Below are 70,691 nucleotides of genomic sequence, written 5' to 3'. Positions count from 1 at the left end.
GATCGGTATGAGGAGATTTTGGTGGCCAAGTAACCATTCTTGGGTGGCGCATGCTGAGGCGATGTTGCTGAGTCCTATTGTAATGTCCAAGGTCTGCGGCCAAGGCTGTAATACACCCTCAAGGATATTTTCGCGATTAAAACGAGCGGAGAGCGACCATCGGCTGTTGCGGCGACCTACACCATCACCCTGGCCGGAGCTGAGTTCTGGTCTGGTGGCCCAACGAAGGTGCACATTTTCAGCTGACCTCTTGGGAAGTAAACACGATCATTTTGTTTGTTTACAAACTGCTGGACCAACAATGTTTTTCATCGGAGAGGAGAAAACCAAATTCGGCAGTTCACCACTTTCGGCAAGCGAACCTACTCTTTAGCTCTTTTGAGTCTATTTTCTTTCTGTTGCTGTTGCGGTGTGTAAGTTCTTTCACTTTTTCGAATTTCAATGGCAATGGCTTTACCCCGAGCTCATTTTTCAATATTTGCCGAATGGAATATGTGTGCGATATGTTCAGCTCACGAGCCATTTTCGGCCACTGCGACGCGGGTTTCGATCAAGTCGCCTCTTTACTTTTCGAACCATTTCTGCTAACGTTGCTGTTTCTATCGTCCACTTCCTTGACGTTGAGCTACGCTACCAGTATCACGAGCGAGTAACGAGCGATGGTACGAGACACAAAAGATTTATTCACATTTAAATGCTGGAGTGCTCTAACGATAGCCACTCGGGGTTTTCCAGCCAAATATAAAGAAATCACACTATCACCTTGAATTCCATCACGAATAACTTTTTTTCTGGAAAATTCTCATCAAAATGCTTTTGTACGCTTGTAAACAATATAATGAGTTGTCACTGGAATAATTTTAACAGCTGTCGGACGAGTGGGTTAGAAATGGCAGCAGTCTGAAGATACTTGCAGTTTTCATCTCACCCTGTATTTGTTCCATGTAAGAGTTTTTAAGACCATTTCCAATCATAAAATCTATTCGAGGTAACGTACGGAATAACAAAACTAACAACACTTATATTTAGTGGTGGGGAAAATGGTAGTGGAGGAAGAAAGCAAAAATTCAATTTCATTTTGTTTATTCGTTGCTTCTTTAGACATGGCTAAGAAATTTATTAAGAACACAATCTTGTTTTTATTCATTAGTTTTCTTTTGGCATAGTCTTGGTTTTGGGACAATTTAATTGGGCAACGTATTGCGGTAAAATTGAAAAATAAAAAAAATGGACAAGAGGATTGAATTGAGGAGAATTGGAAAGAGTTCTTTGCCAGCTGTACGCCCATATCAAAGGAAGAACTACATTGGAAAAAAAATCAAAAATAGTCAAAATACCAATGTCGGATGGTACAGTTATATAGGATATACGAATATGTAGGCCTTCATAGGTAATTTTCTAGTGGCACCCATTACGAACTTCAAATATCAAATTTGCTGCATATAAGGTGAGAGTACATAAAAGGCTTTTTTAACTGGCTTAAGTCATCGGTTGGCTTCTTCGTAAAAGAACAACTAAGACATAGAAGTGTGAAGAGTCAAAAAATGGCAACCTATGTAAATACCTCTGCTGTTATGATATAATAACAACATAGTTAGCAATGTTAACTGATTTCAATCGCTAAGGCATTATGCATTTTTTTTGGAAAGGTGTATGGAAAGAATTTTGAAACCACATTTTGGATTTTTCAAAATATGATTACCAAAATATGGTACCTTCCGATATTCGGTATTTTGATGATTTTTTTTTTTCAAGGATTTATCTAAAAATGGTATTGTGGGTCCATAATGGGTTCTAATGTTTCCTTTACCCTAGATGGAGGGTATTAAAAGTACGGTCCGGCCGTATTATATTTATTTATACCCTACACCACAAGGTGGTCAGGGTATTATGTCTTTGGGCATTTGTTTTAACAGGCAAAAAGAAACGAGATAGACCCATAGTTCCTTTTGATGATCTGCATAGAATCACATTCTGAGTCGATTTATGCATGTCCGTCCATCTGTCCGCCCGTCCGTCCGTCCGTCTGTCCATTTATTTTGTAAACAAAGTACAGTTCGCATTTAATGCCCTATCCAGATGAAATTTTGCACAAATCATTGTTTGTTAAGGACGAACCCTATTGAATTGGAGATAATCGGTCAAAATTTAGATATAGCTCCCATGTATATCTTCGTCCGATTTGACTTTTATTGTGCACCAAACGTGTAATATCAGTCCGAATAGTATGGATTTTGCACATACAACCAAATTAGGCTTGAAAAAAGTGCCAAATTGATCGAAATCGGTTCAGATATAGCTATAGCTCCCATATATATTGTTCATCCGATTTGTTATTATTGTCCTCCGCAGCCGTAATATGCACTCTGTAACAACAATATTTGGGGAAATATATCAAATACAGTTCAGAAATACCTTTGCTAAATTTTATCGAGATCGGTTCAGATTTGGATATAGCTCCCATATATAACTTAGTCCGATTTACCTTTTATTGTGCACCAAACGTCTAATATTGTCCAAAGGAATGGAATTTGGCACTTACGACCGAATGAGTCTAGAAGGTAGTATGTCAAATTTGGTGAAGATCGGTTCAGATATAGCTATAGCTTCCATATATATTGTTCATCCGATTTGTTATATTTGTTACCCCCAGCCGTATTATGCACTCCGTAACAACGATATCTAGGAAATATATCAACTACAGCTTAGAAATTTTATCGAGATCGGTTCAGATTTGGATATAGCTCCTATATATATTTTTATCCGATTTTAAATTATTGTGCACCAAATGGGCAACACAAGTCCGAATTTAAAAGATACAAATGCTTCGGCATATTAGTCCTTGAACTTTAAATTATAATTATAATCATAGCGTGTAGGATTGAATTCTCCCATAAAAACTTTTAATTGTTAGTGGAGCTCTACTAAATTAGAAAAGTGGTGTAGGGTATCATAAAGTCGGTCCGCCCGACTTCAAGACTTTACTTGTTATACTTGTTACTTGTTATACCTCATCTAATGCAGAGAAAAAAGATATTGGCATGGGCTAAATCGAACATTTATTCAATTTCATGCGAAATCCATATTCCAAATTCATTCAGATTTCTGGTTGAGAGAAAGATTTAGATATAAAGCAAGTGTAAAGAACCGCTGACTTTTTTCACAAGTTAAGACAGACAAAAGCATCTACCATCTACCAATGAAATCGGATGATAATTCCGCGTTTATGAGCTTCATGGATATTCAAAATTTTGAGTTTTTGTGGGGGAAGTACCACAGGGGGTGGACCGATATATCTCATCTTCACATCAGACCTTGGGTTAACAAAATATTGTTATGTGTTTAAGTTGAAGGGAATCGGATTATTATTTTTGAAAATGTCGATCTTTTGTGGGGGAGGTAGCAGAAGGAGTGGACCGATGTATTCTATCTTAACACCAGACCTTGGGTTAATGAAAAATATTGGGATGTTTGAAATTTGAAGACAATCGACTTTGACATCACATTTTATAAGAATTTTAATAATTTAAAATTTTTACCCCTTGTGGGGGAGGAACTTGATGGAGTATACCGATGTTGTCCATTTTCGCACCTGACCTAGCGCTGATGTAAATATTAGGATTTGCAAAGTCGGATCAAAATCGAATTATCCTTCTTCTTTCTGTGCAGTAAAATATGTTTTATACCCTCAGCCATAGGCTACAGAGGGTATATATCATTTGATACGGTCGAAATAACGGTTTTAGACCCTAGGTCTCTTTGGACCAAATCCGTTTCAGAACATTTGGAGTCGATCTAACCGATGTCCGTCCGTCTGTCTGGCTGGCTGGTGCGCACGATAACTCTCGAAGGGAGTATCTATTTGACCCAAACTTGGTACATCGCAATATTTTTGTCAAACTTAGATCGAGTTCGGAGATGGGCAATATCAATCCACTCCTTCTGGTACCTCCCACACAAAATGTCAAAATTTTCAAAGAAAATAATTTATTGCACAGAAAGAGAAAGGATAATCCGATTTTCCTCGAACTTTGCGAATCCTAATATTTCATCAGTTCTAGGTCATGTGCTAAAATGGACAATACCGGTCCACTCCATCAAGTACCTCCCCCTCAAGGGTCAACATTTTGAATAATTATAACTCTTATAAGATGTGATGTAAGGATCCGAACGTCTTCAAATTTCACACATTCCAATATTTTTATAAACCCAAGATCTGGTGTTAACATGGAATGTATCGGTCCACTCCTTCTGGTACCTCCCCCACAATGTGTCGAAAGTTGGAATACCCATGATGCTCAAAAACCCCAAATTACGATCCGATTCCATTTAGACTTGGCACATCTCAATATTTCTATCAACACAAGATCTGTTATAAAGGTGGTATAGATCGAACCATTTCTTCTGATACCTCCCCTATACATAGGGTTCAAGATTTTGAAAAACAAAACGCACAAATAAAGCTAAATAAGCATCCAACTCTTTTCAAATTTCACACACACAATATTTTTGCTAACACAAAATCTGTTGTGAAGTTTATATATATCTGCGAACCCCTTCTGGTACTTCACCCACAAAGGGTCACAATTTTCAATAATTGTATCTGTCATAACTTTCGAAACAATTTAGCAATTCTTTACTACTTGCTATGGTCAAATATTTCTCTCAATAGAAGCCAGATATGAATAGAAATTTATCGGAATTTATGATTTCGCATAAAATTTGACATATATATATTTCTTGTAATTTTGCCCCATATTTCGCTCAATATTTTTTATTTGTATCAGATGAAGTATAAAAATGGAATATTTCGGTAGACTCTATATGGTACATCACGCACATTTTAACATTTTCTAAAATTATTACATATCTCATATAAAGTGAAGGAGTGAGTCGATAATCCATACCAGGAACGTTGGAATATTTATATCATATTTTTGGGTCTGCTACGAAATGGACAATATTGGCCCACTCCTTCGGAGCCGGTACTAGTCAAATATATTTCGATTATTAATGGAACATAGGCTGAGGGTATATATCTGTCGCCAATACCGACTGTTACTTTTTAGCTTATTTTATTTCCCTTCACTGCAACAGATGCACTTGTTATCAATCTAAAAAAATCGTATTCCAAAGAAAAATATGAAATAATTCAAAGGACTTCCAACATATCCTACTGTATGAAGGTGATTGGGCATGTTTTTTTAGATTATATGTTACACTAGCAATAAGCGGATTACTAATCAGCTTTGTCACCTGCATTGGGAAACATACTTACAAAGGAAGACATTCATTTCTTTTCAATCATTTTTCAATGCCTACAAAACATAACCTCGTGAAAGATTATGAGATCATAAAATGTACATGCTGGTAGCTAATCAAAAAGGACTTTCATTTTTATTTTGCCGGAATCCATTATTAAATGATGTGTTTCTTAGAGACTGATGAATTTCCAAGGTCGTCGAGTACAATCATGGTAGGATGATTTATGTGTCATATTAAACATGGAATCACAAATAAAATATGTCATAGACAAGCAAAAGCGAGTTTAAGGCCAAAATTAAGGCCAAATCAGAATTTACGTTTTATAGGGACTATTTCTATATTTTTTATTTTTATTTATTTTATTTATTTATTATTTATTTATTTATTTCTTTTTTTTGAAAGGAGTCATTCACAAATAATCCAAAGTGACAAATTTTAACTCACTTGGTTGTGATCGGGGTCGAAACCTTTCAAATACAGAAATCAGGAGGTAATTTGTATGGAGCTTAATCAAAAAGAGGAACTCCATTGAAAATTTTGCGCGAGGAATTCAACCAACCACTACTAACTCGAAATGGCAGATTACGAAATATCGAGGGGTAGAGAAGAATTATTATGAGGACCCTATAGACAATTTTCCGCCTATGGGACGATTTCAGATCATTTCATGAGAAAAATGTTACCAAATTCATGAAAATACCAAATATCTTATAGAACCATTATATATGGGGGCTATATGCAATAGATAGCCAGTCTGTAGATCGCTTGTAGATCAAAACCTCAAAAAGTTTTGGGATCTTAAGTCAAACTTTTAAAGGCCATTATTTAACCATGATCATATACCAAGGGACTCCAATATTTTGAGAACGTTTATATAACGCTTTGAACATTTATTTAGATTTTTGGAGCACCTGAGCAAGCATTGATTAAAAAAAAAATAGATCAATTTCTTGGTTTAGAAAATGAGTCACTTGTTGATGGTTCCCTATGTAAGGGTTAACTCACTTTCAAGCATTCTTTATAGTTAAATGGTTCCTCAAATAGTCCTTCCCGCTTGGTCCAATGTTGGGGTACTCTTTCCAACATTTCGGTGGTCATCTCACGAATAAAGGTTTCAATATTGCCTTCCATTCGTCAATGAAACGAGTTCGTCCTTACGGGGCATAAATGTTCAAATAGTTGTTGTTAAAAAAAAATCTCTATTTATTGAAGACTCTTCGATTGCATTTCTATAGATAGAAACCAAACTAATATTCTATAGACCCTTTCAGCCATATGGATAGAGAGGGCATAGATCATTTGATACGGCCAAAACGTGCTTCATCGAAATAATGGTTTTAGACCCTATGTCACTTTGGACCAAATTTTTTTCAGGATATTTGGAATCGATGTCCGTCCGTCCGCCTGTCTGCTGACTGATGCGCACTAAAAACTTTCGAAGTGAGTATCCGATTTGGTTCAATCTTGGTACATCGTAATATTATTGTCAAACTTAGATTGAGTTCGGAGATGGGCAATGTCGGTCCACTCCTTCTGGTACCTCCCCCACAAAAGGTCGAAATTTTTCAATTTTTTTACTGCACAGAAATAGAAACAATAATCCGATTTCGCTCAAACTTGAAATCCTAGTATTTACATCAGTGTTAGGGTCAGGTGCAAAAATAGACAATATCGCTCCGCTCCATCAAGTACCTCCCCCAAAAGGGTCAAAATTTTGAATAATTACAACTCTATAAAATGTGACTTAAGAATCCGATTGTCTTCAAATTGCACACATCACAATATTTGTTTTTATCCCAAGGTTTGGTGTGATGATGGGATATATCGGTCCACTCCTTCTGGTACCTCCCCCACAATGGTTTTTGAATATACATAAAGCTCTTAGAACGCGAAATCAACATTCCATTCTATTCAGACTTGGCACATCTCAATATTTCCATCAACATAAAAGCTGTTATAAAGATGGTAGAGATCGGACAATTCCTTCTGGTAGCACCCCCACAAAGGGTAAACGTTTGAATAACCAATCGATTATAAAATCCGAAATAAGCATCCGGTTCTCATCATATTTCACTCAACCTATTAATTCTACTAACACAAGATCTGTTGTGAAGATGGGCAATGTTGGTCCACTCCTTCTGGTACCTCCCACACAAAATGGCAATGACAATCCGATTTTGCTCCAAATTGCAAATCACTAATATTTGCATCAGTGCTAAGTCAGGTATGAAAATGAACAATATCGGTCCACTCCATCAAGTACCTCCCCCACAAAGGGTCAAAATTTTGAATAATTATAACTCTTATAAAATGTAATGTAAGAGTTCGATTGCCTTCATATCACATACAGCACAATATTTTATTAACCACAAGTCTGGTGTGAAAATGGAATATATCGGCCGGCTCCTTCAGGTACCTCCCCATAAAAGGGTCAATATTTTCAATATCCAAAATATGCATCCGGTTCTCCTTACATTTCACTAATACCAGTACTTCTACGTACACCAGATCTGCTGTGAAGATGAAATACATCGGACCATTTCTTCGGGTACCTCCCCCATATAGGGTTTACGATTTTGAAAACAAAACGCTCAAAGAAAGCGAAATAAGCATCCAACTCTCTACAAATTTCACACTTACAAACATTTTTGCTTACACAATATCTGTTATAAGGATGATATATATTTATGAACCCCTTCTGGTACCTCACCCACAAAGGATCACATTTTTAATATTTTTTTTACCCTCCACCATATATTAAGTTTGTCATTCCGTTTGTAACACCTCGAAATATACATTTTAGACCCCACAAAGTATTTATATTCTTGATCAGCATAAAATTCTATGGCGATTTAGCGATGTCCGTCCGTCTGTAGAAATCACTCCAGCTTCCGAACGAAATGAAGTAGGTTCAACAAATTTTACTCAAATGTGTATTATGTCTGCAGGACTTTTGGTATTGAAAATGAGTGATGTAGGTCTACGTTTTGGTATAGCACCCATATAACGGCACCTCCCGATATCGGTATTTTGATGATTTTAGCGACATTATTCACCGGAATTGTTTCAAATTTGGAATTTGAAGTTCGTAATGGATACCACGGCCCATTACAGAAAATTATCTTCGTCTTCGTATAGCCCTCCTATAAAGGTACCTCCCTATATTCGGAATTTGGATGAATGTATCTACATTATTCACTAATTTTTTTATTCAAGTTTCGGATTTGAATATTGTAATGGCTTATGACAAAAGTTGCCTATGCAGGTCCACGTCGTCGTATAGACGCTAAAATAATGGCTACATTCGCTATATTTAAGATTTTAACAGAATTTTTAACGGATTTTATTTTTTGAAAATTGCCAAAATCGTTTCAAATGGTAGAGGGTATTCAAAGATCGGCCCGGCCGAACTTACAGCTTTTGTACTTGTTATTTGTCATAACTTGCGAATCAAGTCGGCGATTCTTTACATTTTAACATTTTCCAAAAATTATCACATATCTCATATAAAGTGAAGGAAGCAGTCGATATAGTCCAAACCTGGCACGTCACAATATTTATATCAGATTTATTTAGATCCGATACGAAATGTACAATATTGGCCCATTCCTTCGGAACCTACTCCACAGAGCATCAACAATTTGAATAATCATAAAAATAATCAAAAGTATTTAAATAATCGAACATTGGGTGAGAGTATACATTTGTCCGCAAAACCGACTGATTCTTTTTAACTTGTTTTAATTGAAATGAAGGTTTTAGCTCGACACATAGTGGTAAGGGTATTATGTCTTTGTGCATTTGTTTGTAACATGGAGAAGGAGGCGAGATAGACCCATAGTTAGTTTTGAGGATATTCATAGAATCACTTCCTGAGACGATTTATGCATGTCTGTCTGTTCGTCCGTCCGTCTGTCCATGTATTCTTGTGAACAAAATGCAGGTCGCATTATTATCCGTTTGAGATGAAGTTTTCCAACCAATAATTGTTTGACCCAAGGACGAACCCTATTGAAATTGGTGCTAATTGGATCAGATTTAGATATAGCTCCCATATATATTTTCAACCGATTTCCGGTTAATTGTGCACCAAATGGTCAATATAAGTCCAAATGACCTGAATTTTGGCACATCCAATCGAATTCAGTCTAGAAGCAAATACATCAGATTTAGTGAAAATCAGTTCAGATATAGCTATAGCTCCCATGTATATCTTTATCCGATTTTATGTTTTTGTGCACCAAATGGCCAATATCAACCGCAAAGGAGTGAATTTTGGTACTTCTGAAAGAATTTAGGCTAAATGCAAGTGCTTCAAATGTTGGTGAAAATCTGTTCAGATTAAGCTATATATTCCATACATATGTCTCATCCGATTTGATGTTAAAGTCCCTCACATCCGAAATATGCACTCTGCAACAAGTATTTTTGATACCGGACATCAGATACAGCCTGAAAATACCTGTGGCAAATTTTATCGAGATCGATTCAGATTTTTATATGCCTTCGAAATACGTCTTCATCCGATTCTACAGTTATTGCTAACAATACAGGGTGAGATGAAAAAAACTGCAACCAACTTCAGACCGCTGTCATTTCTAAGCAACTCAGCTCTGGTGAAAATGTGCACCTTCGGTTTGCCACCAGAATTCAAGCGACGGCCATGGTTATGGTGTGGCCGCCATAACAGCCGATGGTCGCACTCCACTCGCATTAATCGACCCTGGCATCAGAATAAATGACCAATATTTTCGTGAAAATATTGTGGAGAGAGCCTTGGGCACGCAAACATTTCGGCCGCAGACCTTGGACATTCCAACAGGACTCAGCACCATCGCACTCAGCACACGCCACCCAAGAATGGTTGCAAAAAAAAGTTCCTCGCTTCATTTATAGCGCACAATGACCACCAAAATCTCCGGATACCGATCCGTTGGATCTGAAGTATTTTGGAAAGCAAGGTTGGCACTAAAAAATACCAAAATGTCGATCACAACAAGCAAGCGCTTCGCCGGGAATGGCCCAAAATACCGCAGAGCAACATTCGGGCAGCGTGTGACGGTTGCATTGGCCCTTTGTAGGCCATAATTTGTGGCAAAGGTGACCAATTCTAACAAATCTAAACTTAGTCTAAAATTTGATGCTGTCCGTCTGTAGAATTTGGATAGAAAGCTAAAATTTGACAGAAATCTGTCTTTTTGTCAGGTCAAGTTCGAAGATGGGCTGTATAGGTCCATGATATCCTATTTAACGGTACCCCCGATATTCGGTATTTTGATGAGTTCAGCCACATTTTTCAACGAAATTGTCTGAAATTTTACACAAGGAGCTCTTTGTGAGCACTTTACCCCCTGAAAGAAAATTGTCTATATAGATCCACGAAATCGTATATCCCCCGTATAACGGCACCTTCCGATGTTTTGTATTTTTTTCTGATTTTAGACACATTTTGCAATGGAATTATTTGAAAATCCACCCAAGGAGTTCCTTGGGTCTACTTTATCCCCTGGAAGAGAATTATCTTTATAGGTCCACGATATCGTATAGCCTCCATATAACCGTAACCCCTGATATTCGATATTTTCATGATTTTTGCGACATTATTCACTAGAATTGTAAGAAGCTTCGTATTTAAAGTTCACAATGGGTACTACAGCATATGACAAAAAAATTTCGTAATCAGGTCTACGTGTTTGTATAGTCCTCATATAATGGTTTTCAATTAAGTGGTAGCTTTCAGATTTTTTTGAGCTGATTTTTTACTTATTTTAACTGCAATCGCATTTTTTTCGTCCTTGAAACAGGACACACACACACACACATGTGATGTGAAGAAGTGAAAGTGAAATAATAAGCTTTCAGCGCTATTTATTTCCAATGAAATTAGGCCAACCAACCAATCAAATTTCTGGCGTTTTCTTCTATTTCAAAAGCCTAATTGGCTGTCAAAGGATACCCGCATTATTTTACGACACGAAATGCAGCCACATCGTCAATTTAAACGTAAACTGATAAATATTTGCCTTGCTTTGAAAATTATAATGTGAAGAGAATAAGAAAAAATAACAACAACAACAATTTACATTTATTTAAGCCACAACAAGGAAAAAAACGAGAAGAACATCCATAAAACTATTTTATGACATGTAAAATATCCTTGAGTTCCGATTACATGTTCCACAGGATACGCATAGACACGTACGTAGTCAAATGTGTGTGTGGGTGTGCACCATTAATTATTCCATAATTTACTTGAAAGTAACTTTAGCAACCAAGCAACCAACATCCAACTTGGATAGTCTTAAACCATGGGTAGGTGTTGTTTGAAACAAACAACAACAAAATACCTACGCGTAACTGTATTTGAGGCAACCTTATCTCTCTGTAATCCCGGCTGCAAGTTGTGTTGCCTGCATTGGCAACCGTGCATGCAAAGTTGGGTTTTTTGTTATACTTTGAAAAGATTTGAATTTCTTACGTGTTTCAGAAAATAAAATTCAAGACTTGTTAATTGGCAGAGAGGAACTGGGAAGGAGGCTGAAAAGAGAGGCACGGCTATTCATGAATTAATTCTATAAAAGAATAGTGGAATGACTGACCGAACCTGACCTGACAGACGAAACGGCTGAAGCAAAAAAAATTCTTCTTGAAATTTTCCACGAGTATCAGTCTTGGTGCGTAGAAGTGTGATAAGGCTGGGTCTTGGGAAATTCGTACCAGAAAGGTGCAAAAAGGTACTAAATATGTACACTTTGTATTTTTGAGGAAGCAACATAGCTAGATGATGGAGTGTATGATAAATGTTCCAAAGGGGTTTTGGAAAATCGCACTACAAGTGTACCAAAAGTACTAAAATGTACTACATTTAGTACCATCTCGTATCATGTGAACGGTTAAAGTTAAAAACCTGAAATTGGGAATGGGAATCAAGGTTGAGGGGTTAGGTCGATATAAGGAGGTAGTTTTGGAAGTGTATGCTCATATATACAAAAAGTACAAAACGGTCCTAAATTTAGTACAATTTGAAATTGGAGGAACGGATGGAACTGGAATCCTGAAACTGGCGGAGTGAAGAATTGGGATATGATGGAGAAAGTTTTCGAAATTTGAACTTATGCGCACATAAAGTACTAAATGGTACTAAATTTTGGTACAATTTCGATTTGGAGGAATTCTGAAATGTTGAAATAAGATTTCTATTGCTTTCTGGGACTGAGGAATGTAGGCACTTTTGGAATCTTGAAATTTGGAAATAAGATTATAATAATGCAGTAGGCATTGTAGGAATGAGGTATGCGGATAGTTTTGGAAATTCGTACTTATGTGTACCAAATGGCACTAAATTTGTTACAATATTAATTTTTGGTGAACCGTATTTTTGAAATTCTGAAATTTTGAAATAAGATTTCAATTTTTTTTCTAGGACTGAGGAATGCAGGTGGTTTTTAAAATTCGTACTTACGTGTACTAAGTGGTACTAAATTTGGCACAATTATAAATTTTAGGATAACTAATAGAGTTGGAATCTTGAAATTTGGAAATAAGATTAGGATTGCATTGTAGGACTGAAGAATGTTGGTAGTTTTGGAAATTCGTACTTGGAAATTGGAAATTCGTACTAAATTTGTGGGGCCGCCATAACAGCCGATGGTCGCTCTCCGCTCTCAACCGTGGCGTCAGAATAAATGCCGAATATTATCGCGAAAATAGAGGGTGGAGGGTGTCTTAAAACCTTAGGCACGCAAACCTTTTGGCCGCAGACCTTGGGCATTCCAATAGGACTCAGCATTATCGCACTCAGCATGCTCCACCCAATAATGGTTACAAAATAAGGTTCCTCGTTTCATTTCCAGCCCACAATGGCCTCCAAAATCTCCGGATACCAATCCGTTGGACTATTGTGCCTGGAGTATTTTGGAAAGAAAGGTTGGCACTAAAAAATACCAAAGTGTCGATGGCGACAAGCAAGCGCTTCGACGGGAATGGGCCAAAATACCGCAGAGCAACATCCGGACGGTTTCATTGGCCGTTTGAAGGCCATAATTCGTGCCAAAGGTGACCAATTCGAACAAATCTAAATTTATTCTAAAATTTGATGCTATTTCCGATATTTTTTGCTTTCATTCAATAAAATTTAGAAAAAATGTAAAAATTATGGCGTTTGACTTTGTTGCAGTTTTTTTTATCTCAGCCTGTAATTGTTCTCTCAAGGAATATCAGATCACTAAATGTGGATTTCAAAAAAAAAAGTTATCAAGGACTAATAGAGCACTAAACATTGATTTTATTTGAATATTTTTGCAAAGCCATCAAACCCCTAAACTTGGATTATTTAAGGATATTTTTCAAGGATCATCAGACCAAAATGGATTTTTAAGGATAGACAGACCCCCAAACTTGGATTATTTAAGGGTATTTTTTAAGGACTATCAAACCACAAAACATTGATTTTTTATGGATGTTTTTCAAAGATCAGTAGACCACTAAACGTGGACTTCAAATGGATATTTTTTCAAGGATCATCAGACCAGTAAACTTGAATTTCATAAGGATATTTTTTTTCAAGGATTTACAGAACACAAAACGTGGATTTCTTAAGGACGTTTTTTTCAAGAATCAAAAGACCACTAAACTTGGGCTTCATGTGGATGTTATTTCACTAAACGCAGATTTTTAAAGATATTTTTTAAGGACCATCAGACCAAAAAACATGGATTTTTTCCGGATGATTTTTTTAAGGATCAACAGACTCCTAAACTTGCATTTTTTAAGGTTATCCTTCAATGACCATCAGACCACAAAACGATAATTTTTAAGGATATTTCTTTAAGGATCAAAATACCACTAAAAGTGGACTTCATATGGATATTTTTTTCAAGGACGACTAGACGTGGATTTTTTGAGAATATTTTTTCAAGGACCATCAGACCATAAAACTAGGATGTTTTGAGAATATTTTTCCAAGGACCATCGGACCACTAAACAGGATTTTTTTTAAGAATATTTTTCCAGGACCTTCAGAGCACAAAATTTCGACTTTATATGGAGGATTTTTTTTCAAGGACCTTCAGACCAATAAACGAGGATTTTTTTGAGAATATTATGTCAATAACCATCAGACCTCTTAACATGGATTTTAAGAAAAATTTTTTTCAGGGACCATCAGACACACATGGATTATTTGAGAATACTTTTGTACGCCAAGAGGGTTAAATGTGGGTTTTTATACCCTACACCACAAGGTGGTCAGGATATTATGTCTTTGTGGATTTGTTTGTAACAGGCAAAAGGAAACGAGATAGACCCATGGTTCCTTTTGATGATCTGCATAGAATCACATTCTGAGACGATTTATGCATGTCCGTTCGTCTGTCTGTCCGTCCGTCCGTCTGTCCATGTATTTTAGTCAAAGTACAGATCGCATTTATTACCCGATCCCGATGAAATTTCGCACAGATCGTTTGTTTGGCCCAAGGACGAACCCTATTGAAATTGGAGATAATCGGTCAAAATTTAGGTATAGCTTCCATATATTTCTTCGTCCGATTTGCTTTTTATTGTGCACCAAACGTGTAATATCAGCCCGAATAGTATGGAATTTTGCACATACAACCAAATTAGGCCTGAAAATAAGTATTGCAAATTTGATCGAAATCGGTTCAGATATAGCTATAGCTCCCACATATATTGTTCATCCGATTTGTTATTTTTGTCCTCAGCAGCCGTAATATGCACTCTGTAACAACAAAATTTGGGGAAATATATCAAATACAGCTCAGAAATACATTTGCTAAATTTTATCGAGATCGGTTCAGATTTTGGATATAGCTCCCATAAATAACTTCGTCCGATTTAAACTTTATTGTGCACCAAACGTCTAATATGTGCCCAAATGGGATGAAATTTGGCACTTACTACCAAATTGAGTGTAGAAGCTAGTATGTTAAATTTGGTGAAGATCGGTTTAGAAATAGCTATAGCTCCCATATATAGTGTTCATCCGATTTGTTATATTTGTCACCCACAGCCGTAATATGCACTCTGTAACAACAATATTTGGGGAAATATATCAAATACAGCTCAGAAATATCTTTGCCAAATTTTATCGAGATCGGTTCAGATTTGGATATAGCTCCCATATATAACTTCGTCCGATTTACATTTGATTGTGCACCAAACGTCTAATATTTGTCCAAATGGGATGGAATTTGGCACATACGACCGAATTGAGTCTAGAAGCTAATATGTCAAATTTGGTGAAGATCGGTTCAGATATAGCTATAGCTCCCATATATATTGCTCATCCGATTTGTTATATTTGTCACCCACAGCCGTAATATGCACTCTGTAACAACAATATTTGGGGAAATATAGCAAATACAGCTCAGAAATATCTTTGTCAAATTTTATCGAGATCGGTTCAGATTTGGATATATCTCCCATATATAACTTTGTCCGATTTAACTTTTATTGTGCACCAATATTTGTCCAAATGGGATGGAATTTGGCACTTACTACCAAATTGAGTGTAGAAGCTAGTATGTTAAATTTGGTGAAGGTCGGTTCAGATATAGCTATAGCTCCCATATAAAGTGTTCATCCGATTTGTTATTTTTGTTCTCCGCAGCCGTAATATGCACTCTGTAACAACGATATTCAGGGAAATAAATGAAATACAGCACAGAAATACATTTGCTAAATTTTATCGAGATCGATTCGGATTTGAATATATCTCCCATATATAACTTCGTCCGATTTACCTCTGATTGTGCACCAAAAGTCTAATATTTGCCCAAATGGGATGAAATTCGGCACTTACGACCGAATTGAGTCTAGAAGCTAGTACGTCAAATTTGGTGAAGATCGGTTCAGATATAGCTATAGCTACCATATATATTGTTCATTCGATTTGTTATTTTAGTCCTCCGCAGCCGTAATATGCACTGCGTAACAACGATATTCAGGGAAATATATCAAATACAGCTCAGAAATATCTTTGCCTAATTTTATCGAAATCTGTTCAGATTTGGATATAGCTCCCATATATATCAAATGGGCAATACAAGTCCGAATTTAAAAGATACAAACGCTTCGGCATATTTCTGTCTTTTGAACTTTAAATAATAATTATAATCATAGCGTGCATGATTAAATTCTCCTATGAAAACTTTTAATTGTTATGTGGAGCTCTACTAAATTAGCAAAGTGGTGTAGGGTATCATAAAGTCGGCCCCGCCCGACTTTGAGATTTTCTTTACTGGTTAATAATAATTTTGTTTTTTCTTTTATCTCTTGCTTTTATCAAGGACCATTAGACCACAAAACATGGATTTTTTAGGATATATCTTTAAGGACATATTTTTCAGGAATCATCAGACCACAAAACTTGGATTTTATGCACTCTTCAAGGACCATTAGACCAAAAAACGTGGATTTATTTGAAGATTTTTTTTCAAAGACCATCAGAGCCTTTATATTACACCATTTCTCATTTAAAATAGGTCCTTTTTATTCAAATTCCGTTTACAATTTGTTACACAAATTCCATGCCTTAACTCTCTAAATCTAGGGTTTAACCCCATCGCTAAAATAAACTCCCTCATCTCCACGTCTAGCCAAAGTAGAGACACCCTCCAACGTAGATGGTACAGCATGGCGATGATGATAGGTCTCTTTCTTCACTGAATTCGGACTAGCATAACCATATTTAAGGCCACCACCCTTGATGTTGGTATTGACATAATTGTGTTGTTGTTGTTGCCTTTCGTAATCATAGAGCGTACCATGATCGCCCCGACTATGTTCACGATTATTGCTGGTCGTCAATTGAAATTCTCCATAGATTTGAGGAGTTCGTGGAGGATTTTGATATTTATTAACATAAATGATGGGTGAATTTGATGAATGGGGAGCCGTGCCAAAAATACCCTGAACATTGTTGAGAATCAAACCACCTTTGCAGTGGGAAATCGTGGCCAAGTAAATTAGGGAAAATAGCTGCAAAAAATGGAATATTTTTATTTCGAAGAGAATTATTTCGGGGTTTCAGCGTTCGAACTTACCACTTTCATATTTTTCCAAATATGATGAGAACTCTTTGACTTCGCAAGGAAAACTGATGTGGCTGATGTGTGTCTAAGCTATTTTTAATGATCGCCGCAGGTAAGAAAGGTCGTTAGGTAAGTCCTGGGAAATTTGAAATAAAATTACCGGATTTCACGAAATCCAGGTAATTTGACAGAACAATTGAGATTTTGCCACCTTAATTATCCTTCCCTGGAATTTTGCAATGACATTAATCTATGTACGATGTAGCCGGAATAAGACCGTAATTACTTTATACCTTTGCCGTCCCAATTTGCAGAGGTTAAAATAAACAACGTCAGTAACACTGTGCAATACAAAACCAGTAAATAAAGTCTTAAAGTCGGGCGGGGCCGACTTTATGATACCCTACACCACTTTGCTAATTTAGTAGAGCTCCGCATAACAATTAAAAGTTTTTATGGGAGAATTCAATTATACACGCCATGATTATAATTATTATTTAAAGTTCAAAGGACTAAATATGCCGAAGCATTTGTATCTTTTAAATTCGGACTTGTATTGCCCATCTGATATATATGGGAGCTATATCCAAATCTGAACCGATCTCGATAAAATTTAGCAAATGTATTTCTGAGCTGTATTTCATATATTTCTCTGAATATCGTTATTACGGTTGTGGGTAACAAATATAACAAATCGGATGAACAATATATATATGGGAGCTATAGCTATATCTGAACCGATCTTCACCAAATTTGACATACTAGCTTTTAGACTCAATTTGGTAGCAAGTGCCAAATTCCATCCCATTTGGGCAAATATTAGACGTTTGGTGCACAATCAAATGTAAATCGGACGAAGTTATATATGGGAGCTATATCCAAATGTGAACCGATCTCGATAAAATTTAGCAAAGGTATTTCTGAGCTGTATTTGATATATTTCCCCAAATATTGTTGTTACAGAGTGCATATTACGGCTGCGGAGGACAAAAATAACAAATCGGATGAACACTTTATATGGGAGCTATAGCTATATCTGAACCGACCTTCACCAAATTTGACATACTAGCTTCTAGACTCAATTCGGTCGTAAGTGCCAAATTCCATCCCAATCGGGCAAATATTAGACGTTTGGTGCACAATCAAAGGTAAATCGGACGAAGTTATATATGGGAGCTATATCCAAATCTGAACCGATCTCGATAAAATTTGGCAAAAATATTTCTGAGCTGTATTTCATATATTTCCCCAAATATTGTTGTTACAGAGTGTATATTACGGCTGCAGAGGACAAAAATAACAAATCGGATGAACAATATATATGGGAGCTATAGCTATATCTAAACCGATCTTCACCAAATTTGACATACTAGCTTCTAGACTCAATTCGGTCATAAGTGCCAAATTCCATTCCATTTGGACAAATATTAGACGTTTGGTGCACAATAAAAGGTAAATCGGACGAAGTTATGTATGGGAGCTACATCCAAATCTGAACCGATCTCGATTAAATTTAGCAAAGGTATTTCTGAGCTGTATTTCATATATTTCCCCAAATATTGTTGTTACAGAGTGCATATTACGGCTGCGGAGGACAAAAATAACAAATCGGATGAACAATATATATTGGAGCTATAGCTATATCTGAATCGATTTCGATCAAATTTGGCATACATATTTTCAGGCCGAATTTGGTTGTATGTATTGCATACTATTCGGCCTGATATTACACGTTTGGTGCACAATAAAAGATAAATCGGACGAAGTTATATATGGGAGCTATATCGAAATCTGAACCGATCTCGATAAAATTTAGCAAAGGTATTTCTGAGCGGAGGACAAAAATAACAAATCGGATGAACAATATCTGAACCGATTTTGATAAAATTTGGCATACTTATTTTGATGTCCAATCTGATCGTACGTGCAAAATTCCATACTATTCGGATTGATATAACACGTTTGGTGCACAATAAAAGCCAAATCGGATGAAGATATATATGGGAGCTATATCTACATTTTGACCGATTATCTCTTATTTCAATAGGGTTCGTCCTTGGGCCAAACAAATGATTCGTGCAAAATTTCATCTGGATCGGGTAATAAATGCGACCTGTACATTGTTTACAATAATACATGGACAGACGGACGGACATGCATAAATCGACTCAGTATGTGATTCTATGCAGATCATCAAAAGGAACTATGGGTCTATCTCGTTTTCTTTTGCCTGTTACATACAAATGCACAAAGACATAATACCCTGACCACCTTGTGGTGTAGGGTATAAATAGGGGATGCTCCAAGGCCTATTCCAAAAGGTGGACCTATATTTATATTTTTTTGAAAACAGACAATGAGAACTAAAAATGTCAAAATTCTGTAAAACTAAATGGAAAACATGGCCGAATATCCTTAATTGGGGCTGTACCAAAAAGAGGACCGATATGACCCATTTTCTGTACCAATGAGTCTGGAGGTAATCCAAAAATCTTGATCAAATACCAAATTTTTGACCAAAATCTCAAACTAGAGGGGCCTTCACAGTGTTTGGCCTAAGAACCCGAGACTTCTTTAGGGGTTTGATTTGCAATAAAAAAACCATTTTTACCTATTGAAAAAAATGGAACCTTTTAAAAATTCCTAATTCCTCTTTCCTAATTTCACCAAAGAAAAGCCAGTCTTGATTTCAAGAGATTTGGCTATGGTTTGGAAATACGTCCTACATTTGTACAAATTTGGTATTTGGGTTAAAGGGATAGGCTGCAATCCTCTAAATTTGATACAAATGTCACTGTTGGTGTTGGAGATAAAAAAAACTGCAACAAAGTCAAACGCCATAATTTTTACATTTTTTTTTTTAATTTTATTGAATGAAAGCAAAAAATTTCGGAAATAGCATCAAATTTTAGAATAAGTTTAGATTTGTTCGAATTGATCAAAGGTGACCAATTATGGCCTTCAAACGGCCAATGAAACCCCACACACGCTGCCCGAATGTTGCTCTGCGGTATTTTGACCCAATCCCGGCGAAGCTCTTGCTTGAAGTGATCGACACTTTGGTATTTTTTAGTGCCAACCTTGTTTTCCAAAATACTCCAGACACAATAGTCCAACGGATTGATATCCGTAACGGATTGTGGCCATTGTACGCTGGAAATGAAGCTAGGAACCTAATTTTGTAAACATTCTTGGGTGGCGCGTGCTGCATGCGATTGTGCTGAGTCCTGTTGGAATGTCCAAGGTCTGCGGCCAAAATGTTTGCGTGCCCAAGGCCTTAATACATTCTCCAGAATATTTTCGCGATAATATTCGACATTTATTCTGACGCCACCATCGATTAATACGAGCGGAGAGCGACCATCGGCTGTTATGGCTGCCCACAACATCACCATGGACGGCGCATGAGTTCTGGTGGCCAACCGAAGGTGCACATTTTCAGCTGACATCTTTGGCAAGTAAACACGATCATTACCCTCCACCATTTTCAAAAAAATAAATCCTTAAAAAATTCTGTTTAAACTTTAAAAATACCCAATATAGCCATAATATTGGGGTCTATACGACGTGGACCTACATAGGCATTGTTTGCCATTAGCCATTACCATATTCTAATTCGAAACTTGAAATAAACGGTGAATAATGTAGCTAAACTCATCAAAATATCGTATATAGGGAGGTACCGTTATATCGGAGCTATGCGAAGACCAGCACCTGCATAGGCAATTTTCTGTCACAGGCTGTAACATCCATTACGAACTTCAAATACCAGATCTCAAACAATTTCGGTGGGTATTGTACCTAAACTCGTCAAAATACCGAATATAGGGAGGTACTGATATATGGGGGCTATACGAAGACGTGGACCTGCACAGACAATTTGAAACAATTCCGATGAATAATGACGCTAAAATCATCAAAATACTAAATATCGGGAAATACCGTTATATGGGGGCTATACGAAGACGTAGAGCTGCACAGACAAATTTCTGTCATAGGCTATAGTAACCATTAAGAACTTCAAATACAAAATTTGAACAATTTCCAGTGAACAATGTCGCTTAAATTACAAAAATACCGAAAAAAGGGAGGTACCATTATACGGGGGCTATACCAAAACGTGGTATAGTGCAAAAGTCCTGCAGATATAATTTTATCAATCTACTTCAATTCGTTCGGAAGCTAGAGTGAATAGCACAGACGGATAGACAGACGGACGCTACATAGAATTTTATGCTGATAAAGAATATATACTTTGTGGGGTGTTATAAACGGAATGACCAACTTAATATACCCTCCAAGTAATTAACTAATAACTTTCGGTCATTTATTGAAAATCCACCAATTTAGAGGAAATTCCTGAAATGACAATCCAGTAATCAATTTCTCGAGTTCGGCCATAAAATAAACCAAGTTCTTAAAAACATCTGCCGATATTATTGTTTTGGCAGGTAAATATAGCGTCGAAGGAGCAGGATTATTCTTACATTTGTCAACTGACTACCTGGGAATGAGTATAAAATCTCATCGACGCTGTGAACAATGCATCAGTCTCTTGCGATAACTCAAAACACACGCACACACATTCCATAACGTGACCATGAGAGCGGTAAGTTATACAAATTTTTAGGTTCTCTCGAAAAAAGTTTTGAATATTCCTTGCTCACGTTCTGCTTGCAGTTTATAATTTGCACAACCTTTTTCCTACTGGGACAATGTCATGGTGGTTTATTTTTACACAAGCCTCGTGGAGAGGGTTTTCAATCGAAATTCTATGGCCCTGGTCTTCAGGAAGAGAATAACAATTCTCCCATAATAAATGTCAATAACTACCAAAATGTCGATCAACAACAGGCTGCCACGGGTGGTCATCACAGAATTCACCACAGCCGTGGTGATTGGAATTATAATCGCGGTGATGGCTACTCCCATCATCTTTCAATGAAACAGGAAAGTTATCACCATCATCGTCCCAAATTTGGACAACACCACGATCCCAACATGTTTGGAAATTCTAAAGTTGGTCCATTATCCTTGCCTGGTTCCTCAGCGGCAGCTGCATCATCAGCCGCAGCAGCCACATCAGCATTTGGTGGTTCATCGTCGGCGGCGTCGTCTTCGTCATCAGTTGCCAGTTCTGGATTTGGAGGTGGTTCATCCAGTTCTGCATCATCATCATCGTCGTCGTCCAGTAGCAGCGGCGGTGGTTACAGGGAAGATCCCTACTTTGCCAGACCATGGCGTTATTGATAAGTGTTTGTTTGTTAAACAAAAAAATAAAAAAAAAATCATTTATAAAATACATATCACAATTTTTATCATTTGCGCATAGTGAAGAGAAGAAGAGAAATGTTATGTAGGGATGAGAACAGCCAAAATACACGAGAGAAAGAGAGAGAACTAGACAATGACAAACAAAATCATGCAACAGAACATGTTTTACAAATCGTCTAAAATCGTTTGAAAAGTACCAAAATGTTCCACATATTGACAGTTGGTACACCATTAAATCTGAAAAAATTTATGAGAGCGACTTTTGGAGTGCATTTTTCTATTTTCCTTGAAGTTGAACAAACTTTCTTATTAAGCCATGGTTGATGTGATTTATTTTTCATAAATTCTCCATAAAAACTTTAATTTGTTATGGGTAGCTGTACGAAATTTGCAAACTGGTGTAGGGTATCGTATAGTCGGTCCCACCCTACTTTAAGCCTTTCTTTACTGGTTTTTCAAATAATATTTATTTTCATATCTTAAATATTTACGTATGACGTGTGGCAGATTCTACAAAAGTTATAGATTAATCTAATAAACATGGTACAACAAAAAGGTAAGGTAAAGCTACCAGCTGATTACAATTTTTTTCTAAGTGTGCCCGACTTCTGCCAACTTTGTGTATGTATTTATTGTTTTGAAAAATAAAAACAAAAAAATTTCAAAATTAATGATTGGAAGAAATGTACATTGCGGGGCGCGCATAAAAGCTATTCGCCATGGATTTGAAAGATTAAACTGTTTAGATCATACCTTTGAAAGGAAATCAAGACATTTAATTCATTTTTCGCGCTATTTAACTCATTTCAAAAATGAGGAAAAATATCAAATAAATGAAAAAAACGTGTTGCATGCAAATTTGACAGGATGCGGGCATGGGCACAGGGGTGTATTTCTGTAGTTCTGCGAAGCTGTTCTTCCTCCTTATTGTACCATGCTATTAAACAATATTCTGAGATGAAAAAACTGCAACCAACTTCAGACTGCTGTCACTTCTAAACCACTCGTCCGACAGCTGTTAAAATTATTCCAGTAACAGCTCATTATATTGTTTACAAGCATACAAAATCATTTTGGTGAGAATTTTCCAGAAAAAAAGTTATTCGTGATGGAATTCAAGGGTGATAGTGTGATTTCTTTATGTTTGGCTGGAAAACCACAAGTGGCTATCGTTGGAGAACTCCAGCATTTAAATGTGAATAAATCTTTTGTGTCTCGTACCATCGCTCGTTACCGTTATACTCGTAGCGTAGCCCGACATCAAGGAAGTGGGCGGAAGAAAGCAGCAACATCAGCAGAAATGCTTCGAAAAGTAAGGAAGCGACTTGATCGAAACCCGCTTCGCAATGGCCGAAAAATGGCTCGTGAGCTGAACATGTCGCAATATTCCATTCGGCAATTAATGAAAAATTAAAAGTTTTTATGGGAGAATTCAATCATACACGCCATGATTATAATTATAATTTAAAGTTCAAAGACTAAATTGCCGAAGCATTTGTATCTTTTAAATTCGGACTTGTATTGCCCATTTTGTGCAAAATTAATTTGAAATCATATAAAGATATCTATATGGAAGCTATATCGAAATCTGAACCGATATCAATAAAATTTTGCAAAAATATTTCTGACCTGTATTTGATATATCTCCCTGAATATCAATATATATTATGGCTGTGGGTAACAAATACAACAAATCGGATGAACAATATATATGAGAGCTATAGCTATATCTGAACCAAATTTGGCATACTAGCTTCTAGTCTCAATTCGGTCGTATGTGCCAAATTCCATCCTATTTGGGCAAACATTAGACATTTGGTGCGCAATAAAAAGTAAATCGGACGAAGTTATATATGGGAGCTATATCCAAATCTGAACCGATCTCGATAAAATTTAGCAAAGGTATTTCTGAGCTGCATTTGATATATTTCCCCAAATATTGTTGTTACAGAGTGCATATTACGGCTGCGGAGGACAAAAATAACAAATCGGATGAACAATATATATATGGGAGCTATAGCTATATCTGAACCGATTTCGATCAAATTTGGCATACTTATTTTCAGGTCTAATTTGGTTGTACGTGCAAAATTCCATACTATTCGGACTGATATTACACGTTTGGTGCACAATAAAATGAAAATCGGAGGAAGATATATATGGGAGCTATGTCTAAATTTTGACGGATTATCTCCAATTTTAATAGGGTTCGTCCTTGGGCCAAACAAATGATCTGTGCAAAATTTCATCTGGATTGGGCAATAAATGCGAACTATACTTTGTTTACAAAAATACATGGACAGACGGACGGACATGCATAAATCGACTCAGAATGTGATTCTATGCACATCATCAAAAGGAACTATGGGTCTATCTGTGGACCATCTACATGAGGAGGCGAAAGTCCTTCCCTTACGTCAGCATAATCATATGCTTTCGTTGCAGTACTTGCTTGGGTGTTACCGTGAGAGTCATCCCAACCATCATATGGTGGATAACTCTCCCCCACCCAGGCGTGTCAGGAAGGACATACATGATCTGGAGAGGGAGGTCCAGCGCTACAAGAGAGAGCCTCTAGATCAAGAAGCCTATCAGGCAGGTCTGAGTGGCATTCACACCGATGCAGTCGCGGATGCTATTAGCAGTTACAAAGTGAATGCCGTCCTCGGAGTCCACCCCCCATCCATTGCAGCCGAAGAACGTCAGCTGCCTAGACAAACCAGGGTAGTTTTGGCGCAATTACGTTCAGGATGGTGTAGTCGCCTCAATTCGTATTGGGCACGAATTGGTGAAGATGTGCGTGACGCCTGCCCGGCGTGCGATACAGGCCCGCACAATACGCTACACCTTTTTAATTGCTCAGCCAAACCTACCCAACTCACTCCAGAGGATCTCTGGCTACAGCATGTTAAAGTAGCCGAATTTTTAAACCTGGAGCTGGAACCAGATTAGCAGAACAGAAACACACACATGTACTACTGCTACCACAACAAAATGAGGTTCCTCGCTTCATTTCCAGCGCACAATGGCCACCAAAATCTCCCGATACCAATCCGTTGAACTATTGTGTCTGGAGTATTTTGGAAAGCAAGGTTGGCACTAAAAAATACCAAAGTGTCGATCACCTCAAGCAAGCGCTTCGCCGGGAATGGGCCAAAATACCGCAGAGCAACATTCGGGCAGCGTGTGACGATTTCATTGGCCGTTTGAAGGCCATAATTCGTGCCAAAGGTGACCAATTTGAACAAATCTAAACTTATTCTAAAATTTGATGCCATTTTCCGACATTTTTTTCTTTCATTCAATAAAATTTAAAAAATTATGGCGTTTGATGTTCCTGCAGTTTTTTATCTCACCCTGCATTTCAAAAAATACATGTTTAGATGTTCTAAAATGACTGGCAACTTTTTATGCCATTTAAAATGTGAGACAATTTGTGTCGATCGTTAAAATATCGTCATTGTTGAAGCAAAAATCGGCAATCCCTGGGTAAAATTTAAGCCAGCCGATGACTTAATCCAGCCACATAAGCGCTTAATGTATTCCCACCTTTAGCCAGTAAAAAAAAGAGGCTTCACACTCGTTTTTTAACTGGGTCCAAGAATATCTTTATGACATGAATTATTATTGTTGTGATTGAGTTTACGGTCCATAGAAAGCGCAGTTTTCCAAAAAAATCTCCCTGAAACTATTGTTTGGTAACCTACTTTCATGACTGCAACAGGACAAATGTTTATAATAATTAGTTGTACGACTGCGCAATTTTGTATGTGGCGTAGAATGTGTACCCATCTGAGATTTATCGCCTAATCCTGCAATTAGCACCGGTTCTTACAATATGTCCAACATATTAATTATATTTTAATGACAATTTCTATGAATTCTGCAATAATTAGCGGTTTTTTCATGCGAACATCTACTTAAGTTACATTCGCAGGTACTTTATGGGCAGAATCACTGAAAAAAACTAGCAAAGGATTAATGCCAAGTTATCCATAACCGAAATTAATCTTACCTGAAAGAATATAAAACCATACACAAGGATAGAATATCCAGCAGTGTTACGCAGACACCGGGAAAATAAACATGAAGGTGGTAAGTGAGATTATTGTCAAATAGTCAGAATAAAAATATTAATTTTTGTATACTTTTTTCAGTTACTCATTTCATTATCCTTCATCCTTGTGGCCCAATGTCGCGGTGGTGTACTTTTGCACAACATCCGTGACAGTTTGCATTCCAAAATCTATGGTCATGGGCTGCATGGTGAGAATAACAATTCACCAGTCATAAACATTAACAATTATCAGAATGTCAATCAACAATCGACGTTGGGAACGGCTGGAGGATCGACTCACCACAATCGTGGTGACTGGAATTCCAATCGAGGCGATGGTTATTCCAATCACCATTCAATGAAACAAGAAAGTTATTATCAACATCCTTCCAAATTTGGACAACATCACAATTCAAATAGATTTGGTAACAACAAGATTGGCTCGCTGTCCAGTTCTTCGGCTGCAGCATCATCAGCGGCATCGCAATTTGGTGGTTCAGCGTCTACGGCATCATCATCATCGTCATCCGTGTTTGGTTCCGGTTTCAGAGGCAGCTCATCGACGTCTTCATCATCGTCATCCAGCAGCAGCAGTGTTAACGGCTATAGAAAAGACCCCTTCTATAACAATCCATGGCGTTACTGATTAATAAAAAAAATTGTTACGAAAATAAGAAATTAGGTTGATAAATTGAAATAAAATTATTTACATACCATCGTTAATAAGACTTACAAACCAACGCTCTCGTTCTAATTTCATATTTAAATATTCAGCTACTTCCGATAAAAAATATTCGATCAAGAGTTAAAAAAAAAACAAATTCTTGAATGAAATTTAATTAAAATAGCTCAAAAATGACATATCGTAGCAACCTCTGAATGTCATTGTGTGGGATAATATTTAAAACTTTGCAATATTTTTGGCATTTAAATATTGGCAAGTGCTGATGTATCTACTTGTATTCTTCTATTATAAATAAAGCTCTAATTTAAAATATTGTATCATGGCAGAAGAATACAGGTAGATGCATCAACGCTTGGGAGCATTGATATGTCAAAAAAATGTAAATGTTCTTTAAAATATAAGTAGATTTTAATATGTTTTCTTATACACCGTCATTCGGAGGTCATTATAATTCGTGTTTTTCAACAATTTTTGCAAATTTAAATAATTTTTCATTCAACATTTTCAATTCCAAAATTGGTTTGACAGTTCATTGTCCCAGCAGCTGTGTCAATGCGTCTACCTATATTCTTCTACCATGGATTGTAGCATCTATAAATGCCAGTTTAATATCTGACCTCCATTATCTCGTCTTTTGTAAACGCTGTTTTAACATTCCCATTTGCAAACGAATGGCCGAGTCACCCAAATAATATTTGCCGCCGTTACTTTGAGTGCCTTCATCAAAAGTCGACCTATGTAACCCTATTTCATTCAGTGTGAGAGAGGGAAGAGCAAAATCAGTATCAGTTTCACTTTTTTTAGAAAAATATTAAAAATACAACATTTTTCGTGTAAAATATATATCAGGGATTTGAAAACTCGACTCAACATTAAAACACGTATCAAAAACCATACAATTTGAACCCACCAGTATTGTGAAATTTACAACAAACACAAGAAAACAGCATACGCGTAAATTGACATTTGTTGGAACTCCCATATAGACGACAGACTTGTTGTAAACCAAAAAAAAAGAAGCTCTACGCCGAAGAAATGGTTAAATTATTTTCCTTAAGTGTTTTCTATAAGGGTAGCCCCGAAGCAAGACTGCTCAAGTCCACATATGATTTGCAATCGTTTTCATTTTTCCAAAGGACAGCAGTGCAGGAGTTTATGACGTAAGTTCAACAGAAATGCGGGGGGATGAAGTGGGTGTGTATATGAATGGTTGTTGCCACCACAAAGGATGACCATTAATTTGTGAATGAATGATTCATCAATTAACTTCCTTTCCCACTTTTTTTTAGTTTTGCCTCAAAAACCCTGGTGGAACGCACACAACCGGCTATGCGCCAATCTGTGAAACAGGATGTTTATATGTGTCATGTCTATGTGAGAACAGATAATCTGGCCGGAGTCCTGATTGCCGATCACGAGTATCCCCAAAGAGTTGCACACACGCTAATCACTAAAGTCCTAGAGGAATTTGCTGCAAAAATACCCACAGATCAATGGCAAACGGGTGCTGAGAATAGCATAGATTTTAGTATATTACCATCATTCTTGGCCAAATATCAAGATCCCAAAGAAGCTGATGCCTTGACAAAGATGCAAAATGATTTGGACGAAACAAAGATCATTTTGAAAAACACCATTGAAGCAGTGCTGGAGAGAGGTGAAAAACTTGATGATATGGTTGCTAAATCGGAAAATTTGTCAATGCAAAGTAAAGCCTTCTATAAGACAGCCAAAAAGACAAATTCATGTTGTAATTTTGGTTAAGACCAGCCAGATACATAAATCATTCGAATAGCTGAATTTTGCGTGTGTGGTCGGTGGGTGTTACAGGCTACAAAACAAGTAATGTGAAAAGTAAAAACAGAGAGGAATTAAAAGGGGATAACTCAATAAAGAATACACTATGTGGATTAGTATAATAATCGTAACATTTTTACAAAACTAACAATTAATTAATTGTGTATATATATTTTATTTTAGTGAAGACATTATCATTTCATTGTTGGCACATGCATAATTGGAGAGCAGATACAGTTTTGAGGGATCAGTTTGCAATAATCCAGTGTCATGGACAAAAAATTACGTAGAAGATAAATTGATTTTTTTAAAAGAGTGGAAATTGCAGAGATAATTATTTTTCGTCCAATTTGGTAAATCAAGGACATGGACAAAATGGAAGATAAATTAAATTGAAGGGCATTGTGCAGAAATTGTTTTCGTCTTCTACACCTTCTTACAAACAGTTTCAATTTGTTGTAATATAAGATGTGGGATAATTCAATTAGTTATTCGGGAGTCATGCAGTTTATACACCTTCAAAATGTTTCTATGTATAGAATACTTTCTAAGGTCTTCCTTAGACAAAAGTCATACTAAGATGTCACATTTTTTTACTCTTCGCATTTGGAAATAAAACATTAATTCAAAATATAATCCTGTAGATAAGATGAAATCCTGTAAATAAGATGAATCTCCTACTGAAAACGCTGATCACCCAGAATGAGTATAAATTATTTAATGAATACTTATGTCAGAAGCCCAAAACAGTATTTTTTTGTTTGTACCCTCCACCATTCTATGGAGGGTATATTAACTTTGTCATTCCGTGTGTAACTCCTCGAAATATAATAGACCCTACAGAGTATATATATTCTGGATTAGGATAAAATTCTAAGACGATCTCGCGATGTCAGTCTGTCCCTCCATCTATCTGTCTGTCTGTTGTAATCACGCTTTATTTCGAACGAATTGAGATAGAAGGCTAAAATGTTGCATACATGCATAGTTTACCAGTAGGCAGGTTAAGTTCATAAATAGGCCATGTAGGTCCACGTCTTGGTATAGCCCCCATATAACATTACCTCTCGATATTCGGAATTTTCATGATTTTAGCGGCAGTATTTACCGGAATTATTTCAAATTTCGTATTTGTAGTTCGTAATGGGTGCTACAGCTTATGACAAAAAAAATTTATGCAGGTCCACGTCTTAAAGTTTTTTGTTTTTTTTTAATTTTTCAAGTTCCTTCCAAATGGTGGAGGGTAGTAAAAGTTCGTCCCGGCCGAACTTAGCTGCTTTTTTACTTGTTATACATACAAAATTGAATTGATATCAAATAAATCGGATCATGTTTATTTTTTAAAATAATTATCCCAGAAGTCGTCATGCACCCATTTATAATTGTCATAAACGAATGAAAACAAATGCAGTTTAAGGCCTGCTTGTCTTGAATGACGTTGATGTAATCAGTGGCGTATTGAAAACCATTTTGAGCTGATTTGCAATAAATTATTCTTTATTTAAATTGACTTTTTAAAATATATTAAATATATCAATCTGAAAAAAATAAATATTTGCAATTCGTATTAGGCAAATCGATGCGGATTCAAGGAGTCAAGGTGAAAGTATATAAAAAGCTTTTTTGACTGCCTGAAGTCATCGGCTGGCTTCTTCGTAGAGGAACAAAGGAGTTTTAGGTTGACCTAGTTTGATTTCGGCCCTAGGCTCCTTTATTCTTTTCCTAAGAAGCCAGCCGATGACTTCAGCCAGTCAGAAAAGCGTTTTACATATTCTCACCTTTACCGCCATAAGCACTGTAAAATGTCATGAGATCTAGCACACCTTTTAATTAAAAAAATAGTATTTTTTAATTTAAGCATGCATATATGATCGCTTTTATTTACAAAGACAATACAAAATGATAAATGAACACAATAACAAAATCATTGACTCTTATCAAACAAATTCTGGGTCTAAAAAAATTGTATAATTCTTACATCTTATTTAAGAGCATTTCTTATCAGTTGATACTGGTGCTTCTTTTGCCTAAGTGACAAAGATTAGACTTTAAAAGCTAGCCAACATTTACTCAATTAAAAGAATATGTGAAAAAAATTTTTGATAAAAAAAAATATTTCAAAATGCAAAAATAGGAAATCTTTCCTAAAAGAGGACAAATGTGGTTCGTGTACAAAAATAGTTTTGAAACCTTGAAAATTTCGAAAACGAAATGTTAATTTGGCTCACTTCCAAAATCGAAATATGTAAGGTATTTCTAAAGTGAGCGTTTTAACTGAACTGAATTTTTTGCATACATTTGGTGTTGCGGCGCTGTGAAGAAAATACTTTTTTGAAGTCAACCTTCCTTACAAATTCCGCAATGACGAAACAGATTCTGGTCAAATTTGGAAACGTCATTCAAGAGATCATATTTATTATTTTCTCTTTTCGATAGAACTCATGAACCTTGCTAAGTTTTTCAAAGACTCTGACTGGGTTTCATTTAAAAACTTTCCTTTCCTCAATTTCTTTCTCTCTCAGCATTAATACCTAAATCTTCCAGACATAATTAATTGCAAATAGACTACATTAGTTCTCCTTAAAGTGTTGGCTTCATATAAATTTACTCCCAGCATTTTTTGTTGTATTTTGTAACACTTCCTGGAGAGGTCCACGTTTAGGCCCTTCACCTTGATTTGTATACCCTCCATTCTAGTATGGAGGGTATATTAAGTTTGTCATTCCGTTCGTAACACCTCGAAACATACATTTCAGACAGGATGAGATAAAAAACTGCAATAAAGTCAATCGCCATAATTTTCCATTTTTTTTTAAATTTTTATTGTTCATACGGCCAATGAAACCGTCACACGCTGCTCGAATTTTGCTCTACGGTAATTTGGCCCATTCCCGGCGAAGCGCTTGCTTGAGGTCATCGACACTTTGGTATTTTTTAGTGCCTGTCGGACGAGTGGCTTAGAAGTGACAGCAGTCTGAAGTTGGTTACAGTTTTTTCATCTCAAGAATAAATTATCGCGAAAATATTCTGGTGGGTGTATTTAAGCCTTTGGCACTCAAACATTTTGGCCGCAGACCTTGGACATTCCAACAGGACTCAGCACCATCGCACTCAGCACGCGCCACCGAATGGTTACAAAATGAGGTTCCTCTCTTCATTTCCAGTGCACAATGGTCACCAAAATCTACAGATATCAGTCCGTTGTGTCTTGGGTATTTTGGAAAGCAAGGTTGGCACTAAAAATATTCCAAATACCATATTGTCGATCAACTCAAACAAGCGGTTCGCCGGGAATGTGCCAAAATACAGCAAAGCAACATTCGGGCAGCGTGTGACGATTTCATTGGCCGTATGAAGGCCATAATTCGTGCCAAAGGTGACCAATTCGAACAAATCTAAACTTATTCTAAAATTTGATGCTATTTCCGATGTTTTTTGCTTTCATTCAATAAAAATTAAAAAAAAGTGAAAATTGCGGCGATTGACTTTGTTGCAGTTTTTCTATCTCACCCTGTAGGACCACGTTTTGGTATAGACCCCCATATAAAATTTGAAGTTCGTACTATGGGTACTATCTCCCACGACAGAAAATTTCCTTGCCTTTGTATAGCCTCTATATAATGGTATCTTCCTTGGTGTTTGGTGATCGTAATAGGCATCAACATTTCTGCCAGATAATTGGCTGTAGATGTCCACGTTTTCGTTATTCGGATTTTTTTAAATTAAAGCGGCATTTTTCAACGGAATTTTTTGACATTTTTAAAAGATCCTTTTAAATGGTGAACGGTATTAAAAGTTCGTTCCGGCCAAACATAACCGATATCTTGAGTTTCCTATAGCAGATGTTTTTCCTGCAGATTTGGATATGATAAAAGTTTCTCTCAAGGCTTGTAAAATATCACGATTTCGGCCCAATATTCCACTTATAATTGCCTTGGCGAAAATGTACAATTATTTTGTGTTGTAAATTCTGAGAATATTCAAAATCACATTGCACGCAATGTTCGAAATGACGCGCAGCTATTCTGATTTAATTTCTTATTATGGATTTTATAATAGTTTTTTTTTTTTCACAACCAAATATATAAAAATAAAATATATATGTAATATTTTAAACAATGTTTTCAATGTTTCTGAGATGAATACTGTACGAATATATTATAAACAAATGCATTATTCTAAATGTGTAACAATTATTTATTTTTATTTTAATTTGTAATACAAGGCCCAAAAGACAATATACTCTATAAATGTTTTTTTTAACTAGTTTTAAAATTTTCTTACACCTATCCTTCAACTTTTATATAAAAGTTAAATGATTTATTAAAAATTATTAAAATTAATTACTCAATTTTATCTGTTTCTATTTATAAACTATTTCCTAATGTTCTTCCACTTAAAAAAATTGTAACAAAAATTATAAAAATAACTCCCGGTCAATATTCTTTCTTTTTACATTTTCTGTATATTGCAAAATGTTTCATGACTCAAAAAAAGTACATAATTTAAACCAAATATTTTGAATGAATAAAAAAAATATGAATGGAACTGCTAAATTTTTTGTATGGAAGTAAAAAAATATCTAAATGTTTTAATATATATATATATTCAAATAATAAAAAAAAATTTCGGAGGAAAAGCTTAGCTAATAAATCATTAATAAATGTCAACATTTCTGTGCATGCTTAAAACTAAATCAATGTATATTTCATAATTGTATGATACATATACCACTTGCATACATACATTTGTATATAAATGTGTGTATCGATGTTTGACATACTATATACATATATTATTATGATATTGAATATCCTTTTTTTAGATGTTGTTTTTGTATTATATTAAAAGACGAGAAACGATAAAAAAGAGACACTACAATAATTAACTAAACTCAATTATATTAAAAAAAAAACAATATACTATACAAAAATATATACAATAACAACAAGAAGTATTAAAAAATAAACACTTGCATTAATTGGAATTTTTGGGAATTATCAATGGTAAGGCAAGCTGATTTAAAAATTAAAATATATTGGCAATTACATTTAATTCGGTAGACTTTAAGCCGAAGACTTTTCTAACCAATCCATCACTTGTTAAGACTTTTAAAGACGTCAAATTCAAATAGATATAATTAATTAGAATAAAAAATGTAGAAAATGTTTTTTTGATAATTAAAAAAGCTATAGATAATATAGAGTACAGGGTCAGATAAAAAAATTCAACAACAAAGTCAAACGCAATAATTTTTACGTGTTTTTTTTTAAATTTTATTGAACGAAAGCAAAAAAATATCGGAAATAGCATCTAATTTTAGAAAAAGTTTAGATTTGTTCGAATTAGTGACCTTTGGCACAAATTATGGCCTTCAAACGGCCAATGAAACCGTCACACGCTGCCCGAATGTTGCTCTGCGGGATTTTGACCCATTCCCGGCGAAGCGCTTGTTTGAGGTGATTGACACTTTGGTATTTTTTAGTGCCAACCTTGCTTTCCAAAATACTCCAGACACAATAGTCAAACGGATTGGTATCCGGAGATTTTGGTGGCCATTGTGCGCTGGAAATGAAGCAAGGAACCTCATATTTGTAACCATTTTTTGTTTGGCGCGTGCTGAGTGCGGTGGTGCTAAGTCCTGTTGGAATATCAAAGGTCTGCGGCCAAAATGTTTGCGTACCCAAGGCTTTAATACACCCTCCAGAATATTTTCGCTATAATATTTTGCAATTATTCTGATGCCACGGTCGATTATTACGAGCGGAGAGCGACCATCGACTGTTGTGGCGGCCCACACCATCACCATGGCCGGCGCTTGAGTGTCTGGTCTGGTGACCAACCGAAGGTGCACATTTTCAGCTGACCTCTTTGGCAAGTAAACACGATCATTTTGTTTGTTTACAAACTGCTGGGCAACGAATGTTTTCTCATCGGAGAAAAACAAATTCGGCAGTTCACCATTTTCGACCAAGCGAAGCAACTCTAGCTCTTTTGAGTCTATTTTCTTTCTGTTGCGCTGTAAGTTCTTGCACTTTTTGGAATTACAATAGGTTTACCCCGAACTCATTATTCAATATTTGCCGAAGGGAATATTGCGATGTATTACGAGCCATTTTTCGGCCACTGCGAGGTGGATTTCGATCAAGTCGCTTCTTTACTTTTCGAACCATTTCTGCAGATATTGCTGTTTTCTTGCATCCACTTCCTTGACGTCGGCCTACGCTACCAGTGTCACGGTAACGAGCCATGAGACACAACGAGTATGAGACACAAAAGATTTATTTACATTTAAATGCTGGAGTGCTCTAACGATAGCCACTTGTGGTTTTCCAGCCAAATATAAAGAAATCACACTATCACGCTTGAATTCCATCACGAATAACTTTTTTCGGTCCAATTCTCTCCAAAATGCTGTCACTGGAATAATTTTGACAGCTGTCGAACGAGTTGCTTAGAAATGACAGCAGTCTGAATTTGGTTGCAGTTTTTTCATCTCACCCTGTATAAGTCATTTAATTTAACCCAGAAGCCATCAATTGTCAAGACTTATGATATAGAGTAATTGATTAGATATTAATATCACAAAGAGTTATTTCAAAAATTTACTGGATAAACGAATCATGCAATAACACGATGGTAGGTCAGATTGATAAAATATAGGAAATATAAATGTAAAGCTAGAGTCTTTCCACAATATTTTAATACTTTCCACAATAATTAAGTCGGAAAAAATTAATGGAACTTCATGGATTTTTTACAACATTAAATATCTAGGGTTTTTTTCATCCCAAAACGTATAAAGCTGCCAACAGGGTAGAATTAACAAAGTAAAGTACATCCGAATAAGCATATCCATTTCTGTATTTTCTGCAACTTATATTGTCAAATTTTACTGCCTTAAAAACAGGTTTCCATCACTGATCTGACAATATGATGTTAAAGGTAAAATAAATCAAGTTAAAAAGGTAAAGTAAAACAAGTTAAAAACAGCTTATGTTCGATTATTTAAATATACTTTAGATTATTCAAATATTTAACCTCTTATATTGTCCATTTCGTATCGAACCTAAATTAGTTTGTGTAAAGTTTGCGACGTGCTAGGTTTGGACTATAATGACTGCTTCCCCTTCACCTTAAATGAGATATGTGATAATTTTTAGAAAAGATGAAAATGTGCGTGTTATATCAGATATAGTCCAACGAAGTATTCCACTTTTCATACTTCTTCTAATACAAATAAAAATATTGGGATGTTCAAAATTACAAGAAAATCGAAAATTTATACACAATTTTATGCGAAATTCCATATTTATCTCAGGTTTCTGGTTGAGAGAAATATATAGATATCGTAAGTTGTAAAGAATCGCCGACTTGTTTCGTAAGTCATGACAGATAAAAGTATTGAAAATTGTAACCTTTTGTGGGTGAGGTATCATAAGGGGTTCGCAGAAATATATCATCTTCACAAGAGATCTTGTGCTAGCAAAAATGTGTGTATGTGTGTAATTTGAAGAGAGTTGAATACCTTTTAAGCTTTCCTTGAGCGTTTGGTTTTTCAAAATCTTGAACATTATGTGGGGGAGGTACCATAATACATGATCCGATCTCTACTATCTTTATAACAGATCTTGTATTGAAGAAAATATTGAGATATACAAGTCTGAAAGCAATCGGATGTTAAAAATGTTGACCCTTTGTGGGGAGGTACCAAAAGGAGTGGACCGGTATATCCCATCTTCATAGCGGATCCTGTGTTAGTAGAAATAATGGGATTTGTTACATATGCTTATTTCGGATATTATAATCCTTTTGCTTATTCAAAACTTTGACCCTTTGTTGTGGAGGTACCACAAGATCTGTACCATCTTTATAACAAATCTTGTGTTGATAGAAATATTGAGATGTACCAAGTTTAAAAGGATTGGATCGATATATTTCATCTTCGCATCAGACCTTGGGTAAATAAAAAATATTTGTTACCTCACATTTTATAAAATGTAATTTTGACCGTTTGTGGCGGACTGGACCGGTATTGTCAATTTTCCCACCTCTTTCTGTGAAGTAAACTATTTTTTTTTTTTTGTTTTGAAATTTTCGAACTTTTTTTACCAGAAGGAGTGGACCGTTATTGCCCATCTCTGAACTCAATCTAAGTTTGATAATAATATTACGATACACCAAGTTTGGACCAAATCGGATACTTCCTTCGAGAGTTATCGTGCGCACCAGTCAGTCAGACAGGGAAATAACAATAATGATAAAATACAACAAGTTAAAAAGTATCAGTCGGTATTGCCGCCAGAGATATACCCTCAGCCTATGTTCGACTATCTAAATATATTTTGACTAGTGTTAAGGTTATTCAAACGTTTGACCCTCTACGGAGCAGATCCCGAAGGAATGGGCCAATATTGCCCATTTTCTATCGGACCCAAAATATGATATAAATATTTCGACAGATGTGCCAAGTCTAAATGGAATCGGACGTTAATTTGGCGATTTATGAGCTTCATGGGTACTCAAAATTTCAATATTTTGTGGGGGAGGTACTTGATGGAGTGGACCGATATTGTCCATTTTCACACCTGTCCTAGCACTGACGCAAATATTAGGATTCGCAAAGTCGTAGCAAATTCGGATTAGCCTTTCTCTTTCTGTGCAAAGAATATATTTTTTGAACATTTCGACCTTTTGTGGGGGAGGTACCAGAAGGAGTGGACCGATATTGTTCATCTTAACACCAGACCTTGGGTTAATATAAATATTGGGATGTGTGAAATTTGAAGACAATCGGACTCTTACATAACATTTTATGAGAGTTGTAATTATTCAAAATTTTGACCATTTGTGGGGGAGGTACTTGATGGAGTGGACCGATATTGTCCATTTCCACACCTGCCCTAGCACTGACGCAAATATTAGGATTTGAAAAGTTGGAGCAAATTCGGATTATCCTTTCTCTTTCTGTGCAAAGAATATATTTTTTGAACATTTCGACCTTTTGTGGGGGAGGTACCAGAAGGAGTGGACCGATATTGTTCATCTTAACACCAGACCTTGGGTTAATATAAATATTGGGATGTGTGAAATTTGAAGACAATCGGACTCTTACATAACATTTTATGAGAGTTGTAATTATTCAAAATTTTGACCATTTGTGGGGGAGGTACTTGATGGAGTGGACCGATATTGTCCATTTCCACACCTGCCCTAGCACTGACGCAAATATTAGGATTTGCAAAGTTGGAGCAAATTCGGATTATCCTTTCTCTTCCTGTGCAAAAAATATATTTTTTGAAAATTTCGACCTTTTGTGGGGGAGGTACCAGAAGGAGTGGACCGATATTGCCCATCTCCGAACTCGATCTAAGTTTGACAAAAATATTACGTTGTAGCCAATTTGGACCAAATCGGATACTCCCTTCGAGAGTTATCGTGCGCACCAGCCAGCCAGACAGACAGACAGACGGACGGACGGACGGACATAGCTAGATCGACTCCAAATGTTCTGAAACGGATTTGGTCCAAAGAGACCTAGGGTCTAAAACCGTTATTTCGACTAGGCACGTTTTGGCCGTATCAAATGATATATACCCTCTGTAGCCATATGGCTGAGGGTATAAAAAGTGTGTTAGTTTCCGGCACAGGTCATAGGCTGCTTTCTTCGTAAAATAACAAAAAAGTTGTAATCTACTACTTAATTCTATCATGCATTATACGAGGCCTAGGTGTAAATACATGTGGATTGCATTTCAATGTTCCACAGCTGTTGTATGTTGTTATTGTCAAAAACATATGTTTTCACAACGAGAGAGAACGTGAGAGAAAAAGGTATGAAACAGTGGTGTGTCTAGAATCTCTAGACTCTAGAGTCTAGATCAGCTATGGGCAGCCTCGAACGAAAAAGTATAAAGTTTATACTCTATAGCCAGCCGTTAACTTAAGGTGAGAGTACATAAAGGTGGGAATACATAAAGTGCTTATCTGGCTGGCTTCTTCGTAGATGAACAAAGGATTTTTAGGTTGACTTAGTTCGATTTTGGCACTGGGCTTCTTGTTCATTTCTGAAGAAGCCAGGCGAAGACTTAAGCCAGCCAAATATGCGTTTTATGTATTTCCACCCTAAGTCTTTTTTGACTGGCTTAAGTCAAAGTCAAGTCAAGCAAAGGAGCGTAGGGCCAAAACCGAACTAAGTCAACCTAAAACTCCTTTGTTCCTCTACGAAGAAGGCAGTTGAAAACTTAAGCCAGTAGAAAATCGTTTTATGTATTCTCACCTTTAGCCTTGAAAGCAACGCCAGTGTTTCCTGAACACTTCTCGTCCTTACTAAAACTAGAAGATGGATTCCACATTCCTCACATGAAGAAGCAGACAACAAAATAGTTTTGAAAAGGCATAATTTTGAAAAAATGTATACATTTGATAGCATGGCTTTATCTTCTTACATCTACCATGATTTTTCGCTAAAACCATATTTTTCTTCAGACAAAAGCTATTCCTTTGTGAAAACTAAGCAATCTGGCATTACCAATTTTAAAGTGCATCAAATATAAAAACTAAACTAAAATAACTCAAAGAGGGCATTTTGTACAAAACAGACTAAATTAACTTTCCTTTCGCACAAAAAAACTTTATTTAAATATAATATTGTTCTTAATTCCCACTTCTACAGTGTTTTCTAAACAAATGGTCTTTGCTTTTATTCTTTACATTCCTCTAATGTTGCCATATTTGTCTCTAATTACTGTTACGAAATCAGAAGAAACAAACAAAAATGACATCGAAATTAAATTGCAGCTTTGGTCTTTCATATTTGATATAAACGACAAACCACAGTGCCTTGTCAGCCAAAGCTCTCTGGTTTTCTCCCTTTCTATTTACCTCTCTCTTGAATGCATTTCGTGTGTTTTGCCGTTCTTCTTTCATTTCTATTCAAAACAAGCTGTTCCAAACACATTCGACGTACTCTGGCTGCTGTCGTCGTGTGTTGTCGCGCGTAAACAAAAACAAAGTGCGGACTCTGGTGGGGCGGTAGTTAACTGAAAACAAAAAGTGAAAATATTTTATTTAGTGATACTTTTTTATTCACATTTTTTTGATATTAAAATAAAAGCATTATTATGTTTATAAAGTAATTAAACAAAAACGCCAACAACATCCAATGAAGAATTATTCAACCGTATATGAAATCTAAGCACTTGCTAAATTGTTTTTGGCATCAACTTCTCGAATAATTTTGATGTGAATAAAAAAAACAACAACAAATGTAAGTGGAACTTGAAAGGAAATAAACACGTACGTACACACACTTGCGGCGGTTATTATTGTTGTACAGTGGTTCAAAGCAATACTAAATAAATGCAAAAACCAGTAAAGAGAGGTCAAAAGTCGGGCGAAGTTGAAGTTGACTTTTTGATACCCTACACCACTATGTTTAATAAGTAGAGCTGTCCACAATATATAAATAAACGTTTTTATAGGGAATTTATGAGGAGTACATCATACTAACTATGATCGATTTTGCATGCATACTATGGCTTTAGAACAATTTAGAGTGGAACGTATATCCTACTGTGAATCGATTTGCCCTAAATTAGACGGATACATTTGTGACTGAACCGATTTTCAACTAAACACATCCTGTCGGATGGATATATGTCGTGAAATCGAATGATGATATATATTGGAGCTATATCTAAATCGGAACTGATGTCTATAAAATGTATGAAGTGTTTATATGTTGTATCTGAAAGCTATCACCAAATATCGTTGGTTCGGGGTGCACTTTACGAGTGGGAAGGACTTAAATACAAAATTAAATGAAACATATATGGTCTTTTCCAGAACTTCAAGAATGTAAAATTTTGGAACAACCCTAGTTTAGTAAAAAATTCGATTTTTTCGAAATTACCCTAATTGCGGGAAAAATTTTTTTTTCTTGGGGTTCAAGACCCCGACTAGACCCGGATCCAATTACCCAATATAGACAATATAGGTATCGTTGGAAAGCTTATATTGTCTGTAACGGGTAATAGGGCCCGTGTCCAGGCCGGATTTTCGGGTCAAAAATCTGGGTTCAAGAAAAAAGAGTTTCCCGGAATCATGGTAAAAATACCTACCTCTGGGAAAAATTTCGAAGAAATCGAAGAGTTTTTACTAAACTAGAGTTGTTCCAAATTTTTTACAACGATAACCGATTTTCCCTTTGTGACATCGGAGAAAATTGCAAAACTAGTAGAATTCTTGCAAGTTCTGGAACAGACCAATACCGCCATAATTTTTAAATATTTTTTTAAATCTTATTGAATGAAAGCAAAAAATGCCGGAAATAGCATCAAATTTAGACATGTTCGAATTGGTCACCTTTGGCACGAATTATGGCCTTCAAACGACCAATGAAACCGTCACTCGCTGTCCGAATGTTGCTCTGTCGGTATTTTGGTCCATTTTGTTTGGTATTTTTTTAGTGTCAAATTTGCTTTCCAAAATACTTCAAACACAATAGTTCAACGGATTGTTATTCGGAGATCTTGAGTGCTGGAAATGAAACGAGAAACCTCACATTGAAAGCATTCTTGGGTGGCGCGTGCTGAGTGCGATGGTGCTGAGTCCTGTTGGAATGCCCAAGGTCTGCTGCCAAAATGTTGTGTGCCCAAGGCATTAATGCGCCCTCCAGAATATTTTAGCGATAATATTCGGCATTTATTCTGATGCCATGATCCATTAATACGAGCGGAGAGCGACCATCGGCTGTTATGGCGGCCCACACCATCACGCACTTGAGTTCTGGTGGCCAACCGAAGGTGTACATTTTCAGCTGACCTCTTTGGCAAATAAACACGATCATTTTGTTTGTTTTCAAACTGCTAGACAACGAATGTTTTCTCATCGGAAAAAAACAAATTTGGCAGTTCACAACTTTCTTCGGCCAAGCAAGGCAACTCTTTAGCTCTTTTGAGTCTATTTTCTTTCTGTTGCGGTGTAAGTTCTTGCACTTTTTGGAATTTCTATGTCTTACCCCGAGCTCCTTTTTCAACATTTTCCGAATGCAATATTGTAATATGTTCAGCTCACGAGCCATTTTTCGGTTCGTTCAAGTCGCTTCTGTACTTTTCCAACCATTTCTGCTGATGTTGCTGTTTAATTCAGTCCACTTCCTTGACGTCGGGCTACGCTACCAGTATCACGGTAACGAGCGATGGTACGAGACACAAAATATTTATTCACATTTAAATGCTGAAGGGCTCTAACCGTAGACACTTGTAGTTTTCCAGCCAAATATAAAGAAATCACGCTTGAATTTCATCACGTATAACTTTTTTTTTCTGGAAAATGCTCACCAAAATGCTTTTGTACGCTTGTAAAAAATATAAAGAGCTGTCACTGGAATTTTAATAGCTGCCGGACGAGTGGCTCAGAAATGACAGCAGTCTGAAGTTTGTTGCAGTTTTTTCATCTCACCCTGTATAGGAAAAAATATAATTTTAGAGAAACTTTTAGCCACTGTACGCATACGCCCATGTAATTATTTGTTTTAATTATTGCAAAACATAAACAAATCACAAATTACTCTTGTGTTTATCGAAACAAAAAAAAAAAAAGAAACTTGACGAAGGTGCCGGTTTCAATGACCGATATAAACTAGCTGAGGCTTACACACATGGCAAGTGGCAAAATTAATAATTTTTTCAAATTCAACATTGAAGAAGGCATTAGCGAAATCGGTTAAATATATATTAAATTAATATAAGCTTCCTTGGGAATTAATTCTTAATTGCAATAATAATTTTATATGTAATTCTCGGGCAACTTAAGGACACTAGGGAGATAAAAAAAATTGTTAAGGACGAATAGAGCTGAAAGTGTGGACTTTAAGGAATATTTTTAAAGTACTATTAGAGCTTTAAGGGTTCATTTAGAAGCCCATTATTTTGAAGGACGATCAGAGCTATTAGTGTGAATTTTTAAGAATCTGTTTTGAAGGACTATCCAAAGTACATAATGCTATAAGCATGCATTTTTGAGGAATATTTTTTAAGGAATGAACTTTCTAATGAATAAATATATCGGACTATTATATATTACCGTGGATTTTTTAAAAATATTTTATAGGGACTAACTATACTATAAGAGTAGATTTTAGATAAAAGAATATTTTTGAAGGAATTTTAGATCTATAAGCATTAATATAAAGGCGATTCTTATACCCTACACCACATAGTGGTAAGGGTTTATGTATTTGTGCATTTGTTTGTAACAGGGAGAAGGAAGCGGGATGTGCCCATAATGATTTTGACGATCTTCTTAGAATCACTTTCTGAATCGATTTACATATGTCAGTCCGTTTGTCCGTCCGTCTATGTATTTTTGTGAATAAAATGCAGGTCGCATTTATTATCCGAATGAGATAATAAATTTTGCAACAATATTCTTTTGGCCCAAGGACGAACCCTATTGAGATTGGTGAGAATCGGTTCAAATTTAGATATAGCTCCCATATATATCTTCAACCGATTTGGGTTAATTGTGCACCAAATGCTTAATATTAGTCCAAATGACCTGAATTTTGGCACATCCGTCAGAATTCAGTCTAGAAGCAAGTACATTAAATTTGATGGAAATCGGTTCAGATATAGCTATAGCTCCCATATATATGTTTTATGCGATTTGGGATTTAAAGTCCCTCACACGCATAATATGCATTCCACAAGAATGGTATTTGGTTCTAGATAACTTATTTATCTCGAAAATACTTCTGCCAAATTTTATCGAGATCGGGTCAGATTTCGATATTGCTCCCATATACATATCTTTATCTTATTTTAGGTTTATAGCGCCCAAATGGCCAATATCAACCCAAATGAACTGAATTTTGACAATTCCGACTGAATTCATCCTAGAAACAGGTACTTCAAATTTGGTGAAATTCGTTCAGACATAGCTATAGCTCCCATATATATGTTTCATCCGATTTGGTGTTAAAATCCCTCACATGCGTAATATGCACTCAACAACAATGATATTTGACACCGGACATCAAATACAGCTCGAAAATATATCTGTCAAATGTCATCGAGATCGGCTCAGATTTTTATATACCTTCGATATAAATCTTCATCCGATTTTACGGTTATCCACCATATATGTAATATCAGCCCAAATTGAATAGATTTTTTCATATTCAACTGATTTTCACTTTTTGGTAAAACTCGGTCCGGTATATCTACTGCTCCAAGAAATATTTTTTAATATTATTCTTATCTAAGTCATATCATGCACTATACAGCAATGTTATCTGGATCATAGTTGGTATGATCTACTTCTACAATTCCCAATATAAACTTTATTGTTACGGGAGCTCTACTAAATACATAGTGTTGTAGGGTATTATATAGTCGGCCCCGCCCGACTTTTGACCTTTCCTTAAAGGAAAGGAATATATTTTTAAGAGCTATTCGAGCTATAAACGGTAATTTTAATAGTGGATTTTTTAAGGAAATCGAAGATTTGGTTTTTGAATTGCTTTATTTTTATTTAAAAAAATTAATTTTATTTTTTCAATAACACGCTTTAAGTCAAAAAAAAAAAAAAAAAAAAATAAAAATATCCTCCACCATTTGGAACTAATTCGGAAATTTTCAAAAAAAGGAGGTACCGATATATGGGATTGTACAAAGAATTGTGCATTTCTTTTTCTGTCACAGGCTGTCGTACTCGTTAGGAACTTCATGAAATTGGAAAAAAAATCCAGTGAATAATGTCGCTAAAATCATCAAAATACCGAATATCGGGTGGTACCGTTATAGGGAGTTATACGAAGACCTGGACCTGCATAGCAAATTTTCTGTCACAGGCTGTAGTACCAATTAGGAACTTCAACGCGAAATTTGAAACAATTCCGGTGAATAATGTTCCTAAAATCACCGAAATAGCGAATATCAAGGGGGTACCGTTGTATGGGGACAATACGATATCGTGGACCTATATAGAAAATTCTTTTCCAGGGGGTAAAGTATTTAGAAATAACTTTTTTGTGGATTTTCTGACAATTCCATTGAAAAATGTGGCTACTCTAGCGTGATTACAACAGACGGAAACTTGGCGGAGGGACAGGGCTGAATTGCCTTAAAATTCTACGCTGATCAAGAATATGTATACTTTGTTAGGCCTAAAATTATTATTTCAATGAGTTACGAACTTACTGTAACCTCCATACTATGTATGGTTCCTTTACTATTTCTTCCTTTCAGGGCCCCCACACCATGTCCCAATTCACGGAATATGTTGAACCCACCTGGCGTGGTCTTGATATGCGCAAACTGAAAGTCGATGAAGCATACCTAATACCCAAAAGCTTGTATAATACCGTAACCTATTTATATACCCTTTCCGAAGAGTGTTATACGGTAAGTCCAAGTCGATGACGAATTCCGCAATTATTGGTTATTTTTATTGACCAATAAATACGCCAAACATTTGCATGTCAGCTAAAAACAAATTATTTTTAAATTTCGTGTGTACGTTTATTTATTTTCAGTGTCCCTACACAAAGGTGAAAGCCTTACCGCAACATCTGTCGAATGGCGAAGAGAGATTCATTAACGTCACAACTACTCTAAATGTGGCGCACGGTTTAAAATTCAAAGTATTCGATCACGATGTGGGACGTTATGCATTTGGCAATGAGTAAGTCGGAGGGAAGTGAAAATGTTGCTGCATTGTGGGAGTTGCTTGTGGTGCAATGAACCTTGCAATCTTTTGCGTATTTGGGAACAATTCGTAGTACAAAGAACCTAGGAATCGAAATTTTGTTCAGAGCCAGGGACATATTTTATACTCTAAACTAGGACCTCAATCCTTGTTCTATGTAAACCTGAAATGAAAACTTTTTTTTTAGGGAAAGAAATGTCAAATGAAACATTCACAAACAGACTAAAAAATTATCTTTAGAATTATAAGGATCGGTAAATAATTAACTAATATTCTTCTACAGAAAAATCAATTCTTCTCAAAAATGGTCCTCGGTCCCGCAATTTTTTTCTAAAAACATCCTATTCTACAATTTAAAGAAATCTGTTCCAGGACAGATTACCTGTAAAGGAAATATATTTCACCTCATATTTTATAGAACAAGAATCCAATCCCAGATTTCTTCGAATTGTGGAATAAGACGGCTTTTAGAGAAAACCAGTAAGGAAAGGTCAAAAGTCGACTATATGATACCCTACCCCACTAGGTGTATTTAATAGCGCTCCCGTAACAAAAAAGTTTATATTGGGAATTTATGTGAAGTAGATCATACCAATTATGAACCAAATAACATTGCAGTATAATGCAGGATATGACTTCGATAAGGATTATATTAAAAAATATTTCTTGGAGCAATAGATATACCGGACCTAGTTTCACCAAACAGTAAAATTCGGTTAAATGGTTATTTTTTTAATTTGGACTGATTTTGATTTTTTATTTTGGGAATTAAAACTCCAAATCGGATGAAACATATATATGGGAGCCATAGCTATATCTGAACTGATTTTCACCAAATTTGATGTTCTTTCTTCAAGACTGAATTCGACGGATGTGCCAAAATTCAGGTCATTTGGGCTGATATTGGCCATTTGGTGCACAAAAAGCTTGAAATCGGATAAAGATATATGTGGATATAGCTCCATCAAAATCTAAACCGATCTTTACCAAATTTTAAACAATTATTTCTGAGCTATGTCTGATATCTGGTACCTAAGATCATTCATGTGGAGGGCATATTACGCATGTGAGGGACTTAAAACCCCAAATCGGATGAAACATATATATGGGAGCCATAGCTATCTGAACCGATTTTCAAATTTGATGTACTTGCTTCTAGATTGAATTTGGTTGGATGTACCAAAACTCAGACCATTTGGACTGATATTGGCCATTTGGTTCACAATTGACCCGAAATCGGTTGAAGATATATATATGGGCGCAATATATCTAAATTTGAACCGATTCTCACCAATTTCAAAAGGGTTCGTCCTTGGGCCAAACAAATATTGTTTGGAAAATTTCATCTCAATCGGATAATAAATGTGACCTGCATTTTGTTTTCCAAAATACAAAGACATAATGCCCTTACCACTGTGTGGAGTAGAGTATAACAATTGTTGGACCGATGACCATTTTTGAGAAATTTTGTAACCCTCAGCACCCAAGGATTGATTTTTCTGTAGAAGAGAATTTGTTTTTTTTTTTATTTGCCAAAACACTTTTCTAAAGAAAACTATGTTTCGGAAATCCAAATAGTTTTGTCTCTTAAAAAAATAATCTCTTGCTGCTACTCAGACTTTTATCTATTCTGAAATAATTTTCCCAAAAACCCTTGACTTTTTTTCGAAGTCCTTTTTTCAAGATTCCAAAAAATTATTTTCTAGAGTGCAACTTCACCCTAATTCCCATCATTCCCACAGTAATCATCCTTTTCAGTTTTTTTATTTACCATAAAATTACTCACTTACCTCCCTTTGCGGTCATTAAAAATTCCTTCCTCATTACAGAACGGCTCTGTGTGAATTCGAGCAGAGAAATTTAAAGGAATTCGGGGTATACAACCTGACGATTAATGTGGATGGTACCTGTAGCTGGGAAATCGATAAAGACGGTGTAAATGTCAATTATTGTGAGTGTGTAAAAGCTGGCAGAGGAGAAGCTAAAATTAGATTTATAACCAATGAATGGTGGTCACTGAACCAACCAACCAACCACTTTCCAATTGTTGGCAATTTTTGTATGACATATTTCTTTGTTGTTATTGTGTTCTTATTTTCCTTACAGCTCTGTTATCTGTTTTCGTATTGGTGGCATTGATATTGACTGTCTTGAAAATTGGCCTTTGCGCTTGGCGTTCATATCGTTACGAAGATGAAGTTTTGGATAATGCCCCCTCGCCCACACCACAGCCGGCACGTAATCGTATGCGGAGTTTGGATGTTTTTCGGGGGTGAGGAAATTTTTATTTCATACAATTTGTTTTTAATTTCTAATCGCGATTTTTGTCTCTCTTTCTCTATCCAGCATGGCAATTGTTTTGATGATTTTCGTAAACAGCGGTGGCGGCGATTATTGGTGGATTGAACATGCTCCATGGAATGGTTTACATTTAGCCGATGTTGTATTTCCATCATTCCTCTGGATTATGGGAGTTTGTATACCAATTTCAGTTAAATCACAACTGTCCAGGGGTACAACAAAAATGCAAATATGCCTTAGGATAGCATGGGTGAGCAGAAAGAACGTCCAATACTTTTGGGACAATTAAATCGAATCACCTTAAAAATAAAATATTAAATAATAAAATTGTTGTTATTCTAGAGATCCATCAAGTTATTCTCCATTGGCCTGTGTTTAAACTCCATAAATGGTCCAAATTTGGAAAATCTTCGCATAATGGGCGTTCTGCAACGTTTCGGTATAGCCTATTTGATTTGTGGCATCCTACATACTCTTTTGACACAAAGGGATCGCATTGAGCCTCAGGTATGTATAGAAACTTTCTATATCGTTCTGATTGACTCTATATTATCGGGGTTACATGAAATTGAGTTGATCCTAAATAAATTTAGGGCCTGTTTCTCTATGGCGATACGTATATAAATGCCAAAGAAAATACATAATTCGAAATGAGTTTTTATACCCTACACCTCATAATGGTAAGGGTATTATGTCTTTGTGCTTTTGTTTGTAACAGGGAGAAGGAGGCGACATAGAAACACGGCTACTTTAGAGGATCTTCATAGAATCACTTTCTGAGTCGATGTATGCATGTCAGTCCGTCTGTCCGTCCATAAATGTATTCTGGTGAATAAAATGCAGGTCGCATTTATTTACCGATTGAGATGAAATTTTCCAAACAATATTTGTTTGGCTCAAGGACGAACCCCATTGAGATTGGTGAAAATCGGATCAGATTTAGATATAGCCCCCATATATATCTTCAACCAATTTCGGGTTCATTTGTGCACCAAATGGTTAATATAAGTCCAAATGACCTGAATTTTGACACATCCAACCGAATTCAGTCTAGAAGCAAGTACATCGAATTCGGAGAAAATCGGTGCAGATATAACTATAGCTCCCTTATATAGGTTTCATCCGATTTGGCATTTAAGTCCCTCACATGCGTAATAAGAACTGCACAACAATGATATTTGGTACCATATATCAGATACAGCCCAGAAATGTCTCTGCCAAATTTTATAAAGATCGGTTCAGATTTAGATATAGCTCCCATATTTATTTTCAACCGATTTCGGGTTAATTGTGCACCAAATGGCCAATATCTGTCCGAAATTCTTGAATTTTGATACAACTGACCGAATTCAATCTAGAAACAAAAATGTCTCCGTCAAAGTTTATGAAAATCGATTCAGAATTGGATATGCCTCCCATATATATTAGTTCCCTCTGAAACCAAACTATAACTGCTCTAAGGCCAAATGTTGATAGGTGGTATGATCTACTTCAAATAAATGATTTTGTTACGGGAGCTCTACTAAATATGCATAGTGGTGTAGGGTATCATATAGTCGGCCCCGACCGGTTTTTGTCTTTTCCTTACTGGTTTTCAGTTTTTGATTTGATTCTATTTAGAATCTACTCAATTTCTTGGAACCCGGATAATGTTGAGTTCATCAGAACCATGAAAACAAAATCTTTTTTCCAAACTCTAACTTTTCTTCAATTTCAATTTCAGGTATCCTGGAAACGAGCCTTGTACGATATTATCACCTTTAAAGGGGAACTTTTGTTCGCCTTACTTCTGGTTATTATACATTTGTCGATTGTTTTTGGACTGAATGTACCCAATTGTCCCAAGTAAGTTCAAAGGACAAATTATATCCGGAGGAGTTTCTAAATTATTTTTTTCTTTTCAGAGGTTACTTGGGTCCTGGGGGCAAACATTCCAATGCAGCCTATCCCTATTGCATTGGTGGCGCTACAGGCTATATTGATCTTGAGATTTTGGGCAATTCTCACATATATCAACATCCCACTGCCAAATACATTTACGATTCGAAGCCTTTCGATCCGGAGGGTGTTTTCGGTAAGGTTAAATAGAACAAAAATAGGGGCAATAATAATTAAACAATTAGAAAATTGGTGAAAATTTTTCCAGGACAGATTTGTTTCTATAAAAATAATTTTACAGAGTAATGGTAACATTACATGTTCTATTTGTCTATCGAAAAGTTCCTCAAGCTATTATGCCTAGATATATAGTTTATTCCGAGACTTATAGTGAAATTTTGTGTAGAAAGTTTCCTGTTTTAACACTTTTTGTCCCAAACGAAGTTCTATGTAACATTCATACACTCGAAGAAAAAATCCATAGAGCATATATAATTTTTTATATACCACAAATGATTATATATTTTTTATAATATGAAGTTACAACACTTTTGGTTTGTTCTGAGACTTATAATGAAATTTGATCTAGAATATTTGATCTAGAATGAAGTATTAGAGGAGATTTTGACCCCCAACCCCAAAGTAACCGTCAAAAACATAAACAATCATTTTCACTTGTAATATCTAGATTCCAAATATAATTTTCTTAAAAACTATTGCCTGGATATATGGTTTATTCTGAGACTTATACTGAAATGTGATCTAGAATAATTCTTCCATTGACACTTTCCCCAAAAAATGAAGTATTAAGGGACATTTTGACCCATATTGGAAACGTACTAAATTAACAGTCAAAAACGTTAACAAATAATATCCACTTGTTATATCAAGATGTCGAATATAATTTTCTTAAAACTATTATAGCTAGATATAGGATTTATTCTGAGACTCATAATAAAATTTGATTTGGAATAATTCTTTTATTTACACTTTTCACAAAAAAGAAGTATTAAGGCGGATTTCGATCCATATACGATACGTACTAAATTAACGTTCAAAAATGTTAACAAATAATTTCCACCTGTTATATCTAGATTTCGAATGTAATTTTTTTAAAAACTATTATAGTTAGATATAGAGTTTATTCTGAGACTTATAATGAAATTTGATCTAGAATATTTTTTCCATTGACACTTTCCCCAAAAAAAATGAAGTATTAAGGCAGATTTTGACCTCTATTCAAAACGTACCAAATTAACATTCAAAAACGTTAACAAATAATTTCCACTTTTTATATCTAGATTTCTAATATAATTTTCTTAAAAACTATTATAGCTGGATATAGGGTTTATTCTGAGACTCATAATGAAATTTGATCTAGAATAATTCTTCCATTGACACTTTCCCCAAAAAATGAAGTATTAAGGAATATTTTGACCCAAACTGGAAACGTACTAAATTAACAGCCAAAACCATTAAAAAATATTTTCAACTTGTAATATATCGATGTCGAATATAATTTTCTTAAAAAATATTATAGCTAGGTATAGGATTTATTCTGTGAACCACAATGAAATTTGATCTAGAATAATTCTTCCATCGAATCTTTCCCCAAAAAATGAAGTATTAAGGGAGATTTTGACCCATATTGAAAACGTACTAAATTTAACAGTCAAAACGTTAACAAATAATTTCCACTTTTTATATCTAGATTTTTAATGTAATTTTCTTAAAAACTATTATAGCTGGATATAGGGTTTATTCCGAGACTCATAATGAAATTTGATCTAGAATAATTCTTCCATTGACACTTTCCCCAAAAAATGAAGTGTTAAGGGAGATTTGACCCCCATTGGAAACGTACTATATTTAACAGTCAAAAACGTTAACAAATAATTTCCACTTTTTATATCTAGATTTCTAATGTAATTTTCTTAAAAACTATTATAGCTGGATATAGGGTTTATTCTGAGACTCATAATGAAATTTGATCTAGAATAATTCTTCCATTGACACTTTCCCCAAAAGTTGAAGTATTAAGGGAGATTTTGACCCCTATTTCAAACGTACCAAATTAACAGTTAAAAACATAAACAAATATTTTTACTTGTAATATCTAGATGTCGAATATAATTTTCTTAAAACTATTATAACTGGATATAGGGTTTATTCTGAGACTCATAATGAAATTTGATCTAGAATAATTCTTCCATTGACACTTTCCCTAAGACATGAAGTATTAAGGGAAATTTTGACCATCATTGGAAACGTACTAAATTAACGTTCAAAAACGTTAATAAATAGTTTTCACTTGTAATATCTAGATTTCAAATGTAATTTTCTTAAAAACTATCATAGCTAGATATAGGGTTTATTCTGAGACTCATAATGAAATTTGATCTAGAATAATTCATCCTTTGACACTTTCCACAAAGAATGATGTATTAAGGGAAATTTTGACCCATATTGGAAACGTACCAAATTAACAGTCAAAAACATAAACAAATATTTTCACTTGTAATATCTAGATTTCAAATGTCATTTTCTTAAAAACTATTATAGCTGGATATAGGGTTTATTCTGAGACTCATAATGAAATATGATCTAGAATAATTCTTCCATTGACACTTTCCCTAAGACATGAAGTATTAAGGGAAATTTTGACCATTATTGGAAACGTACTAAATTAACGTTCAAAAACGTTAAGAAATAATTTCCACTTGTAGTACCTAGACTTCAAATTAATTTTTTAAAAACTATGGTAGCTAGATATATGGTTTATTACGAGACTCAAAATGAAATTTGATCTAGAATAATTCTTCCATTGACACTTTCCCCAAAAAATGAAGCATTAAGGAAAATTTTGACCCCTATTGGAAACGTACTAAATTAACAGCCAAAAACATTAACAAATAATTTCCACTTATAATATCTAGATGTCGAATATAGTTTTCTTAAAAACTATTATAGCTGGATATAGGGTTTATTCTGCGAACCACAATGAAATTTGATCCAGAATAATTCTTCCATTGACACTTTCCCCAAAAAATGAAGTATTAAGGGAAATTTTGACCCCTATTGGAAAGTACTAAATTAACAGTCAAAATCAAAACAAATATTTTCATTTGTAATATCTAGGTGTCGAATATAATTTTCTTAAAAACTATTATAGCTAGGTATAGGATTTATTCTGTCAACCACAATGAAATTTGATCTAGAATAATTCTTCCATTGACACTTTCCCTAAAGTATGAAGTATTAAAGGAAATTTTGACCCGTACTGGAAAGGTACTAAATTAACGTTCAGAAACGTTAACAAATAATTTCCACTTGTAATATCTAGATTTTGAATTTAATTTTCTTAAAAACAATTATAGCTAGATATAGGGTTTACTCTGAGACTGGTAATGAAATTTGATCTAGAATAATTTTTCCATTGACACTTTCCCCAAAAAATGAAGTATTGAGGGAGATTTTGACCCATATTTGAAGCGTACAAACTTAACAGTCAAAAGCGTTAACAAATAATTTCCACTTGTAATATCTATTTTTCTACTGTAATTTTCTTAAAAACTATTACAGATAGATATATAATATATTCTGAGACGTATAGTGGAATTTGTGTAGATTATTGCCCCCTTTGACACTTTCTCCAAAAAATAACATATTAAGGGAGATTTTCAGTAAGATTGGAAACTTATTAAATTAACAGCCAAAAACGTAAACAAATAGTTTCCACTAGCAATATACAGGGTGAGATAAAAAACTGCAACAGAATCAAACGCCATAATTTTTAAATTGTTTTTCTAATTTTATTGAAAGAAAAGAGAAAAAAATGTCGGAAAAAAATTAGAATAAGTTTAGATTTGTTCGAATTGGTCACCTCTGGCACGAATTATGGCCTTTAAACGTCCGATGAAACCATCACACGCCAAATTTTATCAAGATCGGTTCAGATTTGGATAGAGCTCCCATATATATCCTTTATCCGATTTCAGGTTTATTGTGCAAATAATGGCTAATATCAGCCGAATGGAATGAATTTCGGCCTAAAGCCAAATGGTGTGATATGAGGTGGTATGATCTACTTCAAATAAATTCTTTTGTTACGGGAGCTCTACTAAATATGCATAGTGGTGTAGGGTATAATATAGTGTACCCCGTCCGATATTTGACTTTCCATTACTGGTTTTCTATAGAAAAATCGTCTTTTTTTTCAAAATTTATTTAAGAGCACATTTGTTTTCATAGAAAAAACTCTGTTCGGTACTTAAACTTTACCCATCCTCAAGTTCTATGGAGAGTTTGTTTTTTAACAACACACCTTACTTATATTTATTTTATTTTCCAGGTTGCTTGCTAACCATTGTCCAGGTACTATTCGGCGTTCTAACTGGTGTCATTATTTTACTGCACACCGATTGGAAGGCTCGCATTACACGCTGGTTGCTTTGGTCTATGTTTTTGACAATTCTAACCTCAATTTTAAGTGAATTCTCCAAGGAATCTGGAATAATACCAATCAATAAGAATTTATGGTAAAATGATATAAAATCCAAATCCATATTCGCTATAAAAAATGAATACCTATACACTTTCTCTTCTAGGTCTCTCTCGTTTGTTTGCGTGACCACCGCCCTAGCCTTTACGCTGTTGAGTTTGCTGTACTATATCATAGATGTACGCCACTGGTGGACGGGCTATCCCTTTGAAGCATGTGGCATGAATGCCATTATCATGTATGTCGGCCACACGGTCATGCACAAAATGTTACCATGGCATTGGCGCATCGGCGCTATGAATACTCATTTTTGTTACTTTTGGAAGCCGTTTGGAATACTCTGTTATGGATTGGTATTGCCTTGTATTTAGATCATAAGGAATTCTATTATAGTTTGTAAATAATTAAACTTTTTATATGTGTATTCGTGTATGTATGTTATGTTAAGAAATGCAATATTTTTTTTTAAATGTATAAGCAATAAATTTTTATCACAATTTGTAGAAAAAAAAATTTTTTGAAGTATTTTTTATTAACGAGCTTTCATGGCCCTGTGCAAAGCAAACAAAAATTATTACAGGAAAAACTCGGTGGATTATGAAAATAAAGCTAAAAAAGAAGACAAGTGTATCGGCATTTTGAAAGTTTACATCCCAAAGGAATGTGGTGTCCGTTCGAATTGCAATTTTCGAATTTCGAAAAAAGGAAAATTGTGCTGAATTGTGCTAGGTTTGTGAATTTTTTAACGAAATTCGAAAAAATTTCTGAGATATTCGAAAAAAGATTTTTTTGCAGTTTTCGAATTTCGAAAAATTTAAAGTTGTGATGAGTTGTACTCGGTTTGTGCCCAATTGTGCCGTTAACATTTTTTCGATATCTCTTACCAATTTCGAAAAAAAACGACAATTTCGAAAGTATGCCAGAATTGCAATTTTCGAATTTCGAAAAATTAAGAGTTGTGCTAACTTCTGCCGTTTATTTTTTCTCAATAACTTTAACCGTTTTCAAGATATGACAATTTCGAAAAAAAACCTGTATTTTTCAGAAAATCGCTGTAATTGTTGTAAACTATCGATAATTGTTATCAAATATCGAGATGCGGTAAATTATGCTGAGTTGCGCTCACCTAGCACAATTTTTCATCCATACATAACGAATTTCCACCTTTACTCTTTACTCACCCATACATTGGAAATTTGTATCTCTACTCCTTACTCGTTAAAATCATTAATCTGTGCAGGTCCACGTCTTCGTATAGCCCCCATATAACGGTACCTCCCGATATCCGGCAATTTGATGATTTTAGCGACATACCTTTCGCTGCCTATTACCTATTTCATCACTTCTAAAAGAAGTTAGACATCCATACCTTCTTTTCGTTACTTCTTCGTTTTAATTATTATTGTATTACTAGAAATAAATAAAAAATATCAAATCGGATGAGCAATATATAAGGGAGCTATAGCTATATCAGAACAGATTTTCACCAATTCTGACACCCTTGTTTCCAGACTCAATTTCGTCGTAAGTAACAAATTCCACAAATTTTATCTAAATTTTGACCGATTATCTCCAATTTCATACTCACTGAGAACTATGCTACAAGCAGCATGAGTCGAAGTAATACCTTTCGCTTCCGAATAACCTATTTTGTTACTTCTGTCAACTATCAAAATGAGTTTATGAGTCAGTCGTCGTTGAGCATTGACCGAGAGCGGACGCATCTAAGGAGCGTAGAGCATATTACATTTTAAACTTTGTATTTATTCCCAGAATTACTTTTATTTTTAAATAAAAAACCATCTTGACAGAATCAGAAGTGGGATAAGAACAGAAATCTACAAGGAATTTCATCATTTTGGATAAGAATTGCAGAAAAATACTCAAAGAGCTGAGAAACTAAGGCGTCAAAGTGATGTAGTAGTGAAGAGCTCAATGCAAAGCAACAACGACGACCAAAGGAGAAACCACGCAAAGGCACCTAAACTCAAAAGTTCGAGTGAGTTTAGTGAGAGTGTGTAACGTGCTCAAAGAGAGCAAAGGAGAAAGCATCAATCAAAGGAGAATGTACAAAGGTATACTCAAAAGTGTGAGTGAGTAGGACAACGATAGTACATCAAGGAGATTGAAAGCAAGACATAAAGAGGGGAACCCCGAAGAAGAAGTTTAAAAAGGGAAAAGTTAACGTATATTTTTAGGGCGTGCGGCTTCTAAAAAAAAGGAATAGTTCTAGATTTGCTGAAGTAACGAATTAAAAAGGAAAATTCACAAGGAAAAGTATGAAGGTGAAAATAAGTTCGTTAAAGGTTGCGGAGCTAGACAAATTATTACTGGCAAGAAGCTTACCACGAACAGGAAATAAGTCCGAGAAAATTGCTAGACTCATGGCTTGCAATGGAAATGACGAAGTGGAAGTTGAAGATTCAGAGTCACAGGAGGATTTCCATGGATTTGATGAAGCTGAGACGGGTGATGATTCTCTAACAAGTCAAATGCGAGAGCTAAAGGATATAATGTTGACTCTAGCAAGGAGTGTGCAACAGTTAACAACACTTTCAACAGAAAGGGCTATTACGTCAAATGCAGGGTTAAATTCAAGGGATACAGAACAGCAAGTTCCAGCTGAAGTAATATCAAGACAATCTGGTTCCGGAACATCTGGTTGTTTAAAGGATTACATAGTAATGATACCAGACTTCGATCCAATTAAAGGAAATGTTACATCAGTCCAATTCATTGACAAGGTTGAAACGTTGCAAAGGCTTCATGGATGGTCAGATGAAACAACTTTGTTTGCAGTTCATCATAAAATGAGTGGTGTTGCTAAAATGTGGATAGACGCTTTACCAGTGGTTGAAACATGGAAAGAGTTCAGACAACAATTTTTAAAGGATTTCCCAAGTCGAGTAAGTGTTGCTGACATTCATCGTGAACTTATAGCTAGGAAACGAAACTCGAATGAGTCTTTGGTGGAATATTATTACGCAATGTTGGCCATAGGGAAAAGAGGAAGCGTAGATGAGGCATCAATACTGTCGTACATCATAAATGGTCTCAATGATAGCAGCTTAACAAGAACACTTTTAGCTATGAACCCGCAGACATGTAGTGAATTATTAAGGTCGTTGGAGAATTTGACCATACAAACGTATGCAAGGAAGCAAACAAAGAATGACGAGGATGACAAAACCGCAAGTGTCTCAGGTGGAGCGCCAACCAAGGGAGTAAAATGTTTCAATTGTAACAGGTTTGGGCACATCTCAACTAGTTGCCCACAACCATTGAAGAAGCCGAAGTGTAGTAAATGTGCAAAGATTGGTCACGATGCATCGCAATGCAAAGGTAAAGGTACAACTGTGGCAGCAATGACAGAAGAGTCTAAGGATTACTGCCCACCGGTTATGAAAGATGTTACGGTCAATGGTAAGACATATGAAGGTTTTGTGGACACTGGAAGCGACTTTACCTTAATGCGGAAAGCTGTAGTTCCAGAGGGTTGCGATATGGAAGTAACGTCAAAAAGAATGAAAGGTTTTGGTGGATCTATTGTTGAAGTGGTGGAAATGTTTGAGACTAACGTTGTCATCGACGAGGAGAGTTTAATGACTACCATTTATGTAGTGCCGAATGACTTGATGCGATATGACGTTCTCTTAGGAAGAGACGTATTGTGTAAGAAGCAAACAAAACTTACAATTGAGCATGGTGTCTTGAAAGTAAAGTCAAGAATGCCAAGTACATTTAATGTCGGAGAAAGTCTGGATGAGCATCAAAAGGAAAAATTAGACCAAATACTGTCGTCATTCAAGGATTGTTTTGCTGAAACCCTTGAAGACCTTGGAAGGTGTAAAAATACACAAATGGAAATAAGTTTATCTACGGACAAGCCTGTAGTTGGTAAAAGATACCAAGTTCCATTTTCTCAAAGACAAATTCTGTCAGACATAATTGACAAGTTGCTTCGATGTTGTATTATTCGCCCAAGTGATTCGCCCTATGCAGCATCAGTATTGTTGGTCAAAAAGGCGAACGGTGAAAGTCGTATGTGTACGGATTATCGAGCATTAAATGAAGTCACCATCAAAAAGCAGTACTCGATGCCAGTGGTTGAAGAACAACTTTCGTTGTTATCTGGAAATAAGTATTTTACAACGTTAGACATGACATCAGGATATTACCAGATACACGTCAAGGAAGAATCCAAGAAATTCACGGCGTTTATAACACCAGACGGTCTATATGAATATAATGTAATGCCTTTCGGATTAACAAATGCACCGATGGTCTTCCAGGAAATGATAACCCAAATAATACGTAAGTTGAAACATCGGAGAAACATCATAAGTTATGTGGATGGGATGAGCAGAAGTCCAACGTTACCATCAAGTCAATCCCGAACAGTAGCGGAAAATGTTCTGGCACTCACAACGAACATTAACGACTGGGTCTATCAACTGCAAATGTCGGATAAGAAGCTGAAACACATCTTTGAAGTTCTCAATGGTAATTTGCAAAACGAGGCAAATGAAATTAAGCAGATCAAAGCGGACTATGTAATAGAAAATGGGAGGCTATTTCGCAAAGTCAACAATATGAAACGTATGGTGATTCCAGAAAGAGTCCGGTGGCGAATAACTAAGGCTTGTCATGATGATTTGGGACACTTCGGTGAAGAGAAAACTCTCCAAAGGCTTCAACGTGATTTCTGGTTCCCGAGAATGAGACGTTATGTAAAATCATACATTCAGTCATGTCCGGAATGCTGCTACAACAAGGTAAAAGGAGGCAAGGCAGAGGGTGAATTACATATTGAGGAAGTCCTACCAATTCCATTCAGAAGTATCAACATCGACCACATGGGTCCCTTCCCAAAAAGTAAGAAAGGAAATCAATATGTATTCTTGATTGTCTGTTCGTTCAGTAAGTACACCATTATAAAGCCAACCAGGAATACAAAGACTGCTCCGGTTATAACAGCGCTGCGAGAAGTTATGTCGGTTTTCGGACAGCCACGAAGAATTGTATCGGATAGGGAACGGCGTTCACGTCTAAAGAATTCCAACAGTTTGTGGAATACAACGGAATACAACATGTACAAACAGCAGTCCGAACACCAAGAGCCAATGGCCAAGCCGAGCGGATCAACCAGACAGTTTTGAATGCGTTGAAATGTCTAGTAGGTGATACAAAAGAATGGGACACTGAGACAACGACGATACAGTGGAGTATTAACTCGCAGCTGAATGCGACTACAAAGTTCAGTCCAAATGACTTAATATTCAACTTTAGTCTCAGAGATGTCAGTTACAATAGAATTATCCAGGCGGTTGGTGATGAAGAAAGAGAGAATTTCGATGTTAGGGTAATTCAACAGCAGGCTGTTGCTAACATCCAGAAACAAAAGGAAAAATGGAAAGCAAGATTTGACAGCCGTCATTCCAAGCCAACTCAGTACAAGGAAGGCGATTTGGTGGTGATAGACACGGTACCGCAGCCTACAGGAGAATCACATAAGTTGGATGCGCGGTATAAAGGACCATACATCGTCACGAAAATTATCGGAAACGATCGTTATCTGGTAGAGGATCTGCCGGATTTAAGTTTGAAGCAAAGGAAATATTGCGGTGTTATGTCGACCGATCATATGAAGCCCTGGTGCTATGGTGATCCAAGTCTCGAAATCGAAGATAAAGATGAGTCTGATGATGGTTCGCCCAGGAGGGACGAAGAGTCAGGAGAGGCCGAATTGTCAACTATCAAATGAGTTTATGAGTCAGTCGTCGTTGAGCATTGACCGAGAGCGGACGCATCTAAGGAGCGTAGAGCATATTACATTTTAAACTTTGTATTTATTCCCAGAATTACTTTTATTTTTAAATAAAAACCATCTTGACACTTCCAACAGAAATTAGACATTCATTCCATCTTTTCGTTACTTCTTCATTTTATTTATATTGTATTACTTTCCTTTTTCAAGACATAGCTGCATTCATAGTTGTTTGTTTGATTTTCCGTTTTAATATTAATATTAAGTATATATATGTATAGTTATATATAAAAAATATAAAATACAAAAAAAAAATATCCTTAAAAAGTATTTTTATTTCCAATTGTTTTTCCATTTAATGAAAAACAATACTAATATTTATAAAATCGATCATTTAGGATGGATAGGTATTTCATGTGTGTATGTGTTAATATATATATGTAATTAGGATGAGAAGATTTCAAATAACGTTTTGCATATACAAATATTCATGGAAAAAATTGTATTTGTAATCTACCAGAGTAAATGTTTATTATATTATAATATTATGCGTTTTATTATATTATGTTTTTATATTATTTTATATAATGTAATAAAACAGAGTATTCATTTCAAAACATTCGGCCCAATTACGGTTGTCGTTTCAATAGTCGTCATCGACGTTATGTGCAAGACGCCATCGTCGTCGTTTCGTTTCAAAAATGGTATTACGGTAAGACATAGAAGCGACATCGACAGTTAAAAAAGGGTTGGCAATACTTCCTTGTTGTTGACAAAAAAGAAAAAAAATTGTTTGCCGCAGCAAGTCCTTAGGCAGTAAACAAACATATTTTTATTGCCTGACTCCAAGTAAGTACATATTTAATTAAAGCTTAACTCTAGTTTATTAAAAACTATTCAATTTTTTTGTTATATTTTCCAGTGGTAGGTATTTTTACCCTGATTCCTTTTTTTGAAGGAAAGACTTGCGACCCCAGATTTTTTAACCGAAAGTCCGGGTTCAAGATTCTAACTCGTCTAGAAAAAAACTCTTCAATTTTTTGAAATATTTTCCAGTGGTAGGTATATTTTCCCAGATTTTTTTTAGGACGGACCCGGCACTTCAGATTTTTGACCAGAAAGTCCGGGTTCAAGATTCTAACTCTAGTTTAGGAAAAAATTCTTCAATTTTTTGAAATATATTCCAGTGGAAGGTAATTTTACTCTGATTCCGGGAACGTATTTTTTGTTTTGAAGGACGAACCCGGAACCCCTGATTTTTGATCGGGTTCAAGACTCTCACTCTTGTTTAGTAAAAACTCTTCATTTTTTTGAAATATTTTCCAGTGGTAGGTATTTCTACACTGATTGGGCAACTCTTTTTTTTTTTTGGATGACGGACCCGGGACCCCAGATTTTGAGCCGAAATTCCAGGTTCAAGACTCTAACTCTAGTTTAGAAAAAACTCTTCAATTTTTTGAAATATTTTCCAGTGGTAGGTATTTTTACCCTGATTCCGGAAAAGTATTTTTTTGGATCCGGATCCACTTACCCAATATATACAATATAGGTATTGCTTATGAAAATACCTATCCAAAAAATGGTCGCTTGATGGGGTTATTTAATGCGGTTCCGAAGTTATGATCAATTATCGATTTGTAGACCCGAATTTTTATAAAACCAGCAAAAAATCGAAAAAGGGCCCAACAAAATTGATGGCAAATTATAGCTGAACTCTTACACTTCAAAATAGTACAATTTTGCTAATACCTTTTCAGAGTCCAGAGATGTTCTCCTCTGGTATGTTCAAGTGGCTACGCGAACTAAAGTTTTCTAAATTTAACAGTTGTTGTAAGTAGCCATCATGTAACCACTTGTTGGATAGCGTTCAAACAATACCTATATTGCCTATATCGGCAAAAGTGGATCCGGGTCTTGAACCCGGACTTTCAAGTCAAAAATCTGGGAATCACAGTATAGTTCCTCGGAATCAGGGTAAAAATATCTACCTCTGGAAAATCTTTCGAAAAAATCGAAGAGTTTTTACTAAATTAGAGTTGTTATATATTGCCTATATCGGCGAAAGTGGATCCGGGTCTTGAACCCAGACTTTCAAGTCAAAAATCTGGGAATCGTTAAAAATACCTACCTCTGGAAAATCTTTCGAAAAAATCAAAGAGTTTTTACCAAACTAAAGTTGTTTCAATTGGCCACAGCATTAATGTTTTCAGAGCTAGGATCATAGTAGAGCAGTGTCGGAAATGACTTCAATATTTCCAAATTGTTTTGCTGTTGTTATTGCCAATCAAATGTCAAATTCAAAATTGTTAAAATATCGTCGACGTCGACTAAAAATACAATTCAGTCACAATTTTTACGGCGACAGATATTCTTTTAAAACGACTTCCCGTCGACTTTTGCATCGACAATGGTAATAGCAATCATTCATCGATATCGACAAAAAACGACAACCCTAATACCGTTATTGTCACCTCGACTTTATTTGCGACGAGAACGCCAACCGTAATAGGGCCGATTATTAAATGTGTAACATAAAAAAGGATATAAATATAATAATATACTTTTTATATATATTTTTTATAATTTTAGGAATTTAATAATATATTTTATTACATTTTATTTGCTTATCATATTAAATACTTCATATCTTTTATTATATTTCATTGTATTTTACATTTCAATATATCAATAATTTTTGATTTAAAAACTGTGTTTATTTCATTTCCCCTAAGCTTTATATGTATAAAAAGGTCAGTTTCTTTAGTTTTAGTTTGTGCTAGTAGTTTATTTATTCAGTTATTAAGTAGTTATTGTTGTTTTATACGTATAAAAATATTAGTTTATTGTTGTGTAAATATTTCATAAATTGTGTGCTATTTCTTCTTTTCTTTAATACTAGAAAATATTTTATCTTTTTTCTTTAGGAATTATGGGTTTCATTCAATTAACACGGTGCTACAAAGAATCTTCTTTAACTTTTAAAATGACACTTTCAGAATTTTAATTTTATAGACTACTGAACAATATTTTCCAAAAATTGGGGGCCATGTCCTATGTAAGGTCGGCCAGTAAGCCCATCTGACAACCAATTTTGCTGTCGAAAGACCAAATTGTGATTCGAAATTGAATGGAAGGAAGTCAAATAACAATTGTGCAAAAGTAGTTTATCTGTCTGACCCTATGTAAGTTTCGTTTAGGGCAATGGGAGTATTCTTGTTCTACGAAAACATGAAATGAAAAAACATTTTCTTTATTTCATTCTTCATTTTCTTTATTTTTATTTCACATTTCATAGGAGAATTGGCCATGTATTTTGTACGACGGAAGCGAAAGGAAACTACCATTTCAAATGTGTTTTCAAAAATTTTGAATTTAACTCAAAAAAAAAAAAAAAAATAAAAAATACAACTGTAAAAAAAGTCTAAATGTCGGGCGGGGCCCATTTTATGATAACAACATATTCATGTAACAACAGAGTTTCATTAGCAGAGCTTCAAACAAAAAAAAAAATAAAAAAATATCAATCGGATGAACAATATATAAGGGAGCTATAGCTATATCTGAACCGATTTTCACCAAATTTGTCACACTTATTTCTAGACTCAATTTCGTCGTAAGTACCAAATTCCATCCCATTTGGGCTGATATTACACTTTGGTGCACAATATGAGAGGGAGCTATAGCTATATCTGAACCGATTTCGAGCCAATTGTCATACTTATTTCCAGGCGTAATTTGGTCGTATATGCAAAATTCCATCACCATTGGCGCTGATATTAAAGTTTGATGCACAATAAAAGGCAAATCGGACGAAGATATATATGGGAGCTATATCGAAATTTTGACCGATTATCTTCCATTTCAATAGGGTTCGTCCTTGGGCCAAAAAAAAAATGAAAAATTTCATCTGGATCGGCGGCAATAAATGCGACCTGTACTTTGTTTACACAAATACATGGACAGACGGACGGACAGAGGGACGGACGGACGGGCGAACATGAATAATCACTCTACAGGTCGCAATTATGGCCCGATCTTCACGAAATTTAGAATGGAGGTGGGGCTAGGGCCAATATAGAAGTCTATTGCTTTTGGAGATGATCGCATAATATTTAGGGGTTGAAATGGACCAAAAACCTGAAAATTTCCTGTTTTTGCAATTGCTCTACAGTTCGCAATTATAAACCAATTGAAGTTAGAATGGGACTAGAGCTTAGGGCTGGGCAGAAACCTTCCAATTTTGGTGGTCATCGGGTAATATTTAGTGGGTGAAATAGATCATAAAATTTGGGTTAATTAAAAGTCAAATTTTTCATTAAACCACGAATATTTTTAATCCCGGCGAAATCACAAACAGACGAAAAGGTCAATTCTGACCGTTACGTAAATGCCATAGTAAATATATCGGATATATGTATAGCGAATTATATACAATGTGTATATACAAAAGACGAGGTTGTTAGGTAGAATGCTTTAATCTCAAGAATGGCTGGACCGATGTTGACAATTTTTTTCAATTCAGAATGCCCTCTTGGCATAAAAGAATAAAATCTAAAAAAATCGCATAAAAAGACGCCATTAATGATGATAAAATAGATTTTGTATTATTTTTTCACTGGTCAAAATGCTAAGGGCAATATCTGGGCAGTGCTCGGTGACATAATTTCAAAAGCGAAATCTTCCAAAATGGATTTGGACATAAGAGGACTTCTAATATGTTGTAGAGTATCACATGGTCGGCCATGCACGTCTATAGCCTTTGCTTACTTGTTTTACTCATTTTTTTTAAATTTTTCGATGATAGTTTTTTCAAGTCAAACCTTGGACATGTTTCAAATGTTTAAAATTTTGAGTTCCGCGATAGAAAGTTAGGCAGTGTTTTTCATGTGTTTAGAGCAAAAAGTGATATTATGGCCCCAATCTAGGTATCCTTACAAGGTGACACGGTAGTTCTAGCTACTCGCTTCTATTGCTGTCAAAGCGCAATGTTTTTTTATTAAAATTTATGATAAACCTTAAATTTTGACGAAAGTACAGGTTTACACCGTGAAAACAGTTTTTAGCGCGTCCATCTATTTTCACCGATTTCTCGCTAAAATACTTTTGGCAACAAGAGTAGACTAAGGGTCTAACTTCACCTCTTGTGTGACCTTATTAAAAAGGACTTTGTCCCAACAATTTCATATTTTTTTGTGGCAAAGGTCTGGGTTTTTAAATTTTTGATTCAGATTAAATAAGCATAAGATATTATGTTGATCCTATAAGAAGCTGCTAATTTTGGATTTATTTTCGATATTAAAAGGGGAATATCGGTTGGTTGTCGTAGTAACATTTTCACATTCTAGCAGGTTCTGGAGAGAGCATGTATCCAATACAAAGTCTCAATTTAAATTGGCATTTAAATGGACATTAAAATCGTTATACAAAAATTAATTGTTATCAATTACTTTACATTTTGGATTCGGTCATTTTAAAAGTTTACACATTTCTCAATTGCTATACCGTGTTTGTTTTGTATTAAAAAAAAAAATCTAATAAAAATGGCATATTTCTGTATATAAAAAAATAGAATATTGATTGGCATGTTTCGTTTTATTAGTGGAATATTGTGAAATACTTGATATCTCTTTTTCTTCTTATCAAATTACATTTTATATATCTTGTATATTATATATTCGTTATTTTTTTGTTAAGTATATTCAAATTTCTTAAATAGTTTTGATTTCAATTTCATTTGTATTATATGCTTTTATAAAGTTTTTTTCAGTCATTTCATTTTTCATAGTTGTTATTATTATAATTGTCTCTTCAATGATATTAAATTACAAGTCTTTATAAAAAAATGTATACATATATATATTTTATATATAAATAAAATTATTATCAAAATCAAAACATATTTTTATTGTTTTTTGTAAAAAATGGATTTTCTGCTTTAAATATAAATGCATTTTTGTTATTTTTGTTTTTCAATTACTTTCTGTTTTGTTTCTTTGCCTATTATCTATTGTAGCGAACAATCACAACAAATCAGGGTATAATACAAACACTTGACCACTTTCTCATCTTCTTCGGGTGTTTCATTTTTATTCTCCTCCTTGTTGGCGGACGGCACACCATCCAACTGGTCGAGACCTTTACCTTTGGAGAGTTTGTTCTTCTTTTTCTTTGTTTTTGACTTGGTTAAGATTTCGCGGTCGTTACGACTCTGTAATGCTGAATCGACCCAATCTAAATCACCGCTTGGAATTTTCTCGCTTGTCGTATCTTCGGTTATACTTTCAATGGAATTAACATCACCCTGTGAAGAGGCAGAAAGAAAAAAAAAACGAAACGGAGAAAAACAGGCGTTAATCAGATTAACATTGGGGTGTTTATAGGCTGTCGGTTAGTTTTTTTATTGTTTAAATGTTTCTTTACCTCTTCTTATGTAATAAAATATTATTATAATTTATTAATTAATCTTCGATAATAGTTTTATTATCACATTTAAAAATATGGTAAATTTTTGAGGATTAACAGATCATAAAATATTAAATTCTTAACATATTTCACATATTTTCCAATCAAGTATTTTATAGACCAAACAAGAATTCAAAATCCAAGTAAGAATATTTATAACTATAAGCTTAGCTCAAGCTTTTCATGGTACAGGGAGCAGAATAAATTGGCCCACTGGATTTAGGATTTAAAAATTTCTTCTCTTTTCTTGAGATTTTGAAATTTGCAGTGAAAAGAGGCACACACTCGCCGCTATGCGGCGCGTTTCGCCGTTGGTTAAGCGTCTTATCAGGCATATTTGGTGTGTATAATGGCTTGGAAGGTACCTTTTTGGAAGCTTGAATTTATTTTAAATTTCGAATTTAACACCAGATTTATAAACAAATCTTTTTATACCCTCAGCCATATGGCTACAGAGGGTATACAGGGTGAGATGAGAAAAAACTGCAACCAATTTCAGACTGCTGTCTTTTCTAAGCCACTCGTCCGACAGCTTTTAAAATTATTCAAGTGACAGCTCATTATATTGTTTACAATCGTACAAAAGCATTTTGGTGAGAATTTTCCACAAAAAAAAAAAAAATATTCGTGATGGAATTCAAGCGTGATAGTATGATTTCTTTATATTTGGCTGGAAACCACAAGTGGCTATTGTTAGAGCACTCCAGCATTTAAATGTGAATAAATCTTTTGTGTCTCGTACCGCTCGTTACCGTGATACAGGTAATGTAGCCCGACGTCAAGAAAGTGGACGGAAGAAAACAGCAACATCAGCAGAAATGGTTCGAAAAGTACAGGAGAAACTTGATCGAAACCTCCGTCGCAGTGGCCGAAAAATGGCTCGTGGGCTAAACATATTGCAATAATCCATTCGGCAAATATTGAAAAATGAGCCCGCGCTAAAGTCACTGAAATTCCAAAAGTGCAAGAACCTTTACCGCAACAGAAAGAAAATAGACTCAAAAGAGCTAAATAGTTGCTTCGCTTGGCCGAAAGTGGTGAACTGCCGAATTTGGTTTTCTCCGATGAGAAAACATTCGTTGTCCGCAGTTTGTAAACAAACAAAATGATCGTGTTTACTGCCCAAGAGATCAGAGCTGAAATGTGCACCTTCGGTTGGCCACCAGACAGTCAAGCGCCGGCCATGGTGATGGCGTGAGGCGTCATAACAGACGATGGTCGTTCTCCGCTCATATCGTAGTAAATCGACCATGGCATCAGAATAAACTCCGAATATTATCGCGAAGATATTCTGGAGGGTGTATTAATGGCTTGGGAACGCAAACACTTTGGCCGCAGACATTGGACATTCCAAGAGGACTCAGCACCATCGCACTACCATAGAATGGTTACAAAATGAGGTTCCTCGCTTCATTTCCCGAATCTCCGAATACCAATCCATTGGACTATTGTGTTTGGAGTATTTTGGAAAGCATGTTGGTACTAAAAAATACCAAAGTGTCGATCACCTCAAGCAAGCGCTTTGCGGGAAATGGGCCAAAATACCGCAGAGAAACATTCGGGCAGCGTGTGACGGTTTCATTGGCTGTTCGAAGCCATAATTCGTGCTAGAAGTGACCAATTTGAACTTCTTCGAATCTAAACTTATTCTAAAAATTGATGGCATTTCCGACATTTTTTGTTCCATTCAATTACATTTAAAAAATGTAAAAATTATGGCGTCAGACTTTCTTGCATTGTTTTATTCCACCCTGTATAATATCTTGGAAGTCCACTTCTTTAGAAGCTTGAATTTATTTCGAATTAAAGGCCAGAAGAAATCATAGTTCGTATCCAAATATATAAGCAAATCTTTTTATACCCCCAGCCATATGTCTAGAGATGGTATATATCTTTTGACCCGGCCAAATGTGCCTTACGGTTTCAGACCCTAGGTCTCTTAGGACCAAATCCGTTACAGGACATTTGGAGTCGATCTAGCGATGTCCGTCCGTCTGTCTGGTTGGCTGGTGCGCACGATAAGTCTCGAAGGGAGTATTCGGTTTGATCCAAACTTAGTACATCGTAATATTATTGTCAAACTTAGATCGAGTTCCGAGATGGGCAATATCGGTCCACTCCCCACAAAATGTCGACATTTTAAAGAAAATTCTTTACTGCACAGAAAGAGAAAGGATAGTCCGATTTTGCTTTAGCTTTTTAAATACTAATATTTGCATTATGCTAGATCAGGTGCGAAAATGGACAATATCGGTCCACACCATCAAGAACCTCCCCCACAAAGGTCGAAAATTTTGAATAATTATAACTTTTATAAATGTGATGTAAGAGACAGATAGTCTTCAAATTACACACATCTCAATATTTATTATTAAGCCAAGGTCTGGTGTTAAGATGGAATATTTCAATCGACTCCTTCTGTTAACTCCCCCACAAAGTGTCAAAATTTTGATTATTCATGGAGGTCATAAAACACGAAATTAACATCCGATTTCATTCAGACTTGGTACATCTAACAAATTTCCATCAACACAAGATCTGTTAAAAAGATGTTAGAGATCAGAACATTCCTTTTGGTACCTTCCCCACAAAGGGTCAAATTTTGAATAACCAAAACGATCATAAAATCCGAAATAAGCATTCGGTTCTCTTCAAATTCGCACATCGCAATATTTCTACCAAAAAGATCTGATGTGAAGATGGAATATATCGGTCTACTCCTACTGGTACCTCCCCCACAAAGGATCTCAATATATTTATGAAGCTCATAAAACACGAATTTAACATCCGATTCCATTCAGAATTGGCACGTCTCAATATTCCATCAACACAAGATCTGTTAAAAAGATGGTGGAGATTGGACCATTTCTTGTGGTTCCTCCCCCACAAAGGGTCAAAGTTTTGAATAACCAAATCCGAAATAAGCATCCGGTTCTCTTCAAATTACACACATCACAATATTTTTATTAACCCAATGTCGGGTGTAAAGATGGGATATATCGGTCCACTTGTTCTGCTAAATTCCCCACAAGGGTCAACATTTTGAGTACCCAAGAAGCTTATATGTATACCCTATCTAGCCATATGGCTGAGGTATAATATATCCTTTTAAGACCTAAATAAAGTTTTCAAGTTTTCAAAAACCTAATGCACATCCCACTTTCTCGAACCTTACCTGATTATTATGTGATTTCGATGATGATGTTTCTTTTTAACTGGTGAACTATTTACAGAACCATTTTGCTCCTGCTGCTGTTGTTGTAATTGTGGCTGTGAATGGTGATTCGTGTGAGATTCATTTGTTATTGCTGTTGTATAATGACTCTTTATGTATTGGAGATCCTGATGGTGATATTTGCGATGCTGTCGTACCAGACGAACTATTCAAATTATCTATGGATGTGTGGATGGCATCTTTGGGCGGCGATGGCAATGTATAAATATCAAATTCATTTGTTGTTATATCCTTGCCCAGAATGGAATAACGATTTTCCTGAAGAAAAATGCAAAGGATTTGATTAGTCAGAATTAGGAAAGTATTGAATTATTTATACGAACCCTGTTGGCACTTACATCCATTATTGAGCCGTTTTGTGGTTGTCACTATAACCGGTATGGGTTGATGAGATTTGGCCGGCATTGTAAATGATTCGGTATCTGAGTCAATTGATCCAACCCGTTTGGATTAAAGGCGATAATGGCGGTGAGATTAGTTGAGCTGTTGAGGCGGTACTATTTGGGGTTGTGGGAGATGTTTTGCGTGCTGCTGCTGCTGTTGGTGTGAATCCTTGCTCCGTTAAACATCACTGCTGCTGCTTCATTGGACGGAAATGTTGTAGAGTTATTGAGTTTTTTGCTATAACGGCTGCGGAACTTCCAACCGCTGTGGCACAAGCTATGCTGGCAATACCAGAAGTCGAAGGAACCATCCAGTAATGAGA

The 70,691-nt window shown here is 35.5% G+C and overlaps 4 protein-coding genes across 5 annotated transcripts; 3 read left to right on the top strand and 1 right to left on the bottom strand.

Annotated features, from left to right (window-relative positions):
- The first annotated feature begins 26,582 nt into the window (after positions 1-26,582).
- LOC101900266 (uncharacterized protein DDB_G0271670-like) lies at positions 26,583-27,382 on the top strand. 2 transcript variants are annotated; one of them, XM_005184037.4, is made up of 2 exons: positions 26,583-26,684; positions 26,747-27,381. In XM_005184037.4, the coding sequence occupies exons 1-2, from the start codon at positions 26,676-26,678 to the stop codon at positions 27,290-27,292; spliced, it is 555 nt and encodes a 184-aa protein (XP_005184094.2). In that variant the 5' UTR covers positions 26,583-26,675; the 3' UTR covers positions 27,293-27,381. The 2 variants fall into 2 exon arrangements, with proteins under 2 accessions (XP_005184094.2, XP_019892505.2); XM_020036946.2 differs by having other exon boundaries at positions 26,639-26,681; positions 26,747-27,382.
- A 688-nt stretch (positions 27,383-28,070) lies between these two features.
- Positions 28,071-29,192, top strand: LOC131807139 (synaptobrevin homolog YKT6-like). The gene is made up of 2 exons (XM_059132156.1): positions 28,071-28,491; positions 28,621-29,192. Exons 1-2 carry the CDS (start codon positions 28,367-28,369, stop codon positions 29,093-29,095), a joined length of 600 nt encoding a protein of 199 aa, XP_058988139.1. The 5' UTR covers positions 28,071-28,366; the 3' UTR covers positions 29,096-29,192.
- A 10,809-nt stretch (positions 29,193-40,001) lies between these two features.
- On the top strand, positions 40,002-55,014 carry LOC131807138 (heparan-alpha-glucosaminide N-acetyltransferase-like). The gene is made up of 11 exons (XM_059132154.1): positions 40,002-40,397; positions 45,382-45,537; positions 45,669-45,817; positions 47,671-47,792; positions 47,948-48,113; positions 48,188-48,392; positions 48,485-48,649; positions 49,866-49,987; positions 50,047-50,216; positions 54,372-54,558; positions 54,628-55,014. Exons 2-11 carry the CDS (start codon positions 45,394-45,396, stop codon positions 54,890-54,892), a joined length of 1,695 nt encoding a protein of 564 aa, XP_058988137.1. The 5' UTR covers positions 40,002-40,397; positions 45,382-45,393; the 3' UTR covers positions 54,893-55,014.
- Positions 55,015-66,292: 11,278 nt separating this feature from the next.
- Positions 66,293-67,085, bottom strand: LOC131800504 (uncharacterized). The gene is made up of 2 exons (XM_059132155.1): positions 67,032-67,085; positions 66,293-66,589 (listed from the first exon to the last, which is right to left on the bottom strand). The coding sequence occupies exons 1-2, from the start codon at positions 67,083-67,085 to the stop codon at positions 66,293-66,295; spliced, it is 351 nt and encodes a 116-aa protein (XP_058988138.1).
- Between the last annotated feature and the right edge of the window lie 3,606 nt (positions 67,086-70,691).

Source organism: Musca domestica, unplaced genomic scaffold, assembly GCF_030504385.1.
Source record: "Musca domestica strain aabys unplaced genomic scaffold, Musca_domestica.polishedcontigs.V.1.1 1113, whole genome shotgun sequence".
NCBI classification, from domain to species: Eukaryota; Metazoa; Arthropoda; class Insecta; order Diptera; family Muscidae; genus Musca; species Musca domestica.
This window is presented reverse-complemented; position numbering and strand designations above follow the sequence as displayed.

Bases quoted from the DNA above. Each gene is read 5' to 3' on its own strand.
- LOC131800504 (XM_059132155.1), bottom strand. From the start codon at position 67,085: ATGCCTGATAAGACGCTTAACCAACGGCGAAACGCGCCGCATAGCGGC. The intron at 66,590-67,031 runs GTGCCTCTTTTC...GCCTCTTCACAG, and splicing joins CGCCGCATAGCGGCGAGTGT to GGTGATGTTAATTCCATTGA.
- LOC131807138 (XM_059132154.1), top strand. From the start codon at position 45,394: ATGTCCCAATTCACGGAATATGTTGAACCCACCTGGCGTGGTCTTGAT. The intron at 47,793-47,947 runs GTGAGTGTGTAA...TTTTCCTTACAG, and splicing joins CGGTGTAAATGTCAATTATT to CTCTGTTATCTGTTTTCGTA. The intron at 48,393-48,484 runs GTGAGCAGAAAG...TTGTTATTCTAG, and splicing joins TATGCCTTAGGATAGCATGG to AGATCCATCAAGTTATTCTC.
- LOC131807139 (XM_059132156.1), top strand. From the start codon at position 28,367: ATGGTTAAATTATTTTCCTTAAGTGTTTTCTATAAGGGTAGCCCCGAA. The intron at 28,492-28,620 runs GTAAGTTCAACA...ACTTTTTTTTAG, and splicing joins GCAGTGCAGGAGTTTATGAC to TTTTGCCTCAAAAACCCTGG.